This window comes from Python bivittatus, unplaced genomic scaffold (assembly GCF_059951505.1).
Source record: "Python bivittatus isolate LINGU-HERP-01145 unplaced genomic scaffold, Pbiv_v1 ctg000980_np1212, whole genome shotgun sequence".
Classification (NCBI taxonomy): Eukaryota; Metazoa; Chordata; class Lepidosauria; order Squamata; family Pythonidae; genus Python; species Python bivittatus.
The window spans coordinates 5425521-5497609 of NW_028277125.1; the positions used below are offsets into that span (position 1 = coordinate 5425521).

At 41.8% G+C, this 72089-nt stretch overlaps 1 protein-coding gene and 1 pseudogene across 6 annotated transcripts; both read left to right on the top strand.

Moving 5' to 3' along the window:
* The first annotated feature begins 18718 nt into the window (after positions 1-18718).
* Positions 18719-41562, top strand: LOC103058207 (cytochrome P450 2J4-like). 6 transcript variants are annotated; one of them, XM_088132068.1, is made up of 9 exons: positions 18720-19273; positions 23318-23480; positions 29121-29270; positions 31935-32095; positions 33942-34118; positions 34710-34851; positions 37805-37992; positions 38426-38567; positions 40970-41562. In XM_088132068.1, the coding sequence occupies exons 1-9, from the start codon at positions 19106-19108 to the stop codon at positions 41158-41160; spliced, it is 1482 nt and encodes a 493-aa protein (XP_087988194.1). In that variant the 5' UTR covers positions 18720-19105; the 3' UTR covers positions 41161-41562. The 6 variants fall into 6 exon arrangements, with proteins under 6 accessions (XP_087988195.1, XP_087988194.1, XP_087988196.1 ...); XM_088132069.1 differs by lacking the exon at positions 33942-34118 and having other exon boundaries at positions 18719-19273; XM_088132070.1 differs by lacking the exons at positions 18720-19273; positions 23318-23480 and adding an exon at positions 26978-27612.
* LOC148213508 (CKLF-like MARVEL transmembrane domain-containing protein 6) lies at positions 27606-29110 on the top strand (annotated as a pseudogene).
* Positions 41563-72089: the final 30527 nt, after the last annotated feature.

Genomic DNA, 72089 nt, shown 5'->3' on the forward strand with positions numbered 1-72089 from the left:
TTAAGATCTTTCTTGTATAGTTCTTCTGTGTATTCTTGCCACCTCTTCTTAATCTCTTCTGCTTCTGTTAGGTCCCTGCCTTTTTTGTCCTTTATCATGCTCATCTTTGCACTAAATGTTCCTTTGATATCTCCAATTTTCTTGTAGAGACCTCTAGTCTTCCCCATTCCATTGTTTTCCTCAATTTCTTTGCATTGTTCATTTAAGAAGGCCTTCTTATCTCTCCTTGCTATTCTCTGGAAATCTGCATTCAGTTGCTTATATCTTTCCCTTTCACCCTTGCTTTTCGCATTCCTTCTTTCCACAGCTATTTGTAAAGCCTCATCAGACAGCCATTTTGCTTTCTTGCATTTCTTTTTCTTTGGGATGGTTTTAGTTGCTGCCTCCTGTACAATGTTACGGACCTCCGCCCATAGTTCTTCAGCCACTCTGTCTACCAAATCTAATCCTCTAAATCTATTCATCACCTTCACTGTGTACTCACAAGGAATATGATCTAAGTCATACCTGAGTGGTCTAGTGGTTTTCCCTACATTCTTCAATTTAAGCCTAAATTTTGCAGTAAGAAGCTCATGATCTGAGCCACAGTCAGCTCCTGGTCTTGTTTTTGCTGTCTGTATAGAGCTTCTCCATCTTTGGCTGCAAAGTATATAATCAATCTGGTTTCGGTATTGACCATCTAGTGATGTCCATGTGTAGAGTCGTCTCTTGTGTTGTTGGAAAAGAGTGTTTGCTATGACTAGCTTGTTCTCTTGACAGAACTCTATTAGCCTTTGCCCTGCTTCATTTTGTACTCCAAGGCCAAACTTGCCTGTTATTCCGATTACTCCTTGACTTCCTACTTTAGCATTCCAATCCCCTATGATGAAAAGGACATCTTTTTTTGGTGCTAGTTCTAGAAGGTGTTGTAGGTCTTCATAGAAGCGGTCAACCTCAGCTTCTTCAGCATCAGTGGTTGGGGCATAGGCTTGGATGACTGTGATATTGAATGGTTTGCCTTGGATACGCACTGAGATCATTCTGTCGTTTTTGAGGTTGTATCCCATTACTGCCTTTCCCACTCTCTTATTGACTATGAGTGCAACTCCATTTCTTCTAAGGGTTTCTTGGCCACAGTAGTAGATATAATGGTCACCCAAATTAAATTCACCCATTCCTGTCCATTTCAATTCGCTGATTCCCAAGATGTCGACGTTCAATCTTGTCATCTCATGTTTGACCACATCCAGCTTGCCTTGGTTCATAGATCTTACATTCCAGGTACCTATACAATATTGTTCTTTACAGCATCGGACCTTCTTTTCGCTTCCAGATACATCCACAGCTGAACGTCCTTTCGGCTTTGGCCCAGCCGCTTCACTCTTTCTGGAGCTACTTGGAATTGCCCTCCGCTCTTCCCCAGTAGCATATTGGACACCTTCCGACCTGAGGGGCTCATCTTCCGGCGTCATATCTTTTAGCCTTTAACATTGTCCATGGGGTTTTCTTGGCAAGGATACTGGAGTGGGTTGCCATTTCCTTCTCCAGTGGACCACATTTTGTCAGAACTCTCTGTCATGACCTGTCCGTCTTGGGTGGCCCTGCACGGTATAGCTCATGGCTTCATTGAGTTACGCAAGCCGCTTCGCCACGACAAGGCAGTGATCCATGAAGGGGTTTTGGATTTAGCTTGGTCTAAGATGTTGACAGTTTCCCAGTTGAAACCATGGCTAAGTCTGTCCATGTGTTGTGAGATTAAGAAGTTTTCATTGTGTCTTCTGACTGCTAGTTGATGTTCACGGATGTGCTCTGCTAGCCTTCTGGCTGGCTGTCCTACACAGTGGTTGTTACAGTCCTTGCACTGTATGTTGTAGATGACTCCTATTTTTTCTTCTTGGGCTACTGGGTCTTTTGGTTTGCTTAAGATGTTTGGAGGGCTTTAGTTGGTTTGTGTGCTATGGAAATGCCATGTGGCTGTAAGAGTCTATTGGTTGTTTCTGAGATGTTTCTGATGTATGGCAGTGTTATCCTTTTCATAGCTTGTGTTGGTTCTGCTGTAACGGGTACAGTGGTCAGGCACTTTTTGATAAAGTTGCGTGGGTATCCATTTTGTTGGAAGATGTTGTATAGGTGGTCTGTTTCCTTTTTCTGCTGTTCTGGGCTGCTGCAATGTGTTTGTGCTCGTTTGAATAATGTTCTTACCCAGCTCCTCTTGTGGGCGGCTGGGTTGTTACTTTGGTCATGGAGAACTTGATTAGTGTGGGTTGTCTTCTGATAGACTTGGGTTTCTAATTTGCTGTTGTTTCCTCTGCTGATGAGGATATCCAGGAAGGGTAGCGTGTTGTTGTTTTCTTCATCTCTGGTGAATTTTATTCCTTTGAAGATGTTGATGGTTTCATGTGTCTTCTCTAGTTGTTCCTTTTTTATTATAACAAAGTTGTCATCTACATGCCAGATCCATACTATAGCGTGGAAGTGCTATAGTTTCTAGACACTGCATTACAATCTCTGCTATGAATCCTGAGAGTGGTGATCCCTTGGGTGAGCCTCTGATTTGTTGGTATATTTGTCTGTTGCATTATAACACCCCATCACATGCTAGGCATTTCTGTTAGTGCAGACTAGTAAAATCAGTTGTACGCTAACAAGGAAGCTAGCATGGAAAAGTACCAGCAACAACCTGGGGAAAAGCCTCAAATTTCAGGAGGCAAGCCCCCGCAGCTTGTCATGTGCTCAATCGGAGCACATGATCCCTTGTGTTTCATGTATTATCATATATGGTTATGGGCTTGTATTAGGTAGTGTGACGTATATATGCTTAACCCAGCCCTCTGATATGCTTAACCCAGCCCTCTGATGTACTCAATAAAAGAGGTTTCCAGACTCCGGTCTGGGCGCTCTCACCCCCCTCGAAGGAGAATCAGTTTGGTGTCTTCTTTCCCCTCACTCGTGAGAGGCCCGCTGTAACTGCGTGAATGTTACAACTGGTGACCCCGACGTGATCCCCAATAACTGGGTAATCGTCCGTCGCCCTCCGCCTGAGACCTCCGATACTCACGCCCGGGAAAAGGGCTCGATGCGTCTCAGCCGCCTGCCGGCTCTCTCGTAGGTATCGGGGGCAGGTTGTCCAAGTCCCAGGTTGCGTACCTCCACAAACTTGGAAACCTTCTCAAGGCCCCTTCTCCCTCCGCCTGAGACCTCCGGTGCTTACGCCCGAGAACGGGCTCAACGCATCCCGGCCGCCTGCCGGCCCCCTCGTAAGTATGGGAGGTGGGTTGTCCAAGTCTCAGATTGTGCACCTCCACGAACTTGGAAACCTTCTCAAGGCCTCTAACATTATTCTTTCTAATCGAGGCACCCCATTGCCTCCAATTAAGAAAAAAGGCTAGCTGGACTGCTAAAATATGTCTGGCTCAAATGTCCGGTCTATCCTGAGACCGGGTCAACAAAAGCCACATTGTGGAGAAAGATTTTGAAGTATTTAAATGAGCCACCAAAAGCTCCACAGCAAATTATTGTCTCCTGCCGTATTCTTTTAGAAGCTCTGGAAGTTTACGATGAGGAGCCGAGGATGGCTGCTGCTGAAATCACAGCGCCTTCTCTTTACGAGGGCCATTCACCATCGGCCCCCTCTCCCTCTAACATCAAAAGGAAAGGGATGAGGAATTTAGGGCCATTTGCCATCGGCCCCCTCTCCCTCTAACAACAAAGGAAAGGGATGAGGAACTTTTCCCTCCTCCGGCAACTCCAACTGCCGGACCCCTGGTACGCGCCATGATAGAGGCTCGTGCTAGAGGGGAATTAGATTTGGAGGATATGCAATCTTGTGCTGCCTTCCCTGTCTCATATATTCCCGATCCCAACAACCCCAATAACCCTCCTACCCAAGTGTTTGCTCCTTTGTCTTATAAAGTTGTAAAGGATATTAAAACTGCTGTAACTACTTATGGCTTACAATCTCGCTATTCTATGGGCTTGTTTTTAACACTTGCAAATTCTTCTGACATGATGATTTCTGATTGGCAAATGCTGTGTAATATGATTTTAACTCCTGCTCAGTATGTTGTGTGGTGGTCAGAATATCAAAAACAAATTGCCCTTATTGTGCAGGATGGTTTCTCTGCAAATGTAACCAATGATCACTTGCTGGGACAAGGAATTTTTACAACTGCTGCCGCTCAAATCAACTCTCCAAGGGCTTCATTTCCCTTGGTTTCACAAGCAGCTGTATCTGCATTGTGGAAAGTTGATGATTCCTCAGCCACCCCCACACAATCCTTTTCAAAAATCATGCAGGGATCTATTGAAAATTATTCTGAATTTCTTAGCCGTTTCCAATTAGCCATTGAGCGTCAGATTGATAATGAGGACGCTCGTAATGAATTGTTATTAAAACTAGCCTATGAAAATGCAAATGCTGATTGTCTGGGTCTCTGTGTATTACAAAGAACCTCTCGTGCCTCAGTGCTCGGTTGGAAGTGATTTGTGTGTTTCCCCAATTATTTCCACGCTGTTGACCAGGGCTGTGTGTCTGTCTGCTCCAGCCGCACCTATCTGGAAATCCAGGTAGAAAGCAAAGGGGGCTGACAAGATCCACGTGCCTCAACAGGCTGTGAGTGTGTGTGTGAGTGACCATAGGCTGAACCTGGGAGCAGCGTCTGTAACATACCCATTAGACTTGGCCATTTTGGAAACAGATCTGCGAGAAGCAAGGAAAGCTGTTGGAAATGTTGGAGAGGAAAGTAAAGTAAAGACTGTGGGGGAGGTGCGAATAATAAGAGATAGGTGGAAAAGAAGTGGGGGAGACAGCAGGAATAGGAATTTGTGGAGTAATCAGGGGCAGAGAGTAGGGTATGGAGAGGAGCGTGTGCAAGTGTGGCGAAAGCTGAAAGAAAACATGGAGAGATGGGATGGGGCTCCTACTAGAAGCTTGTAGGAGCGGGTGAAGCAGTTATAGAGAAGTCAGGGAGGAAAGCATGGATCAGAAGAGGAAGATGTAGGGAAAGTTAAGGAGAAAGAGCAGTTTTTTTTCTGCTCCAGCAGGAACTGAAGCTGGAAGGGGAGGATATGTGAATTGGAATCCCGAATGGCTTAAAAAACCTAGCAGAACTAAGAACAGATATAGCTAAAGTCTTAGAACAAACTGATGCTGTTTCCAAAGAATCCACAATTACATTAAACCAGGGGATCAAGTTATGGTGAAAAAAGGAAAACCAGGAGGAGCCCTGGGACCACGATGGAAGGGACCACATACAGTCCTTGATGTAATTTCACCCCATCTAGTGTACCTGGACACAAACAGATGGTGGCACCGTTCCCAAGTTAAGCCTGTGTAACTTGTGTAAATAGGCTAGGTTATTTTTCTTTTCTATTCCCTTTTTTTTTTTTGTTCCCCCCCCTTTCTTTGTTTTCCTTTGCTTTTTGTTTGTTTGTTTGTTTGTTTTTGTCCCCCCACCCTTTTGATTTTATCCACAGGATCCAAGCATGAAGATCTACAGTACATCCAAATTCTCCTGCTGGGACAATGCCTAGAAGCTCTGCAGCACAGTTCTAACAACAATTTTTTTTGTAGAACTGGCACAAACAGCTATGAACAGCTCAGCTTTTGCGTAGGGTGACTTTTGGCAGTGGGAGGAATCACATCTACCTGTTTCTTTGGAATACCCTCCAGCCTAGAGACATTAAGAGATGTTACTGTTTTAAAGAATTTCACTAATGACTTGTGGGAGGGAATGTTTTTTCACTTTGGATCTTCTCCAGAACCTGAACCATGGACAAACTAGAGGAGAATGACCCTGAATCTTTCAGGTGTAACCAATGAAGAAGTGACTGATATTAGTCCTCCAAAACCGTGTAGCTATTGACTAAGAGCAGGACAAGGCTGCAAATCCTTTCAATGTTTTTGTTGTTTTAACCTTGTAGGGCATTATTTTGATACACAATTTTATACTCTATATATACACAATTTTATATATTTTATATATGCTTCACATAATGTATAACCATACCTGTAACAGTGCACTCTATTTTATTTCTAAAGGGTTAACTTGCTTTTGCTTTGTAAAGAGCACTGGTTTCTTCCTCCCCCCCCCCCTTATCTCTTTGCTGAATGCCTGATTGTCTTCGAATAAGCAATTAGCCGAGTACAAGCTCAATGTTGTATCAAGCTTTTTGCAACAGTTGTGAGGCCCTGCATTCCAGAGAGAGATAAGAAAAATCTTGTATGCCATTCCCTTGGTAACCAGAAGAAAAAGTTACATTTAAGTTCACCTTCCTAAGAACCACCTTTCACTTGCTCAGACTGTCCCAAAAATCCCTTGTATGAGGGGATGTATTATCTGATTATAGATTTAAATGTCTATAAAGCCTCTGATGTTTGTGTTGTGAGGTGTGATTCCATCAACATTTTTGTTAATGTGTTGATTGGGGTCACCCAGCTGTGTCTTGATCAAACTACATTTGCTATTCATCAGAAGTCTTACATTGAGACAAAACTAGCCAAGCTTAAAAATTCTAGCCTCTCACATTTCCCAAGATCCAGAGGGATGGAGCTGGTCATGGCTCACATCTTGGTTACGACTTTGGATCTTGGGGAAGGAAAATTGTTCAGACCTTGTTGTTTGTATTATTTGTTTTTATATTAATTTCTTCAATCTTTCAATGTGTTAAAATTGTTTTCTGGAAATATTGTATTTCCATGTCAACTGGACAGCAAACCTATTGGCAAGAATACCTAAAAAAACCTGTAATGCTCTGAGTGGGTGATGAGTGAACCCCATTTTGTGGCATCTCCTGTTTAACTCAATGCCAAGGGGAGGAATAGGTCAGACTTGGTGGCTTCCGTCCCTCTAGCTAGTGCCTGGCAGCCTGGTTGGGAAGGACGTGGGTAAGTGTGTGTGTGTGGCCTTGAAGGAAGAGTGCTGCTTCTATGCTGACCATTCTGGAATTGTTCAAGAATCCATGACCAAACTGAGAGAGGGCCTGAATGCTCGCAGGCGAGAGCGCGAAGACCAACAAGGATGGTTTGAGGGATGGTTTAATCTCTCCCCGTGGCTCACAACCTTGGTTAGCACTCTCGCTGGACTATAGCGAGTACAGTTATAGCATGTACAGTTGGTCCTTGTGTCCTTAATAGGCTTATTAGTGTTTTTCAGGACAGACTGGGTACCATAGAAGCACAGGTCAACATGGTCTGCACTCATAAATACCTGCCTCTCCCAACCACGGAACCAGTGGCACCTGAACAGCTTTTTTGCAAACCTCAACTCACCTTTATCAGTGATGAGGAGGAAGCTGCTCTTTAAAATAATAAAAACAGAGGAGATGTTGCATTATAACACCCCATCACATGCTAGGCATTTCTGTTAGTGCAGACTAGTAAAATCAGTTGTACGCTAACAAGGAAGCTAGCATGGAAAAGTACCAGCAACAACCTGGGGAAAAGCCTCAAATTTCAGGAGGCAAGCCCCCGCAGCTTGTCATGTGCTCAATCGGAGCACATGATCCCTTGTGTTTCATGTATTATCATATATGGTTATGGGCTTGTATTAGGTAGTGTGACGTATATATGCTTAACCCAGCCCTCTGATGTACTCAATAAAAGAGGTTTCCAGACTCCGGTCTGGGCGCTCTCACCCCCCTCGAAGGAGAATCAGTTTGGTGTCTTCTTTCCCCTCACTCGTGAGAGGCCCGCTGTAACTGCGTGAATGTTACATTTGTCCATCAAACTGAAAACAGGTGGTGAGGCAGAGGTTGATGAGGTCCATGATTCTGGGTATTTTAACCTTAGTGCATTTGGTTATGGTCAGGTGTGTTGCATAGTACTGCTGCCATGGATTCTTTTGCTAATTCTGGGCCTATGGATGTAAAGAGTGCTGTGACATCCAATGAAACCATAATTTCACCTTTATTTTTTATTTAACAAATAATAATAATAATAAAAAGTCTTTTTGCTTTAACTGAGTTAGACTTGCTAGGATGCCAAGTATTCACAGCTGGAATTGCTACAAAACCCAAAAAGGTTTAGATAATTTTTCTGTGGGCTCTGCCAAGAAATAAAGAAGCTGGGCAAAGATTTTAAGACTTTTCAAATTGTTATTGGAAGTTCATTCCAGCATCCACATGTATATCGAGAGTAAGGAAGATGACTTTGACTGACATATGAAGGAACCATGACCTAGGCAAAATGCACTGAACAACAAGGTAATGTTCAGAAATGGCTCAGGCAGATGCTTCCCTAATTCACTGAACTATAAGAAGGAGCAGGAGGTACAGCACCATCAGATTAGCAAGATTCCATTATTAGAACCAAACTTAATAATTATTTTCCTCCATGGCAGCATCAACAGCTAGATGCCCCAAAGGCTTTAATTTAGCCACATGATGTGGCTCTAGGACCTTAGGGGGGTCTGGGTTCTAGCCCCCAATGTGGCAAGGGGGCTACCCCATACCCCCAGAGAAGAGGCCAGGGGGACTGGAGTGGTTGTGGGGTGAATCAGTGAGTTGGTGTGTAGATGTTTGATGAGTGTGATACCCATTTCCTGGGTGTGTGGTGGAAAGAGAGTAGGAGTGGATGTGGCCCTCTTCTCACTGGCTAGTGACACAGGCCAGTTGAGAGACGGTGTGGTAAGGGAAGGGGGAGTTGGGGTGACTAAGCCCCTGTTGGTCCTGAGAGCAGATAGCTGAAGTGCGACAGGGGCCCATTCCCCCCCCCCCCCATATTCCCCCTTGGTCTGAATGGTTTATGATATGGCAGGCTTCTTAGGGTGAAAGATCCTCAGCTCTTCCTGAATGACCCACTGAGTATCATCGAACCTGAAGTGTTCATCCTCTGGCCCTATTTCTTCAAACATTTTATACTGTGTAATCATGTGGTTTCCTTGGTGAAATATACGAGGCTTATGATTGCCTTCTCCCATGCATTATGGAGTAATGCCTTTGCCTTTGTGATTAAGGTGATCATCCACCTCCAGCATCTTGCTATATAGCTGCTACGCAACATAGGTGCCTACTTACTTTAGATGGGAAGCTACAGTATATGATCTTCCCACATTAGGTATTACATACTGCTGGTATTGGGGGACGCGGTGGCGCAGCGGCTTAATGACGCTGAAAGTTGCCGGCCAGAAATGGTCGACGCTTCAGCGGTTCGAGTCCAGCCTTCGGGTTAACAGGGTGAGCTCCTGTTTCCTCCCCAGTTCCTGTCAACCCAACAATTCGAAAACCCACATGAGTAGATAAATGGGTACTCTCACTCCGGTGGGAGGAAAAATGCTGGCAGTGCCTTGCAAAAAGGAGTTGGGAGCAGTTGCTGGTAAGTGCGAAAAACCGTGCGTGCCCGAAAAGGGCGCGAAGCAACGGAAACCCTGCCTCCTGCGCTCGCCAGCTGGGCTCTGCTCTAGGAAGGAGGCTCTGGCAAACCACTTCCGAAAAACACTTGCCTTGAAAACTGCAAGGACTCGTCCAAGCAGTCACTGCAGGGTCAGCAATGACTGAGCGTAGACAAAAAACAAAACAAAAAACTGCTGGTATTATGTAGTATTAGCATACATCCCCAGCATTCTTCACTCATCCCTCCCAGGAACACCCCATCTTCACCACCACGAACTATTCCTTGTATTGGTTTATTATGGTTGGTTGCAGAGACAGCCAGATGTTTGGACTGGATTTGGCATTTTTATCCACCTATCAAGTCCTTCCAAGGACCTGGGATAGGCAGATGTTGTCGTTGGATGGGGTTAAAGGTATTGTCACAGGATAGAAGCTGTTCCAAGTAAAGCTGCCTTTTGCAATTGACTGATGATGATTTTGTTAGTGCTGATGGTCTTGAAGGGGTGCTCCAGATGTTTTGGGATTGCATCCAAGACACCTATTACTATTATTATTATTATTTCTTTTTTGTATATGTTATTCTTAAACACTAATATGAATGAAATAGTGCACTGGTTTTATTAATTGTTCTTATTTTTATTACCTGTACTATTGTAGTGGTTCAAAATGTAATTAAAATTATTTTAAAAACATTAAATGTTATTAAATTATCAAACAGTGAGAACAGAAATCTATAATCTTTATTACCTATTCAGATTCCTGCCACTTTTTGGATATGCAGGTTTGCTATTGAAATGGTACATCATCGGTATAGTGACTGGTATAATCTGAATCAAAGCATTGCTTGGGGACTGTCATTCAAGGGTAAAAGGAAAGAAGCAGTTCAAAACTATTTGGGGTTAATTGGGAAAATGTCCTTGGGCTGTTATGAATCTGTATTATTTTCCTTGTGTATGGGACCAGCTTGGAACATTTTGCTAACCAATCTGTTGAGGGCCTTCAGCTTCCCATGGCCTGAAGGTCTGAAAGAGCTCAGTGAAATACCAACACTAGTGAGGGGCACATTAAACAAAGAGCAGAAGTGAATTTTTGAGTAGTGGCCTCTGCCTTCAAGTAATTTAGCCTTCAAGTAATAAAGTTCACCTTTGACGTAGAAGGTGGTCCTTGAGGAAATAGATTCCAGTACATACAGTTCTCACAGGAAGCTGCTAGTTAAGGGCTAACCATCTGAAGGACCAGACATCTGAACTAGATCCAGCTAGATAACGAAGGACAGGAGGAGAGGTTCTTGGCAAAAGATGAACTTTTGGCACTCTTGCTTAATTATAAAAGTAAACTCTCCACCCAAAAGAGGAGAAGTAATACTACAACGAGGTAAAAATAATTAAATAAGTGCATATTATGGGATGCATAGAAAACATGCATGTGTAATGATATGCATATTGTGAATCAGTTGTAGTAAACCTCTTTGTTAGCTGAACTGAATAAATGGATGCTGTTTGATTCAATCGGGGCCGCTCGATTTGGACTTGTGTCCCAAGTGTACCTCCTTGCTTCTGCACAAAAATAAAGGGTTTAGATTCCTGTTTCCTCAACTCTGCATGATTAATTGGCCCATCACACTGGGTGAAGTAGGCCAACACTAGCAATGCTGAAGCATCCAGAGCCTTAAAAATTCTACACCATACCCCTCCACATGTCATCATAACATCTTGCATTACGAAGATTTCCTACCTCCATTTTTTACTTAACTCGGTATTCTGCCTTGAATTTCATTTCATTTACTCCATCCTAAAATTTCTTCATAGCTATATGTGCATCCTGAGCTAAGTTTGTTTGGTTGAGTTGTTTTGCAGCAATAACACATGTTATATTCCATTTACACCTTGGCAATCATTTCTGTGCTTCTCTCATGGGAGAAAATGAGTTTCAACTGGCAAAGAAAGAGAGTAAATTACCCCCTTTAAAAAAAGTCTTATGGTTTTAAAAGACAAAAAGGGACATTTCCTAAGAAATGAAATTTTTGTGAGTTGTATTTTCCAGTGGTTACAGTGTCTTCCTCTCTTTTGCTTTTGGTTTCCAAAAATTTGAAATCTTCTAAGCTCCAAGGATATGCTTCTGAGGATATGCAAAGTGCAAAAAGAATATTGAGTAATTAAGTTGCAGCATGTTGCAGCATTCTTGTAATTGTCTTAGCTGCAGAGTATGAGCTTAAATCAGCCATCAGTGAATAGGTGTAGGACAATAGAGGCTCTCTGTGTGGTGTGCATTCCACTGAATATTTCATTACTGAATAAGATCCTGAACCCCACTAATACATTCCATCCAATATCTACGACTATGTGCTACTAAACCTCAGCTGCCCCATTTAGCTTCAAATGGATTAGGTGGATCACAAGGAGTTTGAAAGAGGAAAAGAAAGACCTATAAATGGAGGAATTTGTAAGAGGAGGCCTAGAAAAAGTAATCAGCAGGATTATTTTTACTAAGATGAAACAGGATGAACCTAATGTTCAATATGAATAGGACTTGAGCCAAAACGTTGGTGAAGTTAGGCTGCAAAGGCTGATAATTTGGTGATTCTAAAAAACTGACAGTAGAAACATAAATGACACAGTAGTATGCTTATTCTGTTTGTGAATATTTGCATTTCATATCTCAGAACTTTGCTGGCATAAGTCATTACAGGTGTTAAGTGAATCACCCACTGTTGTTAAGGATGATGTCACGTGACTGCAATTTGTGACTTATTGCCAGCTTCCAACAAGCAAAGTCGACAAGGAAGCTGGCAGTAAGTCACAAGTTGCAGTCATGTGACATCATCCTTAACAACAGTGGATGATTCGCTTAACAACTGCAGTGAAACTGATGTCATAAGTCAGGCACAGTCATGTGATGTTTCACTGAACAACCACATTGCTTAGTGACAGAGTTACCAGTCCCAATTGAAGTTGTTAAGTGAGGACTACCTATATACCCAATCTGTGTTACAAGATAAGATGCCCAGTGGGCCTGGTGCCTACAATAAGTTCTATGTATGTCTGAGAATCAAAGCATGCCATGATAATATTTCTAGATGAGAAGCCCTTAAATGTGACAAAATCTTTGCTTGAAGAGGTTTCAGGATAGTTGCCATTTCTAGGATAAAAAACCACAGTATTGTATGTAGCAAGGTCAAGCAAATATCAAAGTTCAGGTACATATTGAGGGTTTGCAGCATTCTTGATGGCTTCAACTTTCTTGGCATGTAGTGAAACATCAGGAGCTGGAAAGATGTAACCAAATAATTCTAATTTAGTTTTACTGTATACAGATCTGTCAGATTTCAATGTAAGATGGTGGTGTTGCAAACAATCTAAAACAGGTGAACCTGTGAATATGTTGGGTCTGCTGCAAAATGAGGATGTCGTTGTAAGATTCAGTATTCTGGGTACTCCTGCCAGAGTCTCATGGATAATGTTCTGAAATATTTCTGTAATAGATAAGACACTAAAACTAAACTTTTTGTATCACTGCAATCCAGTGATAGTGAATATATTATATTTATATGAAATATATGTATATGGAATACAGGTAATCCTCATTTAATGATGGTAATTGGGACTGACTACTCTATTGCTAAGTGACGTGGTCATAAAGTGCAATGTCACATGACTGTGCTGATTTATGATGGCAGTTGTGGCAGTTCCAGTTACCATTGTTAGGCAAATCCTGTGTGGCTGTGTGAGACTAGGCTGAAGCTGCCATAACCTAAAGATGAAGCAGGCATGTAAACAGAGGGGACAACTTATCTATGAGATCCCTTCGGGGAGGTAGATAAGAAGGAAGCAAGTCGTTAAGGAAAAAAAAAATCAAAGGACCTGAACCAGAAAAAAAAATTGGGCCTGAGCACATGGAAACCCCAATCCCATCAACAATTGCCAGACTTGTGAATCAACAAAGCAAGGACTTTTGGGGATAAAAGGGGTCCCAAAGCCCACCCACTCTGAGTCATCTGAGTTGTCTGAGCTGAGTCATCTGAGTCACCTTTGGATCCAGACTTGGCTTCCATCCCTCTAGCTAGTGCCTGGCAGCCTAGTTGGGAAGGACATGGGTAAGTGTGGATGAGCGTGTGTGTGTGTGTGTGTGTGTGTATGAGAAAGAGCAAATGTACCTTGCAACCAGTAAAGTTTTGCTGTTACTTTAAATTCACTGGGTCTCCGTGTATTACAAAGAACCTCTTGTGCCTCAGTGTTCAGTTGGAAGTTATTTGCGTGTGTCCCTAATTATTTTCTGGCTGTTGACCAGGGCTGTGTGTCTGTCAGCACCTCTCTGGAGAACCCAGGTAGAAAGCAAGGGGGGCTGACAAGATCCACGTGCCTCAACAGGCTGTGAGTGTGTGAGTGAGTGACCATAAGCTGAACCTGGGAGCAGTGTGTGTAACAGCTGCAGGATCCCGTGGTCATGTAATGGCCATTTGCGACCTCCTGCCAGCTTCCCCATTGACTTTGCTTGTTGGAAGCTGACAGTGAAGGTCACAAACGGCCATCATGTGACCGCAGGACTCTGCAGCTGTCATAATTGTACACTATTCACCAAGTGCCCGAATCACAAACATGTGACAAAGGGGATGCTGTGATGGCCAGAACTCTGAGGACCAGTTATGAATCCCACTTGTTCAGCAATGTCATAATTTTGAATGGTCACTGAATGAGTGGTTGTTAAGTGAGGACTATCTGTATAGAATATATTGAATATATTGTAACTCTGAATGCAACTCAGGTTAATGATATCCAGGTCTCGTCTTGTCTCGTGTCAGAAATGCAGGAACTGGAAAAGCGAAAATTATTAATCTAAATTTTAAAATTTTAAACTTTCATAAAAGTATAGATTTATATAATTCTTGCCCAATGTTGGGCCACATTGATGGCAAAAGTATTTCCAGCCAGCAGATCATTCTGTGTACATGTGGGTCCCAAGGGACACTGTAAAAGATGGATAGTTGTTTGAATAGTGCCACATTTGCAGTAAATATCCTTGTCCTCAGGAAGAAATCCCAATTTTTCCATATGGTTTTTAGTTCTAGCCAAATCGGTGCACAGTCTATTTAAACATCTCCAAACTGCCCACTCCTCCTCCGAACCTCCAGGCAACTCCTCAAGTGGTTCTATCCAATCATAAAGATGTTTTGCTTGAGATGTCTATCTTTTTAATTGTTCTGTTTGAAGTGTGGTAACAATCTCCTCAGCGTAGTCTGAAAAGCTCCTTCTTGATTTCAATCTTTTTGTAGAAGGCACTTGGCCAAATAATGGGTGTGCCGGATCATGTAACACCTTTCCATATTCCACGTCTTGTGCCACACTCCTTCTAACACCTGGCGGGCCTATTCTCACCAAAATATACAGTTTATCAAGTGGAATGTGGCGCAAACATCCAGTAACAATACGACATGTATCACTAAGCACCCTGTCCACATGTATAGAGTGCGCAGACCGACCCCAAACGGGGCAGGCGTACTCTGTTGCCGAGCAACACAGTGCGAGGGCGGCCATTTGTAGAGTAATAGGATGGACACCCCAGATAGTTCCAGCCAACTTTCTGAGGAGATTATTACGGGTAGAGATCTTTTGCTCTAAATTGCAATGTCTTTTAAAGATTAATGTTTGATCCAATGTAACGCCAAGATAACATGATGTCTCACAATGTCCCAGACTCACTCCATTCCAGATAATGTCAAGCCTACGTCTGGCCTGCCTGCTTTTGAGATGGGATGCACAGACATTAGTTTCTGATGGGTTAGGTTTCAGTCCATTCTCATAGTATTCTGACATATTCTTAAGAGCCAGAGTGAGCCTAACTTCCACCTCCTCAAAGTTAGCTCCCTGAGCAGTAAGTGCCAGATCATCAGCATAGATGAAAGACAATGTATCAGGACCTACAGGCTGATCACTAGTATATATATATATATTAAATAACAGAGGGGCAAGAACGCTCCCCTGTGGAAGACCATGTCACTGGGCTCTCCACCGACTCCTTTTTCCCTGGAAGTTGACAAAAAATCGTCAAGTTTCAAGTATTGCCTCGATACATTTAGTCAGAGCAAGATCATGTGTAATATTCAATAATTTCAAGAGAAGCTTCCTGTGTTTAACTGTGTCATAGGCCGCAGGTAAATCCATAGAAGCAGCTCCTGTAATTAGACCTAATTGAAAGCCATCCTCTATATGCTGAACGAATTTAAGTATCTGGCCTATGCTTGTTGGGGAATAAGAATAGGTTCAACAATAGGAAACATTCTAGTTAATAGAACTTTCTCATAGAGTGTAAAAGGATGGCAAAGGAGGGAAATTGGGTGGAAATTCTTTGGATCATTCAGTTCTTCTCCAGGTTTCAAAAGTGCAATAACCAGGGCTTTCCTCCAAAACTTTGGAATACAATTTGAGACCACACATGCATTAAAAACTGGTAACAACCATTGCTTGGCAAAATCTCCAAAATTTTTTATTTGTTCAACATGAATATCATCCAATCCCATGGCTGTACCATTCTTCATATCATATATTGCTGTTTCCAGTTCTTCTCTATCAAAGGGTGAGGTCAATACACTGGCCTCCCCTTCCATTGCCCTTGGGACCCTGCATTTCTTAAGTCTGTCCTTAACCCTGTCGTTTAGCAGCAGCTGATGGGCTATTTGATTTGCTGTGACGTTCTTATATTGGCACAGGTTTGTTGGAACATTATTCAGATGTTTTAAAAGTTTCCAACCCTTCTGGCTGTTCTTTGTCAAATCAGTTGATTCCAGGGTGGCCTTTCATTTCTCCCTCCGGGATTCTGCAAGGAGTGACATTATATTATCACCAGTTTCAATCATTTCTTCGGAGAATGGGTTTTCTTCAAACATTCTGACATAGCTATTAAGATGAGGCATAATATCTGGAGAGAGCCCTGGTACAAAGTGAGTTCAGCACCCTCTCGGAATAGATTTTCTAGACCTTAATAAAAAGGTCATAATTTTCTGGTATTGGTTTAATATTTCACAATTCAGAATCAACTACATCAGAAAAGTCCCTGCAGTTCACTTTTTAAAAATTAAAGCGACGTTGAAACGGAACATTTCTTGGCCTAATAACAGAATGCACCAAGCATGTTAATGGTCTGTGCTGCGAGTGGGGGATTGGGTCCCAAACCCAAACATTGATTGCTGAGATTGTTACTCATGAAAATCAAGTCAGGGTTATATCCTCTTCTCCACCTACCACTATTAAAGGAGGCTGGGAGTTTAGCACTGTGGATTAAAGTAAAGGCATTGGTCTCTGACCACAACTCCATCTCTTCACCATCTCTATTCATTTTGCCATATCCCCAATTAATACTGTGACTATTAAAGTCACCAAGAATAAAATTAATCCTGTGTGAGAGGAAATTCCCAGGCTCAATAAAACTAAATGGTATATTCAGGGGCTTATACACTGAAGTAACCACACAATTATTTAATTCAACTGACAGTATTTCAATGTCATTTTCTTCTGTGAGAGCCGTTGAAGATATTATCAAATCAGGACGGACAAAAATAGCACTGCCGTACTGTTCACTTGGTTTCTCAATAGCAAGTTTCATTCCTACTATACAGGGACACCATTGATAAATTCCTTGATGAATTTCCTGCACACAGAGTACATCACACTTACAGGTCTTTCAAAAATTGCTTAATAAAACTTCCTTGTCTGCTGATATGCCTTCAATATTCATAGTAGCCATTATTAAAATTGGCCCTGAGAAGGGCCCTTTGTTTTCAAGAGACATTTCCTGCATTCTGGGTTGGAAGGATTAGCCAGCGAAAAATAAATTCGCTGTTACTAGGAGCACCACTTGGAGGTTTCTTCCTTGCCAGGAATCTCCCTTGCCAGGAACCCCCCTTACCATACCTTGATATCCAGGTATGAGGCCTAGCTTGGAATATATTTGGGCTCCAAAAAGAACTAAATTATCCACTTTGGATATGATGTGCTATTCCCATTTGATTGTTTGATTAATGTAAAGCCTAATTTTCCAAAGCTGCTGTTTACATTTATGCAGTAGAACAATTGAAGAAACAAATGGGATTGGTCTTTTGCTGCTCCTATAATATCTACCTTTTCCAGCAATTCTAATTCTTCTTCTGATATTTTGCATACATGACAAGGCATGTGTCAATGTTTCAAGACAATAGGTTTATCAAACGATGTGAATTTTAATTTGACAAGTCTTGTGTTTCCCAGTACCATGGATCAAGGAAGCATGATCATGGAGAATTCAGTACAGATGACTAAGATTTATTGTAAATTGTCCACAGAGCTGCAGCACCAATTGTGCACCATATGCAGGAAACTTTTTCTGGATATACTGAAGGAGTTGTGGCTTGGTTGATCATCCATCCAGTACACTGCAGCAAGCATCTGATCCTGAGACCTTCTCTGGGTCATGTTTAATCTTGTTGATATCATTGAACTAAATTCCATCTTCTTTTTCTTCTTAATCTTCCAGGGATTAATGTGTATTGCAATCTACAGACTATTGCAAAATTGTACAGCTTGCCAAAAACACAACAAACATTCCTTTGCTGGGCAGGGAAGTTCACGAAGGAATGCTTCTGCCCAATTTACGTCTTTTGTTTTCATTTCACCAGAGTGTCATAGCTTCAAAGTAGGTTTTGTTTCTCACAAACTGAAGGAACATTGCTGTTGCAGAGCCATTGTGATTAGCTGGACATGCATTGTTACAGTATGCCTTGCACCATATCCAAACTCTCTCACGCTGACAAGTCGAATTTCTCGGTTCCTGACATGTAAAATAAGTATCTACACATTATTCAAAAGAGACAAAAGACCAGAAGATCGCTGCACCAGCGATCATCACCCAGATAAGCAAAGGTTACCACCAGGCACACAATCAAGCAGTAAATAATATTCTAATCAAGGAACTACCAGAGGAGCAAAACAAAACCCCCAACCCCACCAGCACTGGCAAGGCCTGCCACAGTATATAAACAGAGAGCAAACCCCAACCCATTTTAGCACTGAAGATGTTACCTAGCCACGTAATGAAATGTTTGCAAGAAAAGAACCAAGCTCAGAGAACCTCAAGGACTCCAGCTGCAAAATAATTTAAAATAAAATAAATGGAATACTTGTGCCTGTACTTCACGATATATCAGGGAGCCAGCTGCAAACTGTCAAATGAGTTAAGCTCCTGAGATTACCAATTGGATGAGCAAGTGAGGCTACAGTATATTTTTGGTCAAATTCCAAGGCTACTTGGAAACAGTCAGGAGGTACATTTCTCATTTATATTTACTCAGTGTAGTAGCTACAAAGAGATTGGTGGAATTAGAGAGAGAAATGTGGCAATGTCTACAAGGAAAACAATACCGGGTAAAGAAACAGGATTCAACCTATTCAGATATACTAGAAAGAATCACAAAGGATTCACCCTATCCGAATATACCATAAAGTATCACAGAGAAAAATGATGGCAATATGAACCTTTCTGAGTATTTTTTGCAGCTTGTCCAACTGATCCTGCTATTCCTGAAACTCTGATAACAGAATTAATCCCATTGATCTGCAGCCATGATCGTAACTTGGTCAAATTCCAAGTCTTTGGATCCAGAAGATATTGTTTATGTCTTTTTAATTAATGGTGTACATAAAAATAGATCAGTATAAATAGACAAGTGACAACATGTGCAAAGATATCTAAAGGCAATAGAGGACAAAGACTCGCTTTATCCAGGCATACTAGGAAGAATCAAAGAGGAAGAAAAAGCAGAAGAAGAAGGATGGCGGCATGGATCATTTTGTGTCTTCTGCTGTTGGCTGTGTCGATCCTGCTCTTCCTAAAACAACTCTGGCCAAAAAGGCATTTCCCTCCTGGACCTCTTGCCCTTCCTCTCATTGGAAGCATCTGGGTTATTGGGACTAGGCTTCATGAAGATATTTTGATTAAGGTATTTCTTTCTAAATAATTGTTAAGGTAAACCATTATTGGAGACAATTCTGAATCATATTCCTGGTAGTATAATAGTGGGGAAATGGGTTCTGCTGATAAAATATCCTGGCGCAATATTAATAAGGAAAATAATTTAATAAATAAAAAGGTTAATACAGTTTTTAATTGTTCCAGAGTTCAGAATACAAGATAATGGGCTTAAGTTTCAGAAAAGCAGGTTCCAACTCCATGTTGAGAAATCTCCCTAATAAGGAGACCATTCTGGCACAGGACCAAATCCCAAGGAAGCAGTGGGCTCCCCTTCACGGGTGGGTTCACTTGGGGGCTGGACAACATTGGTTGGGGGTGCTTTTAGATTTAGATTCCTAACTTAGCAGGACATTGAGCTTGATGGTCTGAAGTGGCTCTTTCCAACTCTATAACTGTTGAATCTTAATAGTAACAATACAGCTGATACGTTCCTCAAATGGCAAACAATGTATGTCAGCACAATAAAAATAAGACTGTATATGAAAGAAACCAAAGTATAAGCTCCATTTATTAACTTTAAAAAATTAGAATGATAGACAAAACATGTACGCTAAAAAATTGAACTGAACTAAAAGCAAATCTTTTTGGTGATTGGAACTGTGCGTTTATCATAGTGTCACAGCCAGTCCAGGACAATTCTCCGAGCCTTGGCAGGCAAGATTTTATTAGCCAAGCTTTTTAATATTGGTAAATCTGTTGATCAAGAAAAATGAATTGGTGTAAAAGACATATGAACATGCATCATATGCTCAGCCTGTGTGTGTTTGTGTGTGTGTCTGTATACATATAAAAATTAATCTTAAATTTCAAAACCACCATCACTTCCAGATGAGTTCCTTCTAATGCATCTGATCTCTAGCAAATATTATGAAAATGCTTTAAAATTCTCATCTGTCAGAACTGGGGTTCATGAACATGATCTTATTAAACTCACTGCCCAGTTCTCCATGCCTCTCTTTATGAAAATATTTTCATAAAGCTTTCAACACAGTTATCCAGTTATTTCATTTTTGACACCCTAACTTTTGTTAAACCCTTTGTCTCTTTTGAGAAAGGAGGCATTATGCCTCCTCTATTTTTCAATACAGAGAAAAAAGCAATACAAATAGGAGAGACATAATGCACTATGTTGATAGAGTTGTAAGAGCTCCAGATAAATATTAAAGTTTTTTTTAAAAAATACAGATATTTTCTCTTTCCTTTGTTCCTTATAGTAAGAGGGCTAATCATTTTAGTTCAACAAATTAAATCAGCAAATCAGTCAACCAATGTAATTAACAGCATGGATATTCGGATCTAATCTTAGTGAATTCAAGGGGCTCACTCTTAAGAAAGACTTTCATAAAAATTGCAGCTTAGCAAATGTTTAATAAAATAAAACCAATTGTATAAATATTACTCCACTAACATTAATTGTCAGTGAATTAAAACATTAAATTTAGGCCACCTGGAGAGCTGTTACACCACTTCAGGATGAATGTTATAATCCTCTGTCTTCCCACAGTGCTGTGGAATTTATGAAGGTCTTTGGAAGCTGAGATGTTACTTCTTCCGTTCCTGCTCCAGAACAGAATTTTGTAACATTTCTTCTGAAGCTGCAGCATGGCTGGTTTCTCATCAAGACATTTTCTCAGTTCCTGCTCCTCAAATCTGTGTCTTCCTCCTGAAATCAAGGCTCCCTTGCATCTTGCACCATCCATAAGTGTCTATTCCCAACCTCAATGATGCCCAAATGGCAAAACACATGTGTGACATCACAACACAGGGTCCATCCTTTTTTACTTGCATCATGATATCACAGGAATGTACATAAGAGATGGAGTTTGTGTTATGATGTACATATTGTCACTGTTCTCCCTTTGCTCCTCTTCTGTGTCACTTACTCGCCTCATTATGGATATTATTTTCCTGTTACTTTTTTTGTTCTTTAAAATCAAGTGAAGTCCCCTAAATTCTGGGACAGCTGTACAGATCAATAGATCAATAGCAACTTTATTGATCAGTCAATTGGTCATATCCAGAAACAATGGGCATCAGCCGCAGTAAAATAGAATAGAATAAGGTAAGGTAAAATGAGATAAAACAGAGCAAGATAAGATAAAAGACAAATAGAGTGAGATAAAATAGTATAAAATAAAACAGAATAGAAAGGTATAAAATGAGTGTTAAGATACAAAACAGTATGTATTTACATGACAGCATCATCTTTACATGCTACCCTATATATATGTGTTCTATAAAATGTATTCTCAGTTGAACAGCCCTAAATATAAACGTAGCAGGTATATAGACCACATAGGCATTTATGCCCTGAAGGAAATAAAACAGTTTTTTATTGGATCTAAATCTGTAGTTCTATCAAGTAATATCTGACATTGGGCCCTTGCTGGGGCATACAGCTGGCAGTTGAATAAGACATACACAGTATCTTCTGCATCTCAGAGAATGGTACTTGGTGGAATTATCCATATTTAACCATGGAATCCAGCTGCTCAAATCTTGCTCTAGTAAATGCTAGCCTATAATTCTGAGTCAGACCCACTGTCAGGTATTTTTCTGTTTGGAAAGATATTTTGTTCTTGGCCAGCCATTTCAATGACCTGATATTTGCAAGTGACTCAATGTCAGTTTTTGGTGTTAATGTCCAAGACTCTTTAGTTAAAAATGGCCTCGGGCTGATGTCTGGGTGAGAGTAGGTATTGTGTTGATAAGCCAAGCTGTGAAATGACTTTGGCAAGTTGATTTATCCATGTGGTGGGCTGAAATGTGCCCATCTGTTCTTCAAGGTAGATGTTTGTAGCCTGTCAGATTCCATTGGGAGATTCTTCCGCCAGTAGTTAAAGACTTTAGTTACTGTTAGCATATATATGGAGTGGGTGCCTGCTTCAGCTCTGACTGGTGATATTTTCCTATTGGTTCCCAGAATAGATCTTAAAAGGCATGTTTGATTTTGTTGGAGTAGGGGGCCTCTGTTAGCCCCACCATTCTGCACCATAGATCAACACCGGTGCAATTTTTGCCTTCTGGATCTTTAGCATGAGGATCCAAGTGCTTGGGTGTTTGCAACTGAGTAATTTAAGTCACATTTGGAGCTTGCTGCAGCCTTTACTGAACTTCTTTTGAAGTAGTTAGTCCAAGGCTCTGAATCTATAAAAAACACCCCTGAGTGTGGGAAGGAGTCTATATGTTCTACAGAATACACTCCCCATCCAAGCGCCCGCTGTATTTTGACCTCGATTGCTCTCACTCTAACCCTAAGAACAGCCACGCATTTGGTTCAAGAAACCCCACACCAAACAATCACGCTAAAGCTCAGATGTAATTATGAGAAGCAAGCAACCACCAAGAAGGCCAGTACACAGCGAGTTTGTGCTGAGAGCTATACAGGATCGCTTTATCTTGCTGCCACCACTGAACCCTTTTCTGGTTTAGAAATTCTTTTCTTTTTCTCCTTTATTTCTTTATGCCTTCAATATAGCCACATTAGAGGTACAGCATGGAGAAGGTTTAGGAGAGGACAATCATTGGGTTAACAATAAAAGTATGAGTTGACTTTTATTAAGTAACATGATATGGTTTATAAACAGCTTCCCTCCATTCAAACCCAGCAAGTTTCCTTCCTACCCTCCCTCCCTCCCTTTTCCCTTCCTTCCTTCCTTCCTCCTTCCCTCCCTCCCTTCCTCCTTCCTTGCTTTTCAGTTAGTAATCAGTTACATGTAGTATAAATACATAAAACAGCATTTAAAAAAAGTCATTTTTGTACATTTATAAAAACCTAAAATTAGGAACTACTAATAAGATAAAAGAGAGTTTAGAACAGCGTTTTTCAAATCTGGCAGCTTCTCCAGGAGTTGAAGTCCGCACACCTTAAAGTTGCCAAGTTTGAAAAACACTGGTTTAGAATGTGACAGTAATTCTCTGAGTTGAAGAATGTAGGAAAGCTGAACATATTCATTTAAAATCTATTATTTTATTATAGCATTTCTATTCGCTTTTTTTACTCACCTGGCAGCTAGGAAAACAATATGGAAAACTGTACACAATATGGTTGGGAAATCAACCTGTGGTGGTGCTGTCTGGATTCAAAACTGTGAAAGAAGGAATGACCAACTTCTCAGAAGAATTCTCTGGTCGACTAATAACTCCTTTCTTTTTGGCTTTTGGAAGAGATATGGGTAAGTTGCAAATAGTACAGAATTGCATTAGTCTTTCCTCAGAGGAAAAATATTTGCTCAGTTTGGCTAGATGCCAGGAAAAGAGGGTGAATTGGCCCACCATGAATGGAGACACCATGCTGTGGTGAAGTTTGGAAAGAGCTATTTTATGCAGATACCACCTATGTTAGAAGGCAGCAAAATTGCTTTATAAAGCATTCTCTCGTTGTTGTTGTTGTTTTAGCTATATCCCCATGAAATGCTTAACTAGGTTCTTAAATTTGCTAGTTTTCTGGGTTCACACCATACAGTGAGCCATATGTGAATGAAATGAGCTTCATTGCTGTAATATTCTAAGCCAGAAAATAGAACTAGGCAATCTTAATGCCAGCCAAGCTTAGTATATTGTTTGAATGAAACTGCTCAGTCTTTTTTTGACATTTAAGGGTGTTGTATAAATTTAGATATTGTGATTGGATAATTATTTATCTATTTGTTATATTAATTTATCTGTTATTTCAATTAAGCCATCCATGTCACAATTGCCCCCTTCATGGATCACTGCCTTGTCGTGGCGAAGGGGCTTGCGTAACTCAGTGAAGCCATGAGCTATACCGTGCAGGGCCACCCAAGACGGACAGGTCATGACAGAGAGTTCTGACAAAATGTGGTCCACTGGAGAAGGAAATGGCAACCCACTCCAGTATCCTTGCCAAGAAAACCCCATGGACAATGTTAAAAGGCTAAAAGATATGACGCCGGAAGATGAGCCCCTCAGGTCGGAAGGTGTCCAATATGCTACTGGGGAAGAGCGGAGGGCAATTCCAAGTAGCTCCAGAAAGAGTGAAGCGGCTGGGCCAAAGCCGAAAGGACGTTCAGCTGTGGATGTATCTGGAAGCGAAAAGAAGGTCCGATGCTGTAAAGAACAATATTGTATAGGTACCTGGAATGTAAGATCTATGAACCAAGGCAAGCTGGATGTGGTCAAACATGAGATGACAAGATTGAACGTCGACATCTTGGGAATCAGCGAACTGAAATGGACGGGAATGGGTGAATTTAATTCGGGTGACCATTATATCTACTACTGTGGGCAAGAAACCCTTAGAAGAAATGGAGTTGCACTCATAGTGAATAAGAGAGTGGGAAAGGCAGTAATGGGGTACAACCTCAAAAACGACAGAATGATCTCAGTGCGTATCCAAGGCAAACCATTCAATATCACAGTCATCCAAGTCTATGCCCCAACCACTGATGCTGAAGAATCTGAAGTTGACCGCTTCTATGAAGACCTACAATACCTTCTAGAACTAGCACCAAAAAAAGATGTCCTTTTCATCATAGGGGATTGGAATGCTAAAGTAGGAAGTCAAGGAGTAATCGGAATAACAGGCAAGTTTGGCCTTGGAGTACAAAATGAAGCAGGGCAAAGGCTAATAGAGGTCTGTCAAGAGAACAAGCTAGTCATAGCAAACACTCTTTTCCAACAACACAAGAGACGACTCTACACATGGACATCACCAGATGGTCAATACCGAAACCAGATTGATTATATACTTTGCAGCCAAAGATGGAGAAGCTCTATACAGACAGCAAAAACAAGACCAGGAGCTGACTGTGGCTCAGATCATGAGCTTCTTACTGCAAAATTTAGGCTTAAATTGAAGAATGTAGGGAAAACCACTAGACCACTCAGGTATGACTTAGATCATATTCCTTGTGAGTACACAGTGAAGGTGATGAATAGATTTAGAGGATTAGATTTGGTAGACAGAGTGCCTGAAGAACTATGGACGGAGGTCCGTAACATTGTACAGGAGGCAGCAACTAAAACCATCCCAAAGAAAAAGAAATGCAAGAAAGCAAAATGGCTGTCTGATGAGGCTTTACAAATAGCTGTGGAAAGAAGGAATGCGAAAAGCAAGGGTGAAAGGGAAAGATATAAGCAACTGAATGCAGATTTCCAGAGAATAGCCAGGAGAGATAAGAAGGCCTTCTTAAATGAACAATGCAAAGAAATCGAGGAAAACAATAGAATGGGGAAGACTAGAGATCTCTACAAGAAAATTGGAGATATGAAAGGAACGTTTAGTGCAAAGATGGGCATGATAAAGGACAAAAAAGGCAGGGACCTAACAGAAGCAGAAGAGATTAAGAAGAGGTGGCAAGAATACACAGAAGAACTATACAAGAAAGATCTTAATGTCCCTGATGTCCACGCTGGTGTGATCACTGACCTTGAGCCAGACATCCTAGAGAGTGAAGTCAAGTGGGCCTTAGGAAGCATTGCTAACAACAAAGCTAGTGGAGATGACAGTATTCCAGCTGAGTTATTTAAAATACTAAAAGATGATGGTGTTAAAGTGCTGCACTCAATATGCCAGCAAGTTTGGAAAACGCAACAGTGGCCACGGGATTGGAAAAGGTCAGTTTACGTTCCAATTCCAAAGAAGGGCAATGCCAAAGAATGCTCAAACTATCGCACAATTGCACTCATTTCACATGCTAGCAAGGTTATGCTCAAAATCCTACAAGCTAGGCTTCAGCAATACATGAACCGAGAACTACCGGATGTACAAGCTGGGTTTCGAAGAGGCAGAGGAACTAGAGATCAAATCGCCAACATTCGCTGGATCATGGAGAAAGCACGAGAGTTCCAGAAAAATATCTACTTCTGCTTCATTGACTATGCAAAAGCCTTTGATTGTGTGGATCACAACAAACTGTGGCAAATTCTTAAAGAGATGGGAGTACCAGACCACCTTACCTGTCTCCTGAGAAATCTGTATGCGGGCCAAGAAGCAACAGTCAGAACCGGTCATGGAACAACCGATTGGTTCAAAATAGGGAAAGGTGTACGACAAGGCTGTATACTGTCACCCTGCTTATTTAACCTATATGCAGAGTACATCATGAGAAATGCCAGGCTGGAAGAATCACAAGCCGGAATTAAGATTGCAGGGAGAATCATCAACAACCTCAGATATGCGGACGATACCACCCTAATGGCAGAAAGTGAAGAAGAACTAAAGAGCCTCTTGATGAGGGTGAAAGAGGAGAGTGCAAAAGCTGGCTTGAAACTCAACATTAAAAAAACTAAGATCATGGCATCTGGACCCATCAATTCCTGGCAAATAGAAGGGGTAGAAATGGAAGCAGTAACAGACTTCATTTATTTGGGCTCCAAGATCACTGCAGACAGAGACTGCAGCCATGAAATTAAAAGACGCTTGCTCCTTGGGAGGAAAGCTATGGCAAGCCTAGATAGCATATTAAAAAGCAGAGACGTCACCTTGCCGACAAAGATCCGCATAGTCAAAGCTATGGTTTTTCCAGTAGTAATGTATGGCTGTGAGAGCTGGACCATAAAAAAGGCCGAGCGCCGAAGAATTGATGCCTTTGAACTGTGGTGCTGGAGAAGACTCTTAAGAGTCCCCTGGACTGCTAGGAGGTCAAACCAGTCAATCTTAAAGGAAATCAACCCTGATTGCTCATTGGAAGGATCGATAATGAAGCTCAAGCTCAGATATTTTGGTCACCTAATGCGAAGAGAGATCTCTTTGGAGAAGACCCTGATGCTGGGAAAGATTGAAGGCAAAAGGAGAAGAGGACGGCAGAGGATGAGATGGTTAGATAGCATCACTGAAGCAATGAGCATGAAACTGAGCAAACTCAGGGAGGCAGTGAAGGACAGGAAGGCCTGGCGCAATATGGTTCATGGGGTCACGAAGAGTCGGACACGACTTAACGACTAAACAACAACAAGTCACAATTGCAACTCTGGGCAGTGCACACAGGAGTAAAACAACAACAAAACCAACAACAATTAATAGTGAAATAAAGATGGCCCAGGCAAATGTGAAGAACTGAATTGTATATGGTATCACTTTACACAATGCCCTATCCTTCTCTGGATCAAAGACCGACTTCTCTTAAGTATGTACTCAGGCAAAAATATGAAATGTGAACTAGGCAGTTGAATTTATAGTGTACAGTAATTCCCATGTGTCACAGCACATAGGAGCAGCTGGACAACTTTGGTTCATCCTAAATGAACCAACAAGGATCACTGAGATTTCAGCCACATATCAGTACCTACACCAGAGACCATCTGCAGTACTTTTGTAGACCACCAGTGGTCCCTGGATGAAAGGTTAGGAAATGTTGGTCTACAGGCTCAGCATCTTCAGAATTGCTAGATTAAATTTCAGGAAATTTCAGGATCTTGTTCATTTTACTTAAATTTTCTTTTAGAAGTGGGAGGGGGTTGTTGGAGGAAATGTTTTGGGGTCCTGGGAAGTGGGGTCCAAGCTTTGCAAAGCAAATTATATAACTTTAAGAGAAAGTTTATTTACAGAAAATGCATGGAGTAGACAAGCTACTCCTTATCAAAGGATGTTTCAAGAGAAGAATGTTCCTGTATGTGTGTCTAAGAGACAAAGGCAAGAAGGATGACTCTGAGATTAGCAATCTCATCAACAAAGATGAGAAAGGATAAGAGACAAAGAAATGCCTGCTGGCTTCATTTCACTGTCAGCCATTTGGGCAGGTGATGTCTATTCCTCCAGATTTCTCAACTGATTCCTCATGGACCTTGTACTTGTGATGAGTGCAGTTCCAGTGCTTTACATCTTGGATTTACACAGCTTCAGTGCCTTCCTTTTTAAGCATCTCAATCCTGGTTATATACCACACTTTTTAATGGAAAGGCTGGGAAAGAAAAAGTATCAAAACTGGATTTTATTATTGTTTATTAATATGGTCATTCTTTCTACTAGCTTCAGTTCTGTTTTCTGGAACCAGTGATAAGACACCAATTGAAAATGCTGCAATTGTGTTTGGCTACTTTTGGGGCATAGCAATTTTTATAGACATTGCCCAGATTATAGCAGAAAATAAGAGAGAGACAACTAGAAAGCATAATCAGCACATCAAATCCACCAGAGAATCAGCCATTAAATAACCAGCAGGCCTAAGTTCTAAACCACAAAGACTTTTTATTGCAAGGAGATGACACTAAGGTCACTAATAGTTAAATCAAAATGAGAGCAAATTATATTGTGGCATTCATAATGTTTTATGAATTGTCTTATGTAAAATTGTGAATGTTCCTCATTTGTGAATGATACAATGGCCCTCACAGGTCCTTTTATGTGTTTTTAAGCATTTCTGTCCTTAGCTTTGATTGATATGTCTGCTGCCAGCTACGATTTTAATAAACAAACACAAGAGAGCTAATGTTATGTGAGGCACAGCCTTTCCTCAGGGCACTGGGGCAGAGGAACAAATAAGCCCATCCTGAAATGATTTAGAACTGGAATACGCTGGGGTTTGGCCTCAGTTATTCTTTATTGAGAGTCTTCTTGGTTTCATTTTTGGTTTCTCCACCCAGAGTTGCTATTTGGGAGTTGGACAGCCATATACATCATCTAAATAAATAGATACATGTTTGTAGGCCAATGATTAGTCACTTAATACTAGGCTAGATATGAGAACTTGACTGAACATCAACTGTGGAGTTTAGAAAATCTGAAGGAAGAGGAGCTCTAGTCTCAAGGATATGATCTTTAGGAAATGTGGCTCCTTTTAGGATTCCAGTCAAACTCTGGCTAGCATGAATTTTTTCTGCAATAATTTCTCACTGACTGCTGATGGTCTTAGGTATTATATTTTCAAATGGTCATGTTTGGAAGCAGCAGAGACACATTGGCGTCGGTTCTTTACGAAAACTGGGAATGGGAAAGAAAAGCATTGAGCACCAGATACAAGAAGGATCCCGCTTGCTTGTAGAGGTCTTTGCACGTACAAAAGGTATGTAATATTACGTGACAATCATGGCCAGAGATGTAGCTAATGGGTGGAATGGGCCTCTGGCAAAGAAAGCGGAATGAAGAGCATGCACAGAATACAATAATGACAACATAAAGAGCACCAAGTTCTGTAGCCACCCAAACGTAAGTAGTTGGATTTGCATTTTTAAAGGAAGATGGAGATCAAAGATGCACAAAGTAGAGTAATAGCAGCCAACTCCTCAAGCAGGCAGACAATGGCATGAAGAAGTAGGTTGGTCCTCTTTCCCCCCACCTCTTCTGTTTGGCTGTGTTACCTGCTACTGGCTGGACGTTCTATAGTGCATGTGTATACAGGTAGTCCTCACTTACCAACCATTCATTCAGCAACCACTCAAAGTTACAAAGGTACTGAAAAAATAACTTTACAGCTTATTTAACTCCATTTACAACCTTTGCAGCATCTCTCGGTCATGTGATTGACATTACAGTCAGTATGCATGTCCTGTGCCTGACCCTGTGGCTTTTTTCTCCCTCCCCCCCCCCCCCCCCCCGTGCAGAGTAGAGAGATTGGAGAGAAAGGGATAGCAAGGAAGGAAGTTGTTTGCTCTTCTACACATCAAAAGCAATGTGATCATGCTGGTAGCCCAGGGTGGGAGCCGTGGGTGCACTTCACATACACAAAAAAAGAGAGAGAGAGAAAAATCCCCCCCCCCCCACAAAACAGAGAGATTGGAAGGGGATTTCAAGAGAGTAAGCTGTTTGCTCTTCTATACATTGAGAGCAATGCAATTATGCCAGCAGTGGGAAAGGGTCAGGCAAAGGAGAGATTGCCTGCAGAGACTGCTTGCTTTTTTTCTCCCCTTGCCCCCAGCCAAAGTGGAGAGATTGGAGAAAAAAGGATTCCAGGAGAGTAACCTGTTTCTGTAGCACGCCTGCAGCTTCCAGCCCCAGGTCATGGCGCAATTGCATTGCTATTAATGTGTACAAAACAGTAAGCAGGCACTGGAGCACTCCAAAGGACAGGGCAGGGCAGTGGTTAGAAGGCAAACAAAAGCAGAAGGTTTTGACTTGTCTCTTTCCAGCCAGAAAGCACAGTCAGGGTCACGTGATTTCCCACATAGCAAACACTTTGCTTAGAAGTGGAGTTGCTAGTCCTAATTAGGGTCATTTAGCAAGGACTACATGTAGTTGTTCAACTTCTCCTCTGTCCTCTAAGGAAAAAAATGAACAGAATTTGGAAACTCTGCTATTTTTTTTCCTGCTTTCCTCAGCTTTCACTTCTATGGATCACTATAAAATGGGCTTCTTCTGGCCACTGGGACTTTCACATTTCATTTTAAACCTGGCCTACCTGCCTCTCCTCTGTTTTCACCTTGAAGGATGATTTTGCACTCGCAGTATTAAATCAGCTATGTCCCTTCGTATTGTGATGCCACCCACCAGGCACAGGAGTGCTGAATGGGTCCTTCCTGACACATGGCTGGCATCACACAGCACAAGAGATTCCCCCCAACTCCCTCCCTGTCCAGGCAGAAATGCTTTGGTTCCTTCAGAAGATCCACAGACTGAACTCTGGGATGAAAGGAGCAAGCAGTGTCTGCTGATTTGGGGAAGAGAAGAACAATCTCTTCAGCCTCTATTTGAAATATACAGGTATATATGTATAACCCACATCCACATCAATACACATTCAAGGAACTAGGGAAAAAATGAAGCAAAGGGAGCTTCAGACATCAGGTCATTTATAACATGTTTTTCTAGAAATATTGCATACGTTTTTTTAGATGATTAAAATCTAATTTATGGTCTCTGATATTTATATATCCTCTGTCCATGTTCAGAAAAATGTGTGTTTTTATTCAACTTAGAACCTGTTTACAGAGAGTTCATCAGAGTTAGGGACAGAGCAATATTATCTGAGGTCTGCCCAATGTCTCATATCGTGCTTTATGTTTTTCTATCCTTTAAAGACACATCCCTCAGTGCAACAAGCCCCAAAGGTCTATTTAATTTTTATCTCCCCCCCCCCCCTTTATACATACCAATAAGGTGCATGGGCTGTGGTGGTCCCCTCTCTCTCACATGCCAGGCTAATGGGGAGGATCCCAGGTCAAAGCATTTCCCTGGAATATATATATATGGAGGTAGCAGGACCTGCCAAGCTGCTACACCTGGGTAGGTGACAGAGCTAAGGTTTATGCTTCAGCATGTTGCAGAATCTCAGTCAACCACGGCTTATTCAAACTTGTGATATGGGAACTCAGCCTTTGATTTTAGTGGCCATTCTTACTATTTGGGTAGGCGCAACTAAAATGCCCCAAAATTACAGTGATGTCATATGCAGGGGTGCGTATTTGTATGCATGTGCACATATCTCCCTGGAGAGGTAGATATATCCCTCACCCCACTGAGAATCGGTTAGCTCCTCCCCACCAGGGTGAGCTACTCATTGTCCCAAAGCAACAGGGCTAAATTTGGGCAAGTCTGCTGCTTCTGCCTACTTCTCCTGCCTGTACATGGTGGTGATTCTCCTGTCCCCTCCCTTCTCTTCACCTCTGGCTGCTATTCTATTTGAGCTTTACTTTAAAAATAAATTACTGAAGAGCCCGGTTGTCTTCCCACATCCAGCTGGAAGTATTAACATGAGGAGCATGTCTTATTCTTAATGTATCTTCATTTTCAGGGCAGCCTTTTGATCCTTTCATTCCATTAACTAATGCAGTCACTAATGTGATATGTGCTTTGACTTTTGGACATCAGTTTGCTCTTGAAGATGAAAACTTCCTGAAATTAATTGAAGCAATTAATTACATGGTAAAATTCTCAGCCAGCTTTTTTCATTTGGTGAGTAATCTTTCCTGCTAATCAGGCAGATCCACCTATCAACATTTTCAACTTTTGAGCTCCATCATCCAAATACTTAGGCCGATTATCAAATTTACACAATAAATAATGTCATTGGAGGTGTATAATACTTTGAAGAAAGTTTAGCAAAGCAAATGCTCTGAGTTCAGACAATTAGGTAAGGGACAAAAAAAACCTAACCAAGCTTAATATGTGATATTAAGTGAATATACCTGCCAGGTCTTTAACTGACCTGATGAAAGATATTATGTGAACCCAGTTACAATCAGAGTATTCGAAGTTTGGAGGAGGCCAAGATTAAATTCATCCTGAGACTTGGATCACATTTCAGGAGAGACCATCCATGCCAGTCTAGGGACTTTGGAAGAAAAAAATGTTCCGTGAGCATTGCCTTATTTGTAAGCCACCCACAGTTGTCCAGGAATCAAGTAGCCTTGAAATGGACAAATAAATAGATAAATAAATAAAAGATGAGATAAAGATGTAACAATGATTCTTCACCTAAATCGCCTGATCCTTGATGTTAACAGTTCAGAATAATTTCTGAGCTGCTCCTTAAAAAGAATTCACAGATTCAAGAAAGATGTGAAACAAATTCAGCATGTGGGTCAGGGAGTGTGTGTGAGGGTGCAGCATGGGTGTCAGAGTTTGCACACTCATGAGAGGGTGCACAAGCATCCAAGAATGCAAGAATTGTGGGGCAGCTCAGGTAAGGTGCATGAAGTTGCAGTGTGGGTTGGGGAGGGTGCACAAGGGTGTGGCATGGGTCAGTGAGGGTGTGCAAGAGTGCAAGGGAGAGTGCAAGGGGTGTGGCACAGGTCAGGGGGTGCATGAAGGTTGGGGGTGCAGAAGGATCCTTGAAAGTGCAAGGGGGTGTGCAAGAGTTGTGGTGAAGATCAGGAAGGGTGTCTGAGGGTTTAGGAAGGGTCAGGGAGGGTGCAGAAGGGTGCAAGAGGTGTGCAAGAGGCACATTGAGGTTTGGGGAGGGTGTGTGAGGGTCGGGAGGGTGCGCAAGGGTGCACAAGGCTGCATGGGGGAGCACAAGTGGCCAGCACACTGCGAGTACAGAGGGGCTGGGAGAGGGTGCAGAGATGAGGAAGACTTACCCCAACAACCTGCGACCTTCCCTGCCAGTTTTCCCATTGACTTTCTGGGGAAGCCAGCAAGGAAGGTTGTAAATGTAAGTGCAAACCGGTTGCCAAGTGCCCAGATCACAATTACGTGATCGTGGAGGTGCTGGGATGGCCAGAACTCCGAGGACCGGTCGTAACCACCATTTGTTCAGCACAGTCACAACTTCGAACGGACACTGAATGAATGGTCATAGGACAAGGCTACCTGTAATTGGACATTATCCCAATAAACGTTCATTTATGCTTTCAGAAAGGAAAGGTGCATGTTCTACAGAAATCTGTTTTTCCTATAAGAACGTTCATTCGTCATTTTAACTGTGACAGTCATGCTTCCCAGTTCTCTTTGCACACTGTGATAGAAATGTGCCAGGTCTTAGAGAATTCTAAACTAAGTCAGACTTCATTTGGGATGCCCACCAGTCTTAAATATGTGCCATGCTCATTGTTGAGGGAAGGGCTATATTTGCATAGCACACTGGACCACGAACTAAACAGCTTCATTTTATTTTTGTGCATTGTGGAAATCCAGTACATTTACTTAATTTATGGTTTAATTTGTTTCATAAATCCAACTCAGACAATTTAATAAACTACATAAATAAACAATGAAAATAATGCCACATGAACAGTGCCACTATTTTACCAAAACTCCTTTAGACAATGACAGAACTTTGCTGTTTCCTTGTTTTTAGTTATATGAGTTGTTCCCGGGGTTGATGAAAAAGCTCCCGGGGTCTCACAAGAAGACACTATACTATTCAGAATTTGTCATTTCATTTGCAAAGCAAGAAATGGAGAAGCACAAGAATTATCACGCCCTGCATGAACCACAGGATTTCATTGATTACTATCTATTTCAAATAGAAAAAGTATGTATTGCTTTAGTTCAATACTAGTTGTGCAAAGAATCATTGCATTCCTTGATGCTGCTGAAGAGTAAGAGACACACTTTTTTTCCTGTCTGTATCTTTACCTCATAGCATTTTTGCATTCTGATCCCGTATAGGTAGATGTATATTGATTGCCTGATTTGCATTCAGATCCAATATAAGTAAATTTATATTGACTGCCTTATATAATTCAATCCCTTTATAGATACTGGGGATAAGAACTGAGTTGTTTCCAACTAAAAACCTTTCTTAACCAAACAAGACTTTTAAGCAAACATATCTGATCTTTTTTAAGCAAACTTATCTGATCTTTGAGGCCTACTTTTTTTTCCCACAAATTTTCTCACTTTTCCTGTGAACAGCCCCATATGTGAGAATATATAGAAATCTTGATTGTGAATTTTTGCTAAATATTCATAAGAGATGAATCTACCACTCCAGGTAGTACTCTGATTCATAGACTGTTAGATGTGATCACTATATACAGAGGTCTTTGTGCAAGGAAGAAATAAACCTGCAAATCTGATTTGTAATAAAATTAACAAACTGAATTTCTCATTTAAACATCAGAGCAAGCATGACTCCAATACTACCTATAATGAAGAGAACTTGGCTCAATGCGTTCATGACCTTTTTCTTGCTGGAACAGAAACAACCTCTGTTACCATGATGTGGATACTGCTCATCCTGGCAAATCATCCCAATATCCAAGGTGAGAGAAATCTATTTCAGGGGAGCAAGGGCCATTTTCCATCAGTGTAATAGACCGGAATTCTTTGAATTTTTAAGGGCTATTGAATGAAAAGCTGAATTTATTCTTCATAATGATTTTTGTATGTAGATTTTGGCAGTACAGCAGGACTTGACGGCAAACATTTTATTACAATGTCAAAAAAGTACTTCTATATTTACATTCTCTGGATAATTTAATCCTAACAAAGATATTTTTACATTTGCCTTAGCTTCCTGGTGGTGGTGGTGGGTGTTCTGGGAGGGATAAATGAAGGATTGCAGGAGTGTCCATCAAGAGTATCTACTCCCGCCAGGGTCATCCAATGCATGAAGGTCATCTCAGCTGCCCAGCTGAAGCTAACAGGCAACTACAGTACTGTACATCAGGCAGCAGCAACATAGTAAGATATGGATGATCACTTTAATGAAAATGGCAAAGCCTTTGCTTCTTATGCATGGGAGAAGGCAACAGTAAACCGCTCCTGTGTTTTTACCAAGAAAACCACATGGATAGAAAATATTAAAAGATCGATGACACAGTGCTGGATGATGGTCATCTCAGATCGGATGGCACTGAACATGCTGCTGAAGAAGAGCTGAGGATCTTAGATCTTAAGAAGGCATTTCAGTCAGCTGCTAGAAGAGGCAACAAGTAAAGACAGGCAGATACATCCAAGACATAGAAAAACAAAGTCTTCTAAAATATCTTTGAACTGAGAAGGAGGTTCCACCCTTGAATTGGTATCCTGAAATTCTATACAATAAAGATGTCAACATTCAAGATTCCTTAAAAGATATTCTGTACTTACAAGAATTCCCAATACTAGGAAATGAAGTCAGAGCCCACTCTGGTCATTACAAAGTTGGAAGGTTATAGGAATTGATGGAACATTTAAAGAAATAGGCAAGCAAACTATGCCACCAAAACTGAGGAATGACACAGTGGTCACTAGTCTGGAAGAGGTCAGTCTACATATTACCAGGGGGACTTAAAGGAGGGTGCAAACTATTGTACAATATCCATAATTTTATATCCTAGCAAAATAATGCTTAAGATCATTTAACATCCCCACCCCCTGATATTCAAGCTGGCTCTAGAAAAGGTTGAGGAACAAGAGATATTATTGCTGATACATGCTGGATAATTGAGGATGCCAAAGAATACTAAAAAGAAAATGATACATGCTTCATTGATTAAAGAAAGGCCTCTGACTGTGTTAACCATGTCAATTGTGGAGTATCCTTAGGGATGTGGGAATCCCAGAACATCTCATTGTCCTCATTGCAAAATCTATATAGGTCAGCAAGCCACAGTTCAGATGGAACAGGGTGAAGCAGAGAGGAAGGCAGGCAGGCAGGCAGGCAGGCAGGCAGGCAGGCAGGCAGGCAGGCAGGCAGGCAGGCAGGCAGGCGGTATATTCTCTTCTTATTTATTCAACTTATTTGCTGAATATATATTTGTGAGCTGCCCAGAGTCACATAGATGGAATGGGCAGTCATACAAATTGAATAAATCATCATTGTCATCATCTCCATCATCTTTAGGAAAGCTGGATTGCAACATGACAGTGGTTTTACAATTGGAGGAAGAAAATCAATAATCTGCACTATACTCCAATAGCTGAAAATGCAAATGAATACGATGAAATATAAAGGCAAACTAATGACAACAGCAACCGGGATTAGAACTGATAATGAATATACTGAAGTTGTGGATAGTTCCTATTTTTAGGATTAACTACCAACAGTAAATTAACCAACAGTTAAGAAATATGCTACAGACTAACCCCCAGAAGCATATCCATGAAAACCTTGGAAAAGACATGAAGATGCCATGACATCTCTATATGTACAAGGATCAGAATCATGCAGACATTGTTTTTTCTCATGCCCCTCTACAGAAATGGAAGTTGAACTTTGAAGAAGCATGATAGAAAGGGTATTGATGCTTTTAAACTTTGGTGATGGAGAAGACTCCTGAGAATAACATGGATAGCCCAGAAAACAAACAAATGGAACATAGAACAAATCAATTCAGAGTTCTCATTCAAGGCACAAATTACCAGGCTCAAATTATCATATTTTGGACATGAGATGCAATATCCCAGCTCCCTTGAGAAGGCTGTAATGCTTGGAAAGATGGGAGGAAAGAGAAAAAATGGATGAGCAACAGGAAGGTGGATGACATCAATTACAGCTGCAACAAATGGACCATTGGAAGACCTGAAGGGCCAGACTGAGCACAGATCATTCTGGCGAAAAATCTATCCATAGAGTCACTAAGAGTCAACAGCAACTTGACGGCACATAAACAATCAAAATAAAATGTTAGTTATTAACAAAAAATGAAAATCAGTACAGATAAGATGTCAAAAAACTTTAAATGCAAAAATCTCCATTGCTTTCAGATTTAGAGCTGGTTTTTACTCCATCCATATCTTTGAGATCCACATTCTAATTTTTTAAAATTTACATTCATGCAACACTAGTGATCATTTCTGAGCTCCTGCTGAAGACAACAAGGAAAGTAACTAGTGTAAGGCCGGGTAAGGACTAGGGCTATACAAAGGTTTGATTCAGAGATAACATTTGAAGGTGACTCTATCGAATCACCTAATAGGATCAATTCCCCAAAGTGAATGAATGCTTCAGGCCAAATCGTGAAATTGTATTGGACGCTGTTTTAATTGATTCATTGACTGAAATGTATTAAAATTTCTGAGTTAATTTCAACGACACTGAATTGCATCCAATTTTCACACAGATTCAGATTTGTAATAGTCATGAAACTCTGGCAATGTACTTAGTACTCAATCATGAACAGGCTCTTAGGAAATAATTTGACACAACATAGATATATGTCAATTATACTCATCATTTTTAAAATAAAATATACCATTATAATTTGTAGTTTTTGTTTTTTTTTTCTCCAGAAAAGGTCTGTAAGGAGATTGAAGATGTCTTTGGTTCCTCAGACTCAATTTCCTATCAAGAGCGGAAGAAGCTGCCCTACACCAATGCTGTGATTCATGAGATCCAGCGTCTAAAATACATATTATTATTTGGGGTTCCCAGACAAAGTATAAAGGATGTGAAGATGGAAGGTTTCCATATTCCAAAGGTATATATCTGCCAGGATACTAATGTCAATTAAATTGGCCAGAATCACATAAATACAGGATGTTTTTAGGGGCTTGAAGTTATAACTGTTGACAATTTTAAAGGCAATCCACTTAATGTTTTGTATTTCTTCTAGAAAGAACACAAGAGACTAAAAGCTGGACTGGAATTCAGGTTACGGATAGCACATTTCGTTCCCAGCTAGTCTCTTCTAGGGGCATCTTGGAGTGATAAACATCCATCCAGGCCTTTCTTTTAGTGGAGTAAGAAGGATGCTAGTCTGCAAATGAACCACCATCTTGAAAGAGCTTTCAGAAAGGAAAAAAAAAATAGTATATGAAGTTATACCATCTACAAGTGTTTTCCCAAAATACTTTGAATTTTTTTGGTTACTTCATGCTGTGAATCAGCTCTGTTTGTCTTTTTCCTTGCAGGGGACCATTATTGTGCCAGATCTGCGCTCTGTCCTTTTGGATCCTGAAGAATGGGAGACACCTGAAAAATTCAACCCAAATCACTTTTTGGACAAAGATGGGAATTTTAAGGCTCAAGAAGCATTTCTGCCATTTGGAAAAGGTGAATCCTTAAGTCCAAAGCAATTTGTAATTTATAGATCTGTTTTTCTGTGTGGTTTCAAGGCTATTTGACTTCTTTTCAGAAAGCTGAAACCATTCCTCCTCTTTGCATTGGTTGGCTGGACCACGAAGTCATTTTCTTACCTGAGCCCTTCTGTCTCCCTGTTCGATAACTGAAAGAGCCTAAAGTCTGTTTCTGGCTTCCATCTGTGATGAGCAAAGGAATATTTGATATCTTTAGATTGTAAATAGACCCTTGCATTGCAATTTCATTGTCAGTCTGGGGCTTTGGAGAAAATGGATAGCTAAGATGCTATGGGTAGCTTTCTTAAGAAAGGAGGAGACTAGGCTCCTACAACACAAGCACAGCAGATGGACAGGCCTTCTGCTCAAGAATCTACTCTGCCACCATCTTTGGGAGAGATCCTTTCAGTTGGTGGCTGCCAGTCCTCTCAATTTATCCTTCATTTTGTGTAGCCAGTAGTTTGGGAGGAGCCAAGTGTAAACCTCTTACAGTTAATTAGAGAAAACACTCCTTGAATTGTTCCAACAGTTTAGCAACAAATCTCCAGAGCAGGAAAGTCAGAAACATGCAAAGAGAAAGAGAAGAGCTAGAACTGCAGACTTTTTCTGGTTTCTAGGCATTTACTGTATCTAAAAAAATCCTCATTCAGTTCTGCTATTGAAGTCAGAGGAGGGCATCTCCACAGTTCTGCATGCAGTTTCTAAGGAAGACAGTGAATAACCCTGATGGCACTCATTTCTGGATAAGTTTCAATCCTTGAATGGAACCAGAGCTTATCAAGAAACATCACAGTTCACATGACAGCCAGGTTCACAACAAGAGGAGCTAGGTGACTTCTGGGTCCACCATTTTGCACCACCCCATTTGTTCTCCAGTGTGCACTTTAACAACCTTCATGGCCAGAGCCTAGTAGCCACCAATGGAAAGGACAAAAGGGAGCCACACCTGGCACACGCGTGGCTCCCTTCAGCTAATGACTTAATCTGAGTCAATGTGCTTAACATCAGGGTCAGGCCAAACTTCATAGGCTGGTAGGTTGGCACAATTTGGTCATTGAGATAACCTATTTGGGGGATTCATGCAGTATTTGAATCCATAATCAAATCAGCTGGCTTTGTACAGTAGGCTGAGCCACAATTTGAAACAAAACCAAGGTCGTACCAGGTCATTCTGAATATTTTAAGATCTTTTTTGATATTAGAATGCCATGAACTTGATGATGTTTACATGTTCTCAAATCTAGAAGAAAATCCCAGCCTTTCTTGCCATTAGCGGAGCATGGATGACTCTAAGCTGATTGGAATTCAGCAGCCAGCCAGCATGTTTGTGCTAAAATATACATCTTTTTTTCACTTCACAAAATTAAGAATGACACATTTGCTAGCTGTTCTTGGTATTGCCATGGTAGCAAGCCTTCTATTCCTTCCCAACCACCAAGGGCAATTTTGCATATAAGGCTTTTTTTCCTCCCCATATGCCTCATCCTCACATCCCTCTGCAGCTTGAAGAAGCTCCATTAACCATTTTATAAGGTGATCTTCACATGATGTCACCCCCATCTCTTCCCCGGACCACAATGGGGCAGCTTCAATTCACATTTAGCTGTTCCACTTCTAAAGTAGTGTTTTCCCTCTTCTCCTGACATTAATCTTGCTGTAGATACAATCTATGATACTTCATCGACAATGCTGGTGATGATGTAGACAGTGGCTGGATTCTGCTCAACTCCTATGGCCACATTAGGCTGATACAGGCACACTCCTTTGCCTTTGTTTGCAGGAAACGGCTCTCTAGAGTAATTTGCCTTGCTTTGCAGGGGAGGCTGGACAGATATGCATACACCATTGAGTCAGTTATCAGTCATGGGGTTGGTGTTTTACTTACACTTGGTGGTCTTGTTACTGAGACATCTTAAAGCTTAACTATTGGGGAAAGTTAACTTATGTCAGCATACTTTTCAGGCAATTCAATGACTGAAGGAATAAACTTTAATGTAGGAAAATGTCCTTGGGCTGTTATGAACCTATTATTTACCCACATAGCTGGCAAACCAAAAAAGTGAGAACCACAAGATTTCAGAAAAGCATCTTTAGTACTAGTCAGAGGTGAACAACAACAACATGATCTTGAAAGCTGTAAGAGTAAAGTTCAGGGCAGACCTATGATAAGCCAGGTAAGGCAGAGTCTCTTTAAAATATTTCGTTCCAATGGCCCCCAGATTTGGGCTGTGCTGCCTCTTCTTGCACCCACTGAACTCTTCCTCTCCCACCTCCTTCCCACAGTCTCTCCCACTTTCTCAGATGTAAATCAAATTCCTTACAGGACCGTGTGTCTTAGCCTATTACTTGCTTTCTGCCCTTCGCATGTCTCTTCTCTAGGGTCTCGTGTGTGTTTGGGAGAACAGTTGGCAAGAATTGAGATCTTCATTATGCTAACCAGCCTGTTGAAGACCTTCAGCTTCCAGCTGCCTGAAGGAGAGAAGGAGCTCAATGACAAGCCTATAGTAGCAATGTCGATGCATCCACATCCTTTTAAACTCTGTGCTGTGCCCCACCAAACATCATCATAAACTCTGTAAAATTACTATACTTATTAAACATGTAAATGTTTCTTTTCTTGCTTTTGACTAAGGTTGATCTCTTGCTATGAATTAAATTCAGTCCAGGAAGTCCTAATACTTTGTCATGCTAGGGGCTCCATGTGTACAACAGTTAAGTTTCTTTAATTTTCCTTTTGATGAAGTTTTCTGCAGTAAGGAAATAGCTTACCTTCAATTTACTTGCCTGTAGTTATTCCTGCACTTCTCTCATGAAACACAATGGGTTCCATATTCAACTGCCACAGATAACAATTCTGAAATTACACCATTTTTTTTAACCATGTCCTTTGAAAAGTCAAAAAGGCACTCTACTCATTGAGTAAATCTTGGTGAACTGTACTTTCTCCATATAATAAAGCAGCCTTGTGTCTACCTGGATTCCTCCTGATGTTTTGTACTATAATTCCCCAATCCCCCCAGCCTATTACTATTGCCTATCTCCAGAAAGTAAGTTGTTGTGGTTGTTCTGTTGTTGTTGTTATTTTGCTTCCCCATCTAGCCTCCAACCCTCAGATTCTCTGAAGATCTCCCATCTAAGGGCCATCCCTTTTTTACTTCCAATCCAGACAAGATTCAGCTATTCTCAAGAGTCTTGACATTGGTTACAGAGAAAATGTTATTTGTATTGTCGAAGGCTTTCACGGCCGGCATACGATGGCTGGTGTGGGTCTTCCGGGCTGTGTGGCCGTGGTCTTGAAGTCTTGTTTCCTAACGTTTCGCCAGCGCCTGTGACCGGCATCTTCAGAGTGCAGGAGCACAGACAGGAGCAGTTCTGAGAAGATGCTCTGAAGATGCCGGTCACAGGCGCTGGCGAAACGTTAGGAAACAAGACTTCAAGACCACGGCCACACAGCCCGGAAGACCCACACCAGCCAAAATGTTATTTATTTACTTACTTATACTACAGTCAAATGTGATTCTGAGCAGCATACAATTCCTCATCTTCATACATTCAGCTGAAGAATAAAATTAACATAACAGTATAAATAATCACTAGAAGCCAATTCAGTAGGAAACAAAATGTAAAAATGTAAAAACCAGGAATACCACACTTAATGGACCAGAAATCAAAATACCGTTCCTTGCTAGAGAGAACATTCTATGCCCTGTAGACTGATGAAATGATCATATTTTAAGGGGTTTTCTAAAGACCAGAAGGAGCTGTTTTAATGTTGGGGCTGGGAGGGAGAGCTGCTCTAGATATAAATCATGCTGCCACCATGGCTGAACTTTTCTGTGCCCCTATTTGCTCCTGGGCAGTGTCAGGCCATGATTCATAGATTCCATGACACCCTCTCCCCTGACATCCAGCATTCCTACTGGCAGGAAAAGCACATCAAGCAATCTCTGGACTATATGATGCAGTGGAGATTGAGGGGCTTTGGAGGGGTCTATCCCACCCCCCAGTGTTTCATGGCCATGTTTGTTTATTTTTTAAATCATGCTCTGATTTTTGTTTATTTATTCCCAGGGGAATATCAATCCCTGAATCTCCTGGAAATTGTAAGATCAATATCCTCCTAGAATTTATTTCTTTATTTATTTCTTTATTTATAGGATTTATATAGTCAGCTATCTCATAAAATGACTCTAGGTGGCTCACAACAATCCATAAAACATAATTACCCTTCTTCCCAGGAACCAGACCAAACATCCTCACAGTTCAACACTCCATCCTAGTCCAATACTTGAGAGAAGAGCCAGGTCTTCATAGCCCTCTGGAAGGCTAAAAGGTTGGGGTCCCTTTGATCTCCAGTGGGAGGCTGTTCCAAAGAACTGGGTTAGCGATGGGGAAGCCATGCCTCCCATCAGGTGGCAACAGTTAAGGGAGGGGAGCTGGAATGTGCCCTAGTAGAACAGACAGATACCTTCAGGGAGAGGCAGTCCCATAAGTAACCTGGTCCTGTGCCATGTAGGGATGTAAAGGTGAGAACCAGCATTGAATTGTACCCAGAAAAGCAACTAGAAACCAGTGCAGCTCACACAGTGATGGGATTACTTGGGTGAACTGTGGGATCCCCCAAACTGTGTGTGCCACTGCATTCTGGACCAGTTTCAGCTTCCAGATGGTCTTCAAGGGCAGCCCCATGTAGAGCGCATTGCAGTAATCCAAATGGGAGGTGACTAAGGCAAGAGTGACTGTGAGCAAGGCATGCGGATCTCCTCTTCTCTCCTTTTAAAAGAAAAAAGTAACATATAAGTGCAAAAGGAAAATGACTATCAGTCCTCAGAAACCTTGTGCAGGATGGAGGGAGGTGCAAGCATTTCCTTGTTCACCCAGTTGATATTTCCCTTGTGCTAGACTTTAGGATGCCTCAATAGTGGACTGTGAATGAGATGAAGGTGATGCCCCCCCCCCCCATGGTTCCTAAAGCATCTTGATGTTGCAGCAAGCAGGACATAAGGGTGAGCCCTGTGAGAGTATTCCTTTGTGAATAAAAGCACTATGGTTTCTAATTCTCATACAGAATCAGAGTTCCTTGTGGACTTCCAGGTGAGGTAAATGGTGAATTAGATGTCTCTGAATGAGCAATGACCAACAGACTGGCGGCAAGCTTGGTCTACTGGAGCCTCTCTGGACAAGGAGAGGACAAGATTTCACCCACTTGTGCTGCAGACCAGTGCTCCTCACGAGGAGACTCCAGGACAGTGGTTCTCCCATGGGTTTGAGCAACGGGAGACGAGGAAAGCCATCAAGCTCTCAACCACGGCAGAGACTTTAAGGACACTAAATTCATCTAACCTCACTTTCTAATCATTTTTTTGGGTTCATAATTATTTTAAAGTTGAAAGAGCCTTCTAATAACAAGTCTGAAAATCTACCTGGTGAGTAAAATGTCATCCCCCCAAAAAAGAAAACTTACAGGTTAAAGAATTTAAGAAATAAAATAAATGGCAAAAGCTAAATAAAAATTCAATCTAAGAAAGTTTTAAATGGGTTAAGGGACCAGATGAATTTGGAATAATAGGACTTTTGCTAAGAGCTTTGAAAAATTGAGTAAATAAAACAAAACAATACTTTTGTTGGAATGTAAATTGTTTAGCCCTACAAGGAAAGAGATTATTGGTGGAAAGTCAAAAATAAAGAAACTTGAGATTTTGTCAATACAGAAATGGGACATTAGAGGGAACTAAAGCTCCAGGCAGGGAAAAGATCAGCAAAATTTGCAAGATGACAGATAAAGGCATGACACTGGAGACATTTCAGAGGATCTTTGAAGAACTGGAAGAGAAATATATAACTAAATTGACAGCAGTAATTTCTACATCTGCCTATGTATTTTTGAAAAAGTTTTTAAAGAACAATTTAAAGACATAAAAGATGTAGAAAATGTAGAAGAGAAAATCCCAAATGATGTAGAAATCTTGGACAATGAAGAAACTGTGGACTATAAGAAAAAAGATACAAATGACAAATCAAGAGATGAAAAATGTCCTGGACAACAACTTATTATTGAATTTGCAAAAGAAGAAATTCCTTGAAGAATTCCTTGAAGAAGAGCCTTGAACAAATCTTTGAGATGGTAGAAGAAAGTTTGAATGGAGATTCAACCCTATGACAAGAACTTGATGAATTAAAGGTTAAAACTGTTAGAGGCAAATTGAAGGAATATGAAGCTAATTTATTTGATCAGGCTTAAATAAGAACTATCTTTATAAAATTCTGGAAACCCTTTATAGACTTGCTGCTGATACCTGAGCAGAAATGACAACGGTTTTTGCAGTTGTGATTGGATAAAGGGGAGATTATGGGAAGAAGTGTATAGGAGACAAGAAAATATTAATTTGCTTGTACTTGTTGCAAGGAAGACTGGGAGTCACTTCTTTAAATATTCTTTTTTTAAAATCTTTCTTCTTGCTCTGTTCTTTTTATTATTTTCTTTTTTCTTTGTACATTGTATTTCCTCTGTTTCCTATTTTTCTCTTTATTTCCGACCTTAGTTTATATTATTTTTTAGTGTTGTAAAATTTTACAATAAATAATTAAAAAAAAAAAAGAACCAGAGTTCCTTGTGAAGGTCACAATTCTATTTTCTTTTATTTATTTATTTATTTCAAGATTTATAAGGCTGCCCAACTCAGACATTGTGACTCTGGGCAGTGTATAACATAAACATACAATAAATCAAATAGAAGAAAAAACAAAGAAAGCCATCAAACAACAAGTAAACAATATACAGATACAATATGTAAAATGGCAGCCCCAGAATATACTGTATGAACTTCCCCCAAATTGATGTTTGGAAGCTACAAAGCAACTCTTGCAGCACAGGATTTCTCAAAATGCATTGGCATGGTAGTTGCTTCATCGTTCTACTTGCCTTCAGGTTCTCTGCATAGCTGGAGGTGCCAGTGGTCACTGTGCTAAGCTAGTGGTGTGGCTGAGTCTGGCACTGTGTCTCTTTAGGAGACAGACTGATATAACAGACTCGGTGTTCTGAGGGTGTCACCACCACTTGTTCTAAGACCCAAACCCACTTTCAGATCATGGGCACCCTCTGAAGTTCCTTGAGCCATTGACATCAGTGTTTAATGATCATTACTTTGGGGACACTTGCATGACAGCTCCCCATGGCCACTCTTCATTGAGTATTCTGGACTGGCTGGTTTTCAGGAAGAGCAGAATCCATACCTGTTTGTCTGCTCTGGGTTCTGCTAGTCTGAAATCTGGAGCCAATCTGAAACTTCAGGATATATTTGTTTTGAGGCTGCAGAAGTCAGTGGTGACCTCTAGATGGGAGCAAAGACATATAGAAATAATCTGCCTCTGTGTCATCTACTGTAGGACAGTCATGTTAGCAAAATTCAGGAGGAGTCTGGTAACATCTTTTCCAATTAACAAATTTTATTAAAAGGCACAAATTTTCGTGGCACTTCAATTGCATCATTGTGGCCACCATCTTGACTTTTTTACAAGCACTCTTGCAAGCATGTGTTCTCCCCATCTTTCTTCTAGTCTTCCCCAGTGGCTAGAGCAGGGTTTCAGGGGCTGTGGAGGTGGGCCAGAGAAGGAAGAAAGGAAGTTGGAGTCAGAAGTCAACTGACAGGTGACACACTGACAGGCAGAACTGGAAGGAGCTGGAACCAGTCAATGAGGAAAGTGAGTCTTGGCCTTTGGGATTGCTGTAACCAAGAGCAGAGTCCAGGAATATGATAATAGATGGGGATAGAGCTCATGTGTGCACTAGAGGGAAGTCCAGAGGAAAGTGTTCAGGTGAATGGCATGTCTTTGAAATCCCTAACAGGTTATGAAAGTGTTTGAGTGACCATAAATTGAACCCAGTGGCATAGGATTTGTATTGAGGTCTTGGGTGAAGACAGGCGGCAAATGAAAAGAATGGGATCGGAACAGGGCAAGAAATGTAAAAGGATCCCCTTGAAATGTGTGTTATCCAACTTCAGAGAACTGGGAGGCATCAATCCCTGAACCAACAGTCAGTTAATATGTTTGTATGAAAATGTCTGCCTACGGTATAATCTGGAAGGTGAACTTAAGTGGCTGGCTGAAGGATCCATAGACTATAACACCATACTGCAGTTAATGTTATTTTATAAAGCAAAAACAAAAACAAAACAAAACAAAAAAGACAGGAAAATGGGTTGAAAAACTTTAAAGACTTAGGAGTAGGAAATCTCCTGAGAAAAGACCATTTAAAGTTTTATTGTCTGGCCATGAGAGCTCTGAAAACAACCACCTCCAGGGTTTGTGAAATCTCCTTCTCCTCCTTCTCCTTCTCCTTCTCCTTCTCCTTCTTTTCTTTCTCTGAATGGTTTATTTTTCTGGTTAGTCCATGTTCAGCTCAACCCCTTCCTTGGGGGGTGTGGGGGGGGGAGTTTCTACCAGTACCAATGTTTGAGTGAGACTATTTTGCAATTGCAGTTGTTGTTCTGTTGATGAATGAGTTAATGGGATGAATGTATGTATGTTAAAATGTTTATGTCTTTGTGGAAAAAGAAAGGGATGATGCAAAATGTAAACTGATTATACCAACAACAGCTAAAAGGCAAAAGAAGGTTTGCCTGAGGCTTTAAAATGAGGAACCCATTGAATGCAATGTAATTCCAGTTAATTCCTCCACTTTGCCTAGCTGTCAAAAATCCTCCTGCTTTCTTGCTTCTCCACCTCTGAAACCAATGAAACCAACAGCTTGAGACATGATGCCTTTAAGACAGGCTTCCCCCTTCCACTGGGACATCCATTTGCATTTTTGTTTAGTTTCATGAGATGAAGATCCTGGGATGCTTTTGGAGTGAATTTATAATGACCTGGACCCTGAGTTTCCTGAGAATTAAAGAAAGTAGAAAGAAAGGAAGAAAGTGAAGTTGCAGGCTCTTTGCTTGCACCTGAACATGTTTGAGGAAGGAGGGAAGGAGAGAAGCCCCAACTGATGTCAATGGATGGTGGTGAATACGGGTATTTTGGAGGGGGAGGCTGGGGGACCACAACTTGCTTCCCCTTCCTTCCCCTGGTTGGAATGGAAAGGGTGGGGCAGGGGGCCAGGGAGACTTTTTGATTCTCTGTTTTAAACATTCCTTAACAGGCTGATTAGAATTTCTCTTTCATCAGTGGATTGCGTTTTGGGAGAGAACTGGTTAATTGTTAGCCAGTTTGTGAATGTGCCTGAATGCCTGATGCTTGGGAGAGTTTTGTTATGCAAAATGAGAGCGGAGAGCTGCGTTCAGAGTGAGCCATTTTGATGAAAAAGGAGGGGTAAGAATGCCAGCAAGCTGTACTTTTGCAGAGCCTCCAGTTTTGAATCAACAAAAACCTGGCAAAGCAATGCAGTTCCAGTTGAATGAAAAGATTGGCTCGCCCCCCCCGCCCCCGGGGAAAAGGCAGGAAACAGTACCCTCCCTGGCCAGAAGGAAAAAAGGAGGTGGTTGTCTCATCTCTCGCTGGCTTACAACCCATTGATTAAAATTCCAGGAATTTCCACCTCCTGGTCCACTGATTTACAACCCTTGATTTAAAAGATGCCTTATTTCTTTTTTCTTTTTTATTATTTTTTTGCATTGTGGAGTCCTCGGGGTTCTCTGAGCTTGGTTCTTTCCTTGCAAACGTTTCACTACCCGGCTAGGTAACATCTTCAGTGCTAAAATGGGATGGGGTTTGTTCTCTATTTATCTGCTGTGGTCTGCCTTGCCAGTGCTGGTGGGGGTTTTGTTTTGCTCTTCTGGTAGTTCATTGATTAGCATATGCTGACTGCTTGATTGTGTGCCTGGTGGTGACCTTTGCTTATCTGGGTGATGATTGCTGGAGGTGATTGCTGGTGACTGAATGTTGGTGAGGCGATCTTCTGATCTTTTGTCTCTTTTGAATAGTATGTAGATGCTGTTTATCTCTATGTGTCTGTTAATTACTGCCTTGTCTGAATACCAGGCTTCCAAGAATTCTCTTGCATGTTTGGATTTGGCTTGGTCAAAAATGCTGACAGTTTCCCAGTTAAAACTGTGGCTGAGTCTGTCCATCTGTTGTGAGATTAAGGAATTTTCATCCTGTCTTCTGACTCCTAGTTGGTGCTCGTGGATGCGTTCCGCTAGTCTTCTGCCTGTTTGTCCTACGTAGTGTTTGTTACAGTCCTTACACTGTAAGTTGTAGATAACTCCTGTTTTTGTTTCTTGGGTCTTTTGGTTTACTTAGGATATTTTTGAGTGATTTTGTTGGTTTGTGTGCTACCAAGTTAGTTGGTATGATGTTACCTAGCCGGGTAATGAAACGTTTGCAAGGAAAGAACCAAGCTCAGAGAACCCCAAGGACTCCACAGTTCAACCCTGAGCTACAGATATTCTCTTCTATTGGTACCACATAAGGGCGTCAAATGCTTCAGAAAGCACGCAGATGGGAGAAATTTGCATGCAGGCAAACCTCCACCAAGGAACAACTATTCTTTCTGTATGAATACCTAAGACAGCATATCCTGCCCACCAGCATCCGATACAAACCTCCAATAAACTGCACAGCTGGATGGAAAATAGTGCAACAAAGTGGCCATAAAATGATACCACTAATGGTCATGGGTGCACACCTCAGATTTAGCAAATCACAGCATATCATAGACAACCTCAAGGAACAAATGGAACAAACCATGATGCCAGAGCATACAGATATACTGATAACCACCATCAAGAACACATCCCGAAGACAAGCTGAGAGAAGAAAAACAAAACTGTTCAAACTAAACCCCAGAAACAAAGAGGTACCTGAACCAGAATGGGTAATCAACATGTCCAGACGACTACTATCCACTGCAGAATACAATATCCTCCAGAAAGGCCTCAACTATAACATTGACAATGCTAATCAGCTAGAATTCTGTGCAGTCTTACAAGCAGCATTTGGAACTACAGGACTTAACACAGAGACCCAAGAAAACATAAGGCAGATAATCATCCCACAAATCAGAAGAACACAGTATCAGCACCAGCTCAAAGCAGAGACAGAGCAGCCCTCAAAAGCCTAAGGAAGGACCAAACCATCCTCATCCTCCCAGCAGACAAAGGCCAAACCACAGTTATTGTGGATAAATCACAATACTTGCAAAAAGCCAAAAAGTTATTAAGGGACAAAGAAACCTACATCCCAGTTAACACCAACCCAATACAGAAACTAGACAACCTGATCAAGAGAACCCTAATGACCTAACCAAGAAAGGCCAGATCACAAAAGAAGAACAGTGGCAGATGAAAAGCAGTGGACCCATCTTCCCACACTTCTATGGACAGCCAAAAATATACAAGCCTGACACACCTCTCCAACCAACTGTATCTTTACCAGGGACTCCAACATACAACATAGCGAAAGAACTGACAAAAAAGCTTGGACATCTCACAGAGAAGAGCAAATATTCTATCAATTCCTCACTACAGTGCCTCAAGAAAATCAAAGATGTACACGTAGATAAGGATGAAACTATGGTCTCATTTGATGTCACAGCACTCTTTACCTCCATAAACCCAGAACTAATGAAAGAATCCATGTCAGCAGTACTACACAACACACCCGACCTAACCAAATACACCCAGATTGAAATACCCAGAATCATGGACCTCATCAGCTTCTGCCTCACTACCTATTTTCAGTTTGATGGACAAATATACCAAAAAATCAGGGGGACACCTATGGGATCACCACTCTTAGGACTCATAGTAGAGATTGTAATGCAGTGTCTAGAAACTATAGCACTTCCACACATACCACCTAAAGTATGGATCTGGTATGTAGATGACACCTTTGTTATAATAAAAAAGGAACAACTAGAGAAGACACATAAAACTATCAACAACATCTTCAAAGGAATAAAATTCACCAGAGAGGAAGGAAACAACAACATGCTACCCTTCCTGGATATCCTCTTCAGCAGAGGAAACAACAGCAAATCAGAAACCCAAGTCTATCAGAAGACAACCCACACTAATCAAGTTCTCCATTACCAAAGTAACAACCCAACTGCCCACAAGAGGAGCTGTGTAAGAACATTATTCAAGCAAGCACAAATGCATTGCATCAACCCAGAACAGCAGAAAAAGGAAACAGACCACCCATACAACATCTTCCAACAAAATGGATATCCATGTAATTTTATCAAAAAGTGCCTGACTACTCCACCTGCTACAATACAACCAACACAAGCTATGAAAAGGATAACACTGCCATACATCAGAGACATTTCAGAAGCTACCAACAGACTACTACAACCACATGGCATCTCCATAGCACAAAAACAAAACAAAAACAAAAAACAAAAAAAAACCCTCCAAAACATCTTAAACAAACCAAAAGACCCAGTAGCCCAAGAAGAAAAAACAGGAGTCATCTACAACATACAGTGTAAGGACTATAACAGCCACTACGTAGGACAGACAGGCAGAAGGCTAGCAGAGCGCATCCATAAACACCAACTAGCAGTCAGAAGACAGATGAAAACTCCTTAATCTCACAACACATGGACAGACTTAACCATAGTTTTAACTGGGTAATTGTCAGCATCTTAGACCAAGCTAAATCCAAAAATGTGAGGAAATTCCTGGAAGCTTAGTATTCAGACAAGGCAACCATCAACAGGCCCATAGAGATAAACAACATTTACCTGCTATTCAAAAGAGACAATAGAAAGGAAAACAAAAGACCAGAACATCCTCACCAGCAATCAGCACCCAGATAAGCAGAGATTAACACCAAGATTATTACCAGACTTACAACCAGCAGTAAACAATGCCCTAATCAAGGAACTACCAGAAGGAAAAAATAAAACAAAACCCTCACTCCCAGCAACACTGGCAGGGCATGCCACTGTATATAAACAGAGAGCAAACCCCATCCCATTCCAGCACTGATGATGTGACCTAGCCAGGTAATGAAATGTTTGCAAGGAAAGAACCAAGCTCAGAGAACCCCAAGGACTCCCCAGTTCAACCCTGAGCTACACACTGTTGCATTATAACACCCCATCACATGCTAGGCATTTCTGTTAGTGCAGACTAGTAAAATCAGTTGTACGCTAACAAGGAAGCTAGCATGGAAAAGTACCAGCAACAACATGGGGTAAAGCCTCAAATTTCAGGAGGCAAGCCCCCGCAGCTTGTCACGTGCTCAATCAAAGCACATGATCCCTTGCGCTTCATGTATTACCATATATAGTCATGAGCTTGTATTAGGTAGTGTGACGTATATGTACTAACCCAGCCCTCTGATGTACTAACCCAGCCCTCTGATGTACTCAATAAAAGAGGTTTCCAGACTCCGGTCTGGGTGCTCTCATCCCCCTCAAAGGAGAATCAGTTTGGTGTCTTCTTTCCCCTCACTCGTGGGAGGCCCGCTGTAACTGCGTGAATGTTACAACTGGTGACCCCGACGTGATCCCCAATAACTGGGTAATCGTCCGTCGCCCTCCGCCTGAGACCTCTGATACTCACACCTGGGAAAGGGCTCGATGCGTCCCAGCCGCCTGCCGGCTCCCTCGTGGGTATCGGAGGCGGGTTGTCCAAGCCCCAGGTTGCATACCTCCACGAACTTGGAAACCTTCTCAAGGCCCCTTCTCCCTCCACCTGAGACCTCCGGTACTTACGCCCGAGAAAGGGCTCAACGCATCCCGGCCGCCTGCCGGCCCCCTCGTAAGTATGGGAGGTGGGTTGTCCAAGTCTCAGATTGCGCACCTCCACGAACTTGGAAACCTTCTCAAGGCCTCTAACATTATTCTTTCTAATCGAGGCACCCCATTGCCTCCAATTAAGAAAAAAAGGCTAGCTGGACTGCTAAAATATGTCTGGCTCAAATGTCCGGTCTATCCTGAGACCGGTTCAACAAAAGCCACATTGTGGAGAAATATTTTGAAGTATTTAGATGAGCCACCAAAAGCTCCACAGCAAATTATTGTCTCCTGTCGAATTCTTTTAGAAGCTCTGGAAGTTTACGATGAGGAGCCGAGGATGGCTGCTACTGCAATTACAGCGCCGCCTCTTTACGAGGGCCATTTGCCATCGCCCCCCCCTCTCCCTCTAACAACAAAGGAAAGGGATGAGGAATTTAGGGCCATTTGCCATCGGCCCCCCCTCTCCCTCTAACAACAAAGGAAAGGGATGAGGAATTTAGGGCCATTTGCCATCGGCCCCCCCTCTCCCTCTAACAACAAAGGAAAGGGATGAGGAATTTAGGGCCATTTGCCATCGGCCCCCCCTCTCCCTCTAACAACAAAGGAAAGGGATGAGGAACTTTTCCCTCCTCCGGTAACTTCAACTGCTGGACCCCTGGTACGCGCCATGATAGAGGCTCGTGCTAGAGGGGAATTAGATTTGGAGGATATGCAATCTTGTGCTGCCTTCCCTGTCTCATATATTCCCGATCCCAACAACCCCAATAACCCTCCTACCCAAGTGTTTGCTCCTCTGTCTTATAAAGTTGTAAAGGATGTTAAAACTGCTGTAAATACTTATGGCTTACAATCTCGCTATTCTATGGGCTTGTTTCTAACACTTGCAAATTCTTCTGACATGATGATTTCTGATTGGCAAATGCTGTGTAATATGATTTTAACTCCTGCTCAGTATGTTGTGTGGTGGTCAGAATATCAAAAACAAATTGCCCTTATTGTGCAGGGTGGTCTCCCTGCAAATGTAACCATTGATCACTTGCTGGGACAAGGAATTTTTACAACTGCTGCCGCTCAAATCAACTCTCCAAGGGCTTCATTTCCCTTGGTTTCACAAGCAGCTATATCTGCATTGCGGAAAGTTGATGATTCCTCAGCCACCCCCACACAATCCTTTTCAAAAATCATGCAGGGATCTACTGAAAATTATTCCGAATTCCTTAGCCGTCTCCAATTATCCATTGAGCGTCAGATTGACAATGAGGACGCTCGTAATGAATTGTTATTAAAACTAGCCTATGAAAATGCAAATGCTGATTGTCAGAAGGTTTTGCAGCCCATTTTTGCTCGCCCTGGAGCTACTCTTGCTGACTTTTTGCGTGCTTGCCGTATCGTTGGCACAACGAGCCACAAAATGGAGGCTCTTGCTGCTGCAATGCACCAAAATCAGCCACTTCCTGCTTCTTCTTCGAGTCCCACCGGAAATTGCTTCAATTGTGGAAAGCCCGGCCATTTTAGAAATCAGTGCTGCGCCCTGGGAGGGGGAGGAGCCCCAAGGGGGCGTAAACCCTCTGGGTCCTCCCACCCCAACACCGTTTGCCCACGCTGCAAAAAGGGTTTTCATTGGGCAAGCCAGTGTCGCACTAACCCATCCTCTGCTAATCAGCCGGAAAACTAATTGCGGGGCGACCAGCCAGCCCCACCCCAAAGGCTGAACCTAGCAACACTGTATCTTCTCAATCTTTTGAAATGGTAGCAAATGACACAGTCACATACACATTGCCTGGTCATGTCTATCTTCTTTTTATTTCTCCAAAGCTCACGCTTACCTTGCCTCCTACTTTGCCTGTTTTAATTTTCCCAAACTTAGATCTTACCTCTCGAGGCGTTCTTGCTGCTCCCTTCATGCGAAGCTCTGATAGTTTTTCAGACCTTGCCCTTGCCATGACAATTAACTCCCCACTTACAATTAACGCTGGGGAAATAGTTGCCACTATGATCTTGCTCCCAGAAAACACACCGGATGATTTATTGGCTTTAGAACATCCGCTACGCAACTCACGCCCCACGGCCGATTTTTATATCAGTGGTCGCCTTTTTTCTGGTATTCTAGATACCGGCGCTGACGTGTCCGTCATACGATCAGCAGAATGGCCTCCCAATTGGAGAACTGACGAGGCCCCATCGTGAGAGGTGTGGGTGGCGTACAAGCAGCAAGGGTCAGTTCTGATTGGCTTCCAGTAACCTCTGCCGCAACAACGCACGTTGCCCACATAAAACCTGTGGTGTTGCCTTTACATATTAATCTCTGGGGATGTGATCTCATGTCCCAATTTCAAGCTAAACTTACTCTGCAGTAATGTCCTCTCCTTTTGTTCTTCGCTTAACTTTAAAATCTCAAACCCCTGTGTGGGTTGATCAATGGCCATTAACTTTGGAAAAATTAAATGCATTAAAACAATTGGTATTAGAACAATTAGAAAAAGGGCATATTGAAGATTCTCTAAGCCCTTATAATACACCAGTATTTGTAATAAAAAAGAAATCTGGCAACTGGCGTTTTCTTCATGATCTGTGCGTAATTAATGGCGCAACCAATGGGGGCGCTACAATGCGGACTCCCCAATCCCAATTTGATTCCTCAAAATTATGACATGATGATCATTGATCTTAAAGACTGTTTTTTCTCTATCCCCTTGCACCCAAAGGATAGGCATTTGTTTGCTTTTACTGTTCCTGAACTCAACAACTCTCAACCCACTTCTCGCTATCAATGGAAAGTTTTACCGCAAGGAATGCCCAATAGCCCCACCATGTGTCAATTCTTTGTAGCACATGTTTTACACCCATATCGTGTGAAATACCCATCTTTTCTGGTATACCACTATATGGATGATATTTTAGTTGCAGCCCCTGGCCCAAGGGGCACAGTTTTGAAAACTTTACCTCACCTCCAAAAAATTTTACAACAAGGAGGTCTTTATATTGCTTCTGACAAAGTCCAGACCTCTCCTCCTTTTCAATACCTAGGGCACAAATTGCTTTCCTCTCACGCTGCTCCACTGTGCCCGCAGGTACAATTACCCCAAAAGCCGACCTTGCTTCAATTACAACAATATTTGGGATCAATTAATTGGATACGCCCTTATTTATGCCTCACTACTGTCCAACTTTCACCTCTTTTTTCTGCCTTGACCAAAGGAAAACAACCGGCAGACATAATCCCATTGCAAAAGGAACAATTGGAAACAATTCAATTAGTGAACCAAGCCTTAAAAACAAAATGGGTGGATCGGTTGTTGGATGATTTTCCTCTTGCACTCTTGTTAATCAATACTTTGAACCTACCCACAGGTGCGATTGTACAAGTCACACCCTCGCTGTTAGTCCTTGAATGGGTCCACCTTTCGCATACACCTCGTTCTACCTTAACCACAAAACCAGCTCAAATGGCACTCCTCATTACAAAGGGTCGCCATCGTGAAAAAGCACTTGCTGGACAAGAACCAACGACACTCTATGTTCCCTGCTCTCTTGCAACTTGGGAAACCCTTCTGGCCTCCAGTGAGCAACTGCAATTTGCCCTTGCTGACTGGCCTGGTTCTGTCTCCTGTCATCACCCTCCTGACCCCAGACTACAACTTTTGAAAACCACACCCTTTGCATGGAACTCTCCTTTTGCTTTATTCCCTATCCCAGACGCCATCACAGTTTTTGCAGATGGAAGCAAAAAATATGGTGCCTGTGCCTGGCAATCAAAAGGCCAATGGCACACAAAAATCACTCCACCACAATCCCCTGCCCAACGGGCAGAACTGTATGCTTCAATTCTGGCTTTTCAACAGTTTCCTGACCAACCCTTTAACTTGATATTGGACAGTCTGTATGTCTCACAGATTATTTCTTCTATCTATCAGGCCTATCTTTCGCCTTCTATTGAACCTTCGCTCTTGTCTCTCTTCCTCACTCTTCAACACCTCATCTCTCAAAGAACGAACCCTTTTCACGTTTCTCACATAAGAAGCCACCAACCATTTCCAGGCATCATCCAAGAAGGAAATGATGTTGCCGATGCTGCAGCCACTGCTGCACTCTCACCTGATGCTTTCTCTCTTTCTTCACTTACCCCGTGGGAGAGTCACTCCTATTTTCATCAAAACAAGAAGGCACTGATTAAACAATTTGGCATAACAACAGCAGAAGCAACAGCTATTTTACAACAGTGCCCTACTTGCAGTAAACAAGCACACTCCATCCCTATGGGGGTAAATCCCCGAGGGACTGAAAGTTGTCAAATCTGGCAAATGGATGTTACCCAGTATCCTTCTTTCGCTCCATGGAAGTACATCCATGTGTCCATTGACACATATTCGGGTTTCATCATGGCTACCCCACAAAGAGGAGAAGCCACAAAACATGTAATTAATCATTGCATTCGCACATTTGCATCGTTGGGACGCCCAAAGGAACTCAAAACTGACAATGGGCCTTCTTACACAAGCACAGCATTTGCTGCCTTTTGTCAAAAATGGAGCATAACTCATAAATTTGGCATTCCATATAATAGTCAAGGACAAGCCATGGTTGAAAGAGCTCATCAAACCTTAAAACATGCTCTTGACCGCTACATCGGCTCAAGGGGGAAAAATGCCCCTGGCCTCCCAGCAGTGCAAGACACTCTTAACCTGTGCCTTTATACCCTTAACTTCCTTAACCTGACTGGCCAACCTGCAATGTCAGCTGCTTGTCGTCATTTTTCTTCTTCTCCCTCTGCTGAACATCATCGACCGCTCGTCTATTATCGTTGCCTACCAGACCTGACGTGGCGAGGACCTGCAGAGCTCATCACCTGGGGTCGGGGATACGCCGCAGTCACCCTCCCTGAAAAAACCTTGTGGATTCCTGGTCGGCACATCCGTCCCTGTCATCTTCTACAAAAGCTAAAAGATGAAGATACCCCTTCTTCTGATCCTGTCATTCCTCCAGCTCCACCTATTCTTTGTGACGACCGCCGCGATCAGTAAAGGATCTCAGACCGCACTGTCTTCTGAAAGGTCAAAAATGAGGCCTTTTTGGCTTATGCTGCTTCCGCTTGTGCTGATATGCAAGGCCTCCGATAACCCCCACGTTCCCCTCAACCAGACGTGGGTAATCCTTGACTCACATTCTGAGGTGGTGAACTCCTCCTCAGCCAACCGATCTGGACCTTGGTTTCCTGACCTCTACTTTGACATCGCAAAAATGCTCCGACTCACTGAAGGCGATGACTTCATTAAAAAACACCATTTTTATGTATGTCCAGGATATAGAAAGGAATCTTCATACAAGAAACTTTGTGGAGGGGCTGATACGTACTTTTGTGCAAATTGGGACTGTGTTTCCACTGGACATATTTGGTGGGATGCCCCGATAAAAACTGATTATGTCTCCATTAAAAGAACCACCCAAAGCTTAAAATGTCAACAAAAAGAAGAAGATGGGACTATACAAGGCTATTGTAACCCGGTTCGCATTACCTTCACTGAGCAGGGGAAGAAATATGAGGGTTGGCAAGCGGGACTCACTTGGGGGGTTCGCCTCTATGATAAGGTTCGGACAGGCCATCGTGATAAGGGAAACATCTTTACCATCAGATTGATATTTACCCCTATTACTCCCCCTGAGGATCATCCCTCTCCTTCCAACTACTCACTCCCCGGGTAACTCTACCATCATAGAAGGAGTTATTTCCTCTCCACGCATTAGTAACCCATTGTGGGACATTGCCCAGGCCACTTATCAGCTTTTGAATGTTAGCCACCCCAATCTTACTTTTTCTTGTTGGCTTTGTTATAATGTTTTGCCTCCGTATTATGAGGCTGTAGCTTTTGAGGCAGCCTTTAACACGTCTACTTCTGACAAGGGCTGCCGATGGAGACATGGCTCTCAGACCATCCAGGCCATAACGGGTAAGGGCACCTGTATAGGCAAGATACCTTCCCCATACAAATCATACTGCAATGTTACTGTCAGCAACATTGACACCACCCTTTTCTACATTCCTCCGGAAAATGGGTGGTGGGCGTGCTCCACGGGACTTACAGCCTGTGCACATGGCAATGTGTTAAACACCACGGGCTTTTGTATCCTTGTACACATCATCCCACGCATGTACATCCACGCTGAGGATGAAATCCTTAATGCCTATTCTACCACAGAGTTGTCTCGAAGCAAACGAGAACCGGTTTCCACCCTCACCATTTCCTTGCTGGTAGGTTTAGGTCTCACAGGTGCTGGCACTGGGATCGCGTCCTTTGCCCACCAATATACACAATATCAAAATTTGAGAGCTGCAATTGATCTTGACTTAGAACGCATTGAAACGTCTATTTCCCACTTGCAGACATCACTAACCTCCCTTTCGGAGGTAGTATTACAAAATAGACGAGGCTTAGACCTCCTCTTTCTACAAGAAGGTGGCCTGTGTGTGGCCTTGAAGGAAGAGTGCTACTTCTATGCTGACCATTCTGGAATTGTTCGAGAATCCATGACCAAACTGAGAGAGGGCCTGAATGCCCGCAGGCGAGAGCGTGAAGACCGACAAGGATGGTTTGAGGGATGGTTTAATCTCTCCCCTTGGCTCACAACCTTGGTTAGCGCTCTCGCTGGACCGTTATTATTGTTGATTATAGCATGTACAGTTGGTCCTTGTGTCCTTAATAGGCTTATAAGGTTTTTTCAGGATAGACTGGGTACCATAGAAGCACAGGTCAACATGGTCTGCACTCATAAATACCTGCCTCTCCCAACCATGGAACCAGTGGCACCTGAACAGCTTTTTTGCAAACCTCAACTCACCTTTATCAGTGATGAGGAGGAAGCTGCCCTTTAAAACAATAAAAACAGAGGAGATGTTGCATTATAACACCCCATCACATGCTAGGCATTTCTGTTAGTGCAGACTAGTAAAATCAGTTGTACGCTAACAAGGAAGCTAGCATGGAAAAGTACCAGCAACAACATGGGGTAAAGCCTCAAATTTCAGGAAGCAAGCCCCCGCAGCTTGTCACGTGCTCAATCGAAGCACATGATCCCTTGCGCTTCATGTATTACCATATATAGTCATGAGCTTGTATTAGGTAGTGTGACGTATATGTACTAACCCAGCCCTCTGATGTACTAACCCAGCCCTCTGATGTACTCAATAAAAGAGGTTTCCAGACTCCGGTCTGGGCACTCTCATCCCCCTCAAAGGAGAATCAGTTTGGTGTCTTCTTTCCCCTCACTCGTGGGAGGCCCGCTGTAACTGCGTGAATGTTACACACACATTCTCTTCTATTGGTACAGTTTAATCTTTTGGGTGAGCCCCTTCTAATTGTAAATTTTACTTTGATTGCTGTGGAAAGATTGAATGACAGGGTGATACAAGTGAGAAGGTTTGATTACAGAAGGTTCAGATTATCCAGAGGAGAAAAAACCTCAGACTTTTTGAATGTGCACCAAATTAACACAAAAAGGCTCTGCTCAGCCCCTCCCAGACCTGGAGGTCTGCATGAGCAAGGCAGGGTGCTGGTGCTGGTGCTGGTGCTGGTGTCGCAGCAGCAGCAACTTGTCTTCTTGTTCAAGAAGCTGAAAGATTCACTTTGGGTCAGGCCCTAAACCACACTCAGGGGTGACCACCTTTGAACAAAAAGGCAGTTTTTGTTCAACTGGATGACACCAAGTTAGGCTGCACTTTATTTTACTGCTGGCAGCTGCACCAATCTGATCAACCTTCAAGCTTCCGCATCATTATGTCCACTTTCCATTCACTCTGGGAGAGTAATCTCTTTCTAATACTTTTCCACACAAGACTTGTACTTTCTCTTCATGTAGTCATTCTACTCAATTCTTTTTCATCATCCCTTTTCTTCCACAGTCATTTTCTTCTGAGATCTACTCTTGACACTGAAAAATGGTCTATCCAACATGCAGACGCTCTCATCACCCTTGTATCCTTCACTGATTCTTTTAGTCTTTCATCATAAGAAATCAAAACAATCCTGTAGTCATTCCTTTCCCAAATGAACACATCTGTGCTTACACATTTGACCAATATAGGGCCACCAACTCAAACAGTGCGGCTCTGGGCAGTGTACAACACAGAGTAATCAATAAACTAAAAACAACCATATGCCTTAAAAAGAAAACCCAACCCAAGATATAAAATGGTGATGAAACACAAGCGTTAACTGCCAAAGGGGACTCCACTGAACTGGACCCAAACACCTGGGAAACACAAACACCCAAACACAGGTCTTAACAACTTTTCTAAAGGCAAGCAGCTGTACTGTATATTGACAGGGAGATTGTTCCATTGTAACAAACTTTCACGATGCTATATTCTTATTTTGTAAATATTCTTATCCCCATGCTTTAAACCCCATCTTTCCTCTACTATTTCCCACATACTATAGCTCCCCAGCAAATCCATTGTTAATGGCTCACTTGGTGTTTCCTTGGCTTTCTGTGGTCTGGAGGGGTGTGAATGGGATAGTTTAGCAGCCTCCATTTCTAGTCTGCTGCTGTGATGACTTGTTCCTTCAAGCTTCTGAGATTCTTCTCCAAGGATTGACATGCTTTGGCTTTACTGGGGGGGGGGGGGGGGGAAGTGAAGTGGGGAGAAAGGCAGGGGAGGAAAGTCCCAGGCTGCTTTCTGTTCCTCCCACCTCCCTGCCCCACCCCATGGCTTTCTTGTGGCTTCTGGTAATGCAGCTCATTTGCTCTGGAGACTACTTTCTCAGCAGGGTGCTTCAACTCTTTCTGAGGCCTCTGGCTCCATTGCCTTCTAAGATCTCTCCAGCCTTTCCTGGGTTTCATGCTCTGGTTCAGCTGAGGCTGGCCTCACCCAACAGCTAGTACATACTCTCCATCCCATACAAAATTCCCAGCACTTCACTCTCTAGCTTCACTCTCACCATCACACACCTCACCTTCCTCTCCCACCTGCTCACCACCAGTGTTTTCCACACCTCTGATTTATGCCTGGCAGCACAAACGACTGCACCCCATGTAAAGGGTTGACTTGGTATTAAGGGAATGGGGAGGATGAAGGCATTTTCTCTTGATTCTACATCTTCTTGTCCCACAATATTGTAGGACCTATAGGTAGTTTTAAGACCTGTGCTACATCACAATTATTTATTTAAATTTATTTGCTGCCCAACTCCAGTATCACTCTCATTTGTGACACTAGGAAAGAAGCAATTGTTTGGGCGTTCTGGAATTGTGGCTATATTAAAAATTTTCCATGAAGCTGCAGTGGTCATGGTATACCATATGTATGATCCTTCATCTAGCTATGTTTAATGAACTGTGGTTTCATTAGTATGTCAAATGATTGCTTATCCATTATGCTACATGTTGCCTCCGTTTCTTGTTCCTGCATAGACTTTTGTGACAAGTCATTTTGTGGATGGTGCAAACAAGAAAAAGTGTGAATTTTCCTCCAGTGTGCTGCACCACATGGCTGATCCTGGCCTGGAGGTATTTTCAGACTCAGTGTTAATCCTGTTGATATTACTGCAGCAGTTATATATTTGTGTTTAATCTAACAGCTGTTGGGATTAATGCACCTTGTGCTCTACAGAGTGTTGCCAAATGGTTCAGCTTGCCATATTTGTAACGAACAGTTCCTTTGCCTGTACAAGCATGCTCGTGACAGAAGAGCTTCCTGCTATGATGTATTTTGTTTTTATTTCACTATAGCTTTGAGAAGGATTCTGGTTTCTTACAGGCTGATTGGCCATTGTTGTTTCTCCATTGCAAAGCCACAGTGGGATTTCATCAGCAGGACATACACTGGAGAAGCTTCATTGGCTTCTGCCATATCCAAATTCTTTGCACTGGCACGTCTGGATCTCTCATTATCTGTCTCAAGACATTGGCAAGGGCAACCCTGCAAGTAGATGGGCTTTTACATCTTTCGCCGTGTTGTGAATTCACATGATGATGTCAGTTGCCTCAAATACTCATGAAACTCTCCATGTATTCTGGCTTCTTTGCTGGGCCTGGAGGAATTTCTTTACAGGTAGTCCTTGCTCACCGATGGTAATTGGGACTGGGAACTTTGTCACTAAACAATGCAGTCATAAGGTGTGACATCATGTGACCACGGCAACATGACAGATGTTCTAGAAGTCCCAGTTGCCATTGCTGGACAAATCCCACACAGTCGCAACATCCCTCAGTTATGTGTTCACCATTTGCAACCTCCTGCCAGCTTCCCCATTGGAAGCCAGCAGCAAAAGTCACAAATGGTGAACAAGTGACCATGAGGTGCTGCGACCATCATAACTGCAAGCCGGTTGCTGAGCACCAGAATCACAATCACATGATCACAGGGATTCTGCAACAGTGACAACAATAAGGACTCATTGTAAGTCCCCCTTGTTCAGCGCTATCATAACTCTGGTCACTGAGTGAGTGGACGTTAAGTGAGGACAACCTGTATTTCAAGGTCAACCTTTTTCTTTGGGAAGAATACTTTACCAGTACTTTCCTGGCTTTGCCATAATCACCCTCATCTCTTGCATTAGGAAGAGTTGCAGGAACGTCCCATAAAGAAGGAAGATCTTTTTCTTGGCTGCACTCACTCTGGCCCTAGCAAAGAATAAAGTTCCTGGGTCTCAATCCATTGCAGCACTGTCTTTATGCCCTCTGGACTTCATTAATAACAAAAGGAGGGGAGTAGGAAAAGTAGCCATGCAACAAAGTTACTGTCTTCCTTCAGCCACCTAGAGTTATTTGGAAGTTATGCAGCTTTAGAAATATGAATAATAACAAAGGTAAAATGAACAATTCTTCCACTTAACTGTCTTGTGAGGGCCCCACCTTCATCACCAGTGTGAAATCTATTAATTCTCACATACTATAGGTAGTCCTTGACTTATGACCACAATTGGGAACAGAATTTCTGCTGCTAAGCAATGCAGTTGTAAAGCAAGACAGCACATGACAGCATCACTTAGTGACGGCAATCCTGGTACTCCCCATTGCAGTTGTTAAGTGAATTCCACTGATTGTTAGCTGACACCCCACCCCAATCCAAGCCATTCTGGGCTTGGTCCCTTCCAGCCCCGAGCCTCAGTAAGGTAAGCAACTGCCCTCCACTCCCTCACCCGCCTATCTCCCCACCATCTCTGCCCTTTTGGCTGCCTTGCACCCTGCCTTGCAGGGAACAACCGGCCCCAGAAACACATAGCTCTACAGCTGCTTGCCATACCTGGGAAGGCTCAGCAACTGCCAGCAAAAGCATTCCTTCACCCAGCTGCCTTCTGTGCCAGTTGCCGGCACCAACCTTTCGCCTTTTGCTCCCAGTGCCTCTCTGCCTTTGCTCTCTCCTTTTCGGACCCAGCTTCTCCGGCAAACACTTCCTACATGTGGCTGAAGCAGTGCCCTCTTCGGAAAGGTTTGTGGAGAGAGCACAGCTTTAGCTGCTTCAGAAATGGGGAGCGGAAGGCCTGCAAAGAGAGAGCTGCCTTAGCCCTCATTCATGCTTAATGATTGCATCCATTCAAGAATACAAAATACAGAATCACCAGCTTAAGGTTCAGGAACATAGAAGTTAAAAAAAAGTGCTGTTTCAAGTAGATCCGATTATCCAAAGGGGCTGTGTCCAAGCAAAGCTAATGTCCCCAAGCACAGATTAGGCAACCAGACAGCTGCTATAAGGAGAACATTCTTGAAGGCCTTTCCAATTTGGTAAGTCTATAGAACTTATAGATTGTAAGAATCATGTTTAGATACTACTTTGGGGCTGAAACATTTCTCAAGTGGCAAACAGTGCCTGGATCCCGGCCCAGCAGTGGGGAGGAAGAAGATGATGGTCAGCTGAGGACAAACCTTTGTTTGTCTACAACATACAGTGTAAGGACTGTAACAAACATTATGTAGGACAGACAGGCAGAAGACTAGCAGAACACATCCACGAGCACCAACTAGGAGTCAGAAGACATTGAAGGGGAGGGGGGGGGATTTTCTTACCTGGCTCTCACTATCTCGCCTCTGTATTTTTTTTGCTTGCGCTAGGAAGAAACTGTTATCTTGAAGCAAGAAGGACATGTACACAGAAGACGGGGGTGGGGGGGGAGAGTGCAGGGAAAAGGTCTTGAGGGTAAAAGGGAAGCTGGTTCAAACTGCCTTAAACTGCCTTATTAGTTGCAATCTATTGTCCTTGCAATGCTATAAAAACTGCCTTTGAAATCTTGTTGGTGTGGAGCTGCCCAGAACTTTTGCTTCCTGTTTGCTGCCCACCCAGCTGTTCACTTGGCCAATTAAAGAGCTGTTTTCTTTTTAAGAGCCTCCACCTGAATTCTTGGTATTGAATTCCTTAAGATTCAGGTCTATAAACCTTACAACATGATGAAAATTCCTTAATCTCACAACACATGGATAGACTCAACCATAGTTTTAACTGGGAGACTGTCAGCATTTTAGACCGAGCTAAATCCAAATATGCAAGAGAATTCTAGGAAGCCTGGTATTCAGACAAGGCAGCAATTAACAGACACATAGAGATAAACAGCATCTACATACTATTCAAAACAGACAAAAGGCCAGAAGATTGCCTCAGCAGCAATCATCACCCAGATAAGCAGAGATTACCACCAGGCACAGAATCAAGCAGTAAACATGCCAATCAAAGAACTACCAGAGGAGCAAAACAAAACCCCCACCAGCACCGGGAAAGCAGGGCACAGTATATAAATAGAGAGCAAACCCCAGCCCACTTTAGCACTGAAGATGTTATCTAGCCGGGTAATGAAACGTTTGCAAGAAAAGAACCAAGCTCAAGAACCCCAAGGACTCCATGGAGAGAAAAGACTTATACTCATATTTACCCAACAATCTACACCCATAACAAGATAGACCTTACCCAGAGCAAAAATTTTCTTTGCTGGTAGAGAAAGAGCAAACTTTAAATTCCCTGAACAGTCACTTTTAACTCCAGTTTGTGGATAGGAAAGCCAGAGGCCTAGGTTGCTTTCTATATGGCATAAAAAGAGGGGGGAAATCAGAATCAGTGTCTGATGTCCTGTGTCTTAGATTAACACCCCAAGAATGTGTAATTTATCCATTTTTGAAAAGGCCATCTTTCCTACCAATCACAAAATGATGCAATATGTTTTCCTTTGGTACAGATTTTATGATGTTTTACAATATTTTTAATTATTAAAAAATAGACATTTTCATATAGTGTTTAATATTTGATATGCATGGGATAAACTTAGAATGTGCATAATTTTCTTTTCCTTTTTTCCCCCTTTTTTCCCTTTTAGTTTTTGTTGTTGTTGTTTATTAGTTGGTCTTTTTTATATTTTGAAGATGGAGTTGGTATTTTTGTATACTCATCTTAAAACTTGTAGTAAAATAAATACTGTAAATGTATTTTTAAAAAGAACCCTCTCCCCAAATATGACAGTGAGCTTATTCACAATGTAAACTTCTGTTTAAGTGGTTGATTTTCACACAGATTAATAAGAATTCAGTTATTTTTTTCTAGATTATGATGTATACTAAGGTAGATACAGTAAATACATGAAAAGAAAGAATGTGAGAATGGGGGGGTCAATCCATGTGTGCAAACATCTGGGGAAGGAAAGGAAAGGCATGGGGATTAGTGATAAGGGAGTGATCCCTAAAAGGAAAAGGTGGCCACTATAGACCAGTCCACGCTAGAGCCACCCAGTAAGGTGTGCCTTCCCTGTATGGATGGAAAGGGCAAGAAGCAGGGGAACAACCAGTCTGGTTGTGCAGTGGCCCTAGCGTGGACTGAGCACCATTCTGGTCTCATGGCCAGCCCACTGCAATCCAGAGTGGAATTTCCAAAGTTGACTTAAGAAACTGCTGAGAGCAGCATGGAAAGCAAGCATCTTAGATTGCAGTGAGGAATTTCCTGTAGTTAGCTTGGCCTAAAGAATCCACCCACCTGTTAAAAAATGAAGAAGACTGTGAGAGGGGAAGACTGGCAATGAAGGCCCTGGATCCTCTTGTGAAAAACCACCCCACCTTTTGGAGATAAAAATATGAGTGGTGGTTGCATGTACAGTACTGATCATTGGGATTGCAGTAATCTTGTATTGAAAAATAATTCTGTATGGTTTGGGGAATCATTCTGGGAAAATAAAAGGTTGCTCTACATAAGTCTCCACACTGTAGCCTCATAGCCCCTTGTCTTTTCCCTCTGCTGAAATTGCATCTCTAAAATAAGGATCGGGTCAGGTGGTCAGAGATTTGCATAGAAGCCCCATGCCCTCCAGGCATGACTATTCATTTGAAGGGCAAATGCAGAGGAAGAAGTACTGTTGAAGGATCAGAAGAAGGGGGTTAATCTCCCCACAGGTTCCTATGTGGAACTAAGACCATATCAACACCAGTTTGAAGAGGAATGAGCCCGACCACCCACTGTTGGGGCAGCTGATGTGGGGGGGGGGGGAGATAACATGCTGGAACGCTTGCAAGGGAGCCCACGACCTGGAAAACAGGATGTGTGAAATTTAGATATAGAAGCCCCAATTATGGATAACTGTAAATAAGGGCAAGGGGCTTTAGAGTAGGATAGTGGGAGATGTAAACTAAGGTGGGACAACCAGAAGTTGTATTTGGCGTACCTGATAGGTTGTAATCTCCATAGTACTTGACCAGTGAGGAACTGGGAAGGGAATTGGGGAAGTATAAAAATTGTAAGCAAACTGTGTTCAGGGCTCCTGCCACCTTACAGGTTGGAGTCCTTTTGTTCTGGTACCTTAATAAAAGCAACCCTTTATTCTGCACCTCGTGTTTGGATGTCTTTTGGCTTCGGCACCAAGCTCAGACCCGTTTTGGGGCGAAACACTGTCATGTGGCTTTGTATTCAGCATTCTTCTGCATCAAACCATGAGCTCCTTGGAAAGGGCTTGAGAAGAAGGTATTCTCTGGTGGCTTTTCTTCCATAGTCTTGAAACCCCTGGGGAGCATAACCCATACAGTGAGAAACACTTCTCTAATTAATCTATTGTCCTATGGAATCATTATGTGCAGAGAACACTATACAGGATATTTACAGGACACCATTGTGAATGTCATTCATTACAATGTGAATCTTCTATGTTAAACAGAATAGGAATGACTCCAATTCTACTGATAATGAAGAGAACCTGGATCAGTGATTTGTTTTCTTTTTTTAATTTCTTCATTGCTGGAACAGACACAACCTTCACTACTCTGATGTGGGCACTGCTCCTCTTGGCAAATCATCCCAACATCCAAGGTGAGAGAAATCTATGCAGTAGGGACAAGGCTCAGTTTGATCACAGTAATGGACAGGAATTCTTTGAAATGTTTATAGCGATTGAATGACTACAGGTAACTTAAAACTATTCTTCACAGCATTAAACAGAATTATTGTGAGGCCTATAAACTGAGAATTAAAAGGGTTAATCAACTGATAAATGAAGAGGGACAGACTTGTTCTTGGCACTGAGGTGAGAAAAAGATTATACAAGATTATAATGGAAAATCGTATTAAGAGAATGCACAAAAAGAAGAAGTAAAACAATATTGAAAGAAACTACTTCAGATGTTTAAAGAAAAACGAGGGGAATACAACAATGATGGAACTGACAGAAGCTTTAAAAAGCAGAATGTTTGAAAGGACATTTATTATTGCTTTCTCTTATCCAATAACATAGAAAAAGGAATAAACAGCTAGATATTTTGGGATATTGAATGAAAAGGGTGAACTCAAAATTATGCAAGCGCTGGAATAAAGTATAAATCTGAGATCTATAGTTAAAAATTCTATTTGATTGTAAATGTCTTAAGAGATTAGACTAAAATTTATACATGGTTGAATATAGTAACATATAGATTTTAAACTAGAGACATTTTTGTTGAAACATGTAGTGAAGAATCTGGTTAGAACTGTAACCTGGTTAGAACCGTAACTGATACCTTTTAAGAATTTGAAAAATTAAAAAGTACTTATGCAGGAGGAAGTTATTGAAAATTATGGAATGTGCAGAGATGAGTTAAATTGAGATTTGATATTAGAGTAAGAAGATAAGTAATTTTATATGACACGGGATTTGTTTTTATTAATGATTAGATGAGAAAATATAGTAATGTAATGGATTAGGAAATTTTATAATAGAAATTTGATATTAACTATTATACATATACACATATAATCGATAGATGAAAATGTATTACTAATCCTATTGAAAGTCAAAATTTTTTGTAATAAATGATTCTATAGATTAGCTATGAATGATTAATAATTGTTTATTGATAAGTATACAAGTATATTTTGAATAGATGATATGAGAATTTAAGATTATGAAAGGGGCACCAACGAGTTGGTAACTGGTTGACACACGCTATAAAATGGAAGATGCTTTTTTTATGCCTTTTTATGTTTTTGTTTGTTCATGTATATTTTGTGTTTGTTGTAAAAATAAAAAAACATTTATAAAAAAAAAAAAACTATTCTTCACAATAATTTTCCTATGTAGGTTCTTGACCACTAATCATGATAAATATTTTAGCAGGATCAGAATAAACCAGAGAATGTAAATGTCCATATCCTTCAAAAAATAGTTAATAATTAAAAATGGAAATCACAACAGGTCTAGAAAATTAGTCTAGTTCAGATTATTAAAATACACGTGTCATAGACCAAACACTCTACTTCCTTCCTAACCAGAGCTGCTAGCAGAATGACAGTTTTGCATCTAGGTCCTTTTATCTCATTAAGCTTTTGCATAACCATGATGGAAACAGAGAAACTAGGAGGGATAAACAGATTGCACTTTAATGAGAGCACAGATCAGCCATTGAATAACACTTCTTGCAATATTAAATCCATGACTATAATATAATCTGTTTACCTGGGAGCTCATCTTGTTCCAGATATGGAACTGTGCTTTCATCTCGAAGACACCCTGATTAAGTATCTTGTGTACACCCATAAACTCTGGTGAATGATCTACAGAAATCTATGCTCCAGAAACAAGGGAGTAATATTTTCTGGACACAACATTACTAACATGTTATGCTGATTTCCTTCTGAAATTATGTACCATCAGGTTGACTGGTGTGATCTTAGACAAAGCCATCTTCTTGAGAAATAAGGAGAAAGTAGCTCTGGAAATTAAAGTGACTTTGGGTCAGTCTGAGAAATATTCTTGGCCTGTTATGAACCTGTATTCCTTCCCCCAGTGAAAATCTAGTAGCTGATGGGGACATATTTTCTGAAGAATAGATTATTCTCCCCTTCCAGCACTTCTTGTGTCTTCTGTAGGGCATTGTCTGTGGGGGTGTGGGGTGGGGAGAGCAGCTGGAAAGAACTGGGCTCTTTGCCTTCTTGACCAGCCTGCTGAGGACTTTCAGCTTCCAAGTGCCTGAAGGAGTGAAAGAACTCAGTCAAGCACCTGCCACAAGTGTGATCCTTCACCTACATCCATGCAAAGTCTGTGTGGTTCACTACCACACATCACCCTAAAACTTTTAGTTATAATTATAGCTGCTATTTTAAATATTTCCTTTATTCCCATTTTGGGAATAAACTCAAAACTCACCCAATAAAGACAATAGCCGGAGAGAATCCAAATGATTATTTATTAATTTCCAAACTAGAATATTAGAGAGATTAACTGGTCATTTGCACCAAAACATCCAAGAGTCAAAGCTATAATGTTACATCAATTTTACTGCTGGCTCTGATTCACACAACATGCTTAGCAAGGTCAGTGAAAGATCTAAAGGTTGCATGTGAACAACAGGCTAAAATCGTTTACTTTTAACCTTGGTTAGGGCTTCATGTCTCTGTGTGCTTGACTATAAGAATGATACTTCCAGTTCAGTGGCTTGTCAGTTTTTTCTGCCCTCCTATGGAGGAAGATGGGTGTGTCATTACCTTACCTTGCCAGAAGAACACAGAGAGACTCTAAAATTACACATATTTTTAATTTTCTGCCTTCCTTGGTCTACTTATAGATCTACTTATAGATCAAAAACAAGATACTGTGAATGCACAACTGCAAACAATTCCTACTAGAAAACTTTTGATATTTTTTAGCTGAATAAGTACATAAGAGGCAAAAGAAGGGAGATCTGGAGGTCCTTGTCACCCTGATGGCCTTCCAGAAAGCTGTGAAGACCTGGCTTTTCCTCCAGGCACTGGGCCAGGATGCTAGTTGAGCCCAAAATAGCTGTGGTTTCTGTGACTCTTTTAGAAAGTGCCTTGCTTATTGTATTACAATTATTTATTTTGATCCTGTTTCTTGCTTGATTTATAGAGGTTTTGTTTTTTGTTCATTATACCCAGCCACCCGGAGTATGTAGGTAAGATGGGCAGCCATATCAATTTTCTGAAACAATTTTTCTAAAATGCATCAGAGAATGCCCTAGACGTTGTGTTCTTTAACATCAGCAAAGCATGTGATCAAGTCTTCATGATGAGCTCACCCATAAAATGGCAAAATATCGGCTAAATTGTACAACTGTTCATGGGCTGGGTGACTGTACCCAAAGAGTGCAAATTCATGGCTCCACTTCAGCTGTTTTGAGGAGGGGGAAGAATCCAGTGGAATGCCACAAGTGGTGATGGGCTACTTACTTTAACTGAGAACATTTTTGCACTGGCTGCCAGTCAGCATCTGGATGCAATTCCCTGGGTGCCTCGATTTCTGCAAAAATGTCATACTCAGTTATGTACATCTGCCCACCATATTAGATTTAATAAGAAAGAATGTCATCATGAGGGCTCTAGGAGTTGTATCTTTCCCTTGGCCATACCTCCCCCTGGGAGAAGAGTTCCTGCAGAAGTCCACGTGGCTCTGACCCAGCTGACATTTTGGAAAGCTCTAAAAATTTGGCTCTTTCAGCAGGCTGTGGAGCAGGGTGATTTGCAACCCCACCTTGATTTTAATTCTTTGGTATTTGTGGTGTTTTCCTTCCCAATACGGCAGCTGAACATGGTTTTGAGATTTTTCTTACTACTTCTTTTACCATCTAGAGTCATTTTTGTTATTGAGACAACTTATAAATTGAGTAAATAATTAAATTACTATTTTCTCTCCATGTGGTTTCTTGGTAAATAAATATAGGAGTAGTTTGCCATTGCCTTCTCCTGCATAGTATGAATTGATGCCTTTGCCATTGTCACTAAAGTGATCATCAGCCTCCAGCACCTTTCTAAATCTATGCTGCCCAATATAGGTGCCTGCTTGCTTTAGCTGGGCATCTGGGATGACCTTCACACCTTGGGTGACCCTGCTGCGAATATACACTTTTCGGATATAGTCCCAATGTACTTTGCTCATCCCTCCCTGCCTTGGTCAAGCAGCACAGCAGGACTTGCACAGTGGGGTGGGGCAAAAGCAGTTAGGGAAAGAAAGTCATGTATTCTATACCACTGAGAGTCACTTTGGTGAATGAGGCAACTTATACATTAAGGACTGGCACTGTAAAAGTGCAGAAAAGAGTATGCAAGGATGTCTTTTGCCCCCCTCCCTTTTCAATCTATGTATTAACTCATTGGTAGACCTTTTACATAATTCAGATTTCCATGCACCCATCCTAGCACAGCACAAACTCCCAATACTTCGTCACACAGATGACACTGCTATAATCTCTCAAACACCTGTTGGATTGAAAAGAGCAATAGCAGCCAACTAAGGGACTGTAAACAAAATCATTTGGTTCTCAGTTTTGATAAATTATGGTATTTGCTAAGAGAGCCATTCAACATTCCTGGGGAGTAGAAGGGCATAAATTAGAGCAGGTTAATGCATTCAAATACTTGGGGATAGT

Bases quoted from the DNA above. Each gene is read 5' to 3' on its own strand.
- LOC103058207 (XM_088132068.1), top strand. From the start codon at position 19,106: ATGGCGGCATGGATCATTTTGTGTCTTCTGCTGTTGGCTGTGTCGATC. The intron at 29,271-31,934 runs GTATGTAATATT...CTTCATTTTCAG, and splicing joins GGTCTTTGCACGTACAAAAG to GGCAGCCTTTTGATCCTTTC. The intron at 34,119-34,709 runs GTATGTATTGCT...TTTAAACATCAG, and splicing joins ATCTATTTCAAATAGAAAAA to AGCAAGCATGACTCCAATAC.